Source organism: Salvelinus namaycush, chromosome 31 (genome assembly GCF_016432855.1).
Source record: "Salvelinus namaycush isolate Seneca chromosome 31, SaNama_1.0, whole genome shotgun sequence".
Lineage (NCBI taxonomy): Eukaryota > Metazoa > Chordata > Actinopteri > Salmoniformes > Salmonidae > Salvelinus > Salvelinus namaycush.
In genome coordinates this window covers 11,798,450-11,870,538 of record NC_052337.1, presented here as the reverse complement: position 1 = coordinate 11,870,538, position 72,089 = coordinate 11,798,450, and the positions used below count along the sequence as shown (strand labels likewise).

The following is a 72,089-nucleotide window of genomic DNA, read 5'->3' as shown; positions in this document are numbered from 1 at the left end:
TCATGTCCTGTTGGAGCAAGTGGAAGCATTTCATAGTTATCTCTGGGCTTTGACTCTTAGATACCGGTTTACCCAGGGTAGTGATTTGATCGTTATCTGACCACATTCTTTTAGTTACACAGAAATTATTCAAAGGCCGAAACATGTGGGAACCGTCTTGCTAAAATACCGTAAGTTCTTCACCTCAACCAATTAAATGTTAAGGTTAAGTTTACTAGGCTCACTTATCATCCAATCAAAATGTGTGGGAGTTTTCTGAACTCATTCGAATTGATGAAATCTGACAGAAATCTGTGTTGGTCAGCACAAGTGGCATTAATTCATGGACGCCAAGGGAATCCAGGCTTCCCCAAATATTTGACAAAAAAATGATAATAATAATGAAATAACTGATCTTTCTTCTCTCTGTGTTTTCATAATTTCCCGTCCATTCGCAAGTGTCTGAATCTCACCGGAGAAATCATCAGAGCGAGGGAAACAGCGCCCTTCTGTCTCAGTATGTGTAGCCCATGTATCTGATGCTGTCTAGAACAAAAGAGTATGACATGTTTCCGCCGTAGAATTTGATTGATTGATGCCAGCAAGCATTTGGTCTCCCTTGATAAAGAAATTATAAAACAATTAGTCAATTTGCATTGAGCTGAGCTGGGCCATTTTGGATTTAGCTTCCCCAATCTAATCACATCCTGAGCATATGTCATCATGGTCAGAAAAACGTGTCTGTTTCTGGTCTACTTGTGTTGATGTCCTGCAGTAGCCAGGTTGCTAAATCGGCCATTTCCTAAGCCATGGATGGAGATGGGGATTTGGACTTGTGGTTTTGACTTCATTCTCTGTACAGGCCAATGATTATGACAGTGATTCTGATCTAACCATAAATTCAAATATTCAATATGTAGTTGTTTAGTAACCTGTGGAAAACATTGACTTGCTTGACCATGCTGCAGGTCATATAACTGTTTGTTACATGCAATATTTGCTTGGTGGACTTCAGACAGATGTTGCTCTCCGGTTTTGTGATGAAACAAACATATGTGTAGTTGAATTTATTCCGCCACTGTGTGACTGTTGTCTTTTTGTTGTCACAGCCTGATTGAATATCACAGTGGCATATGAACAAATGGGTTATAGAGCAAAAAATGCAAATATCACAACATAGGTTGTAATATTACTTTTTTACTGGCTTGGCTTGGCTTCCTAGCAACGCTACTGGTCAGCCCATTGCAACCTCTGCCTATATCCCAACCTCTAATTTTATTTTATTTTTTTCATTTTTTTTTCAAATATTTTTTATTGAACACACAAAAGAATGGTGTATAGGTATAAAAGACAGGTATACAATTCTTATCTAAACATAAAAGAGCAGACAGAAACAAAAAGACCCAGAGTTCTGGGTACAAAACAAATAATACAAAACAAGACATACAGAACCAGGATAGGTAGAAAGAAAGAGGGTAGGTGTCACCCCCCACTTATTCCCCCCCTTTATCCCTCCCCCACTTCTTCCCCCCCCCCCTTATCCCTTCCCCTTATTCCCCTCCCGACTGCTCGGGTGGCGGTGCCAGCACATGCTGCCCAAAGGTAGATTAAAATATTACAATTGAGAGTGCGTTAAAAAGTACAAATTCACAGCGCCGAATGGTCCAAGTAAGAGAGGAAAGGCTGCCAGATTTGATCAAATGTTGATAATTTATTGTTCAGAATATATCTAATTCTTTCTAAGTGTACAGTGTTTGCCAATTCGCTGAGCCATAATTTGGTAGTGGGCGCTTCCCTCCTTTTCCAAAACAACAACATTTCTGGGGGGAATGGCCCTAGCCCTCACCCTCCGATCCAACAGGTCCCAGACGTGCTCAATGGGATTGAGATCCGGGCTCTTCGCTGGCCATGGCAGAACACTGACATTCCTGTCTTGCAGGAAATCATGCACAGAACGAGCAGTATGGCTGGTGGCATTGTCATGCTGGAGGGTCATGTCAGGATGAGCCTGCAGGAAGGGCACCACATGAGGGAGGAGGATGTCTTCCCTGTAACGCACAGCGTTGAGATTGCCTGCATTGGCAACAAGCTCAGTCCGATAATGCTGTGACACACCGATGCAGAGCATGACGGACCTTCCACCTCCAAATCGATCCCGCTCCAGAGTACAGGCCTCGGTGTAACGCTCATTCCTTTGACGATAAACGCGAATCCGACCATCACCCCTGGTGAAACAAAACTACGACTCGTCGGTGAAGAGTACTTTTTGCCAGTCCTGTCTGGTCCAGCGATGGTGGGTTTGTCCACATAGGTAACGTTGTTGCCGGTGATGTATGGTGAGGACCTGCCTTACAACAGGCCTACAAGCCCTCAGTCCAGCCTCTCTCAGCCTATTGCGGACAGTCTCAGCACTGATTGAGGGATTGTGCGTTCCTGGTGTAACTCGGGCATGTGTTGTTGCCATCCAGTACCTGTCCCGCTGGTATGATACATGTGGTCTGCCAATTCGAGGACGATCAGCTGTCCGTCCTGTCTCCCTGTAGCGCTGTCTTAGGCGTCTCACAGTACGGACATTGTAATTTATTGCCCTGGCCACATCTGCAGTCCTCATGCCTCCTTGCAGCATGCCTAAGGCATGTTCACGCAGATGAGCAGGGACCCTGGGCATCTTTCTTTTTTTGTGGCAAAATGGCTTAAGTACAACAAAGTCAAGGTATTGGAGTGGCCATCACAAAGCCCTGACCTCAATCCTATAGAAAATTTGTGGGAGGAACTGAAAAAGCGTGTGCAAGCAAGGAGGCCTACAAACCTGACTCAGTTACACCTGCTCTGTCAGGAGGAATGGGCCAAAATTCACCCAACTTATTGTGGGAAGCTTGTGGAAAGCTACCCGAAACGTTTGACCCATGTTAAAGGCAATGCTACCAATTTAAAGGCAATGCTACCAAATACTAATTGAGTGTATGCAAACTTCTGACTCACTGGGAATGTGATGAAAGAAATAAAAGCTGAACTAAATCATTCTCTCTACTATTATTCTGACATTTCACATTCATTAAATAAAGTGGTGATCCTAACTGACCTAAGACAGGAATTGTGAAACACTGAGTTTAACTGTATTTGGCTTAGGTGCATGTAAACTTCCGACTTCAACTGTATATACCATATGGGTTCACATGATCTATCTATATATCATATGGGTTCACATGATCTATTTATATACCATATGGGTTCACATGATCTATCTATATACCATATGGGTTCACATGATCTATCTATATACCATATGGGTTCACATGATCTATCTATATACCATATGGGTTCACATGATCTATCTATATACCATATGGGTTCACATGATCTATTTATATACCATATGGGTTCACATGATCTATTTATATACCATATGGGTTCACATGATCTATTTATATACCATATGGGTTCACATGATCTATTTATATACCATATGGGTTCACATGATCTATTTATATACCATATGGGTTCACATGATCTATTTATATACCATATGGGTTCACATGATCTATTTATATACCATATGGGTTCACATGATCTATTTATATACCATATGGGTTCACATGATCTATTTATATACCATATGGGTTCACATGTGATACAAGTGGATTAAGGACCGATCACCTGACCAGCATGAGCCAGTAGCAGCGATCAACAAAACGGTAGCTCTGTATTGCCATAGTCATGTGAAGATTAAGAACATTAACGGCCCACAAAAAAGGGAACCGCTTCTTTTGTTTTTCAGGGCTCAAGTTCCTTGTTTCCGTGGGAATGGATAACGGAACCACAGAGCACTGTGTATGACCCCCCCCCCCATTACTCATGGAGGCAGGGCTGACTCCCTGGTCTCCCCTACTGAGCACGCGGTCCAGGCGTTTACATGACACACAGTGGCAGGGATAGAGTTCCCAAGACAAATGAAGGGTATAATGCCTCTAGGAATACAATATTCTAGGAATACAAGATTCAGCTATGAAAAATGCCTGTTATTTGTTTCTTGGCTCTATGAATTTCTTTACAGTATTCCCCAGTAGCTAACAAATTCCACCGTAGCCCAAGGAAGACTTTGTTGTGCTTTGTCCCAGTGATATTGATAGGATGTGAGTGCCCCTGTATGCCCCTGTGTTTGTGTGTGTGTGCGGTGTGTGTGTTTGCGTTTGTGCGCATGTGTGCATGTGTGCATTTCTCCTTTGATCTACAGATGTCTACAGTCCTCTACAGCTGTTGGTGTCCCAGCGCCATTTGCAATGCCCCAACACTCCCTGTCACTGGACAGCTGTCTAACGTAGTTTGTAGCTGCCACTTCTCAGGCACAAGTAACCAATTATTACCACATTATACCAATTTTCTCTAATTGATTTGGCTCTCTATCAACTGTGGGCTTTCAAACCTCGCCAAAAGCAGACAGAAAATCTCCCTTCAGTACCCAAAGACCAGCATACTTGACCATTAGTGACAACCCTGTATTCAATCTGCCCATCCATCTCTGTAAACAACAGTGAAAGACGAGTGTTTGGTAATAGATGGTGAGAAACAGCTCTTTTATGAGGTATTGGCCAGCCAAACACTTTCCCTGAAATCTCCTCAGAATCAGAATCTAAGAGGCTCCGGAATACTGAAACCTGTTTGTTCCAACTTCTAACGCTGTATGCTTTTCTGTGTTGTCACTGTTCCTGCAAACATTACTTAGCACAACAGTGCCCTATGGATGCACAACAATGCCAAGATGGACATATAAACTAATACAATTTGGTGATAGGGTATTGGCACATTTGATTATAAACATACAGTACACAGACTACTAACTACATTTTTAGCCAATGTGATCATAGTTATAAGAACCATATTTGCTGTTATACACTGAGTGTACAAAACATTAGGAACACATTCCTAATATTGAAGAGTGTGTTTGTGTGTGTGTGTGTGCGTACGTGTGTTTGTGTGTGTATGTGCATGCACGCGTGTGTGTGGATTGGGGAACTAGATTAGCTGGGTCTGTCTGCGGATGAAAGCAGATAAACTTTCTATCCCTGAAAACTCCCTCAGCCATCTCTATGCTCGAGCATGACTGAGCCAGCTCCCATGCTACGATGCTGTGGTTCTTCATATTCTTCTGTCTGGTCACTTCAAAAACATTCCCATGGAGTGGTCCCATGGACTTTTAAAGCTGACCTTCTTGGCTTTCATAAGCAGACTGTGTGCTTTGAAATCAGCGACAGCATGGCATCTTTGTTGGCAGAGACGGGTAACATTGGCCAGACATGGCCACTACTAGCCCCTCAATACTGCGGAAAATGAACATACAGAAGCTCCTTGTGAAATACCATTCAGGGAAGGGCTCTGGTAGTCAAACATGCTGTTTGAGAGAGAGAGAGAGAGAGAGAGAGAGAAAGAAAGAAAGAAAGAAAGAAAGAAAGAAAGAAAGAAAGAAAGAAAGAAAGAAAGAGACCGAGAGAGAGAGAGAGAGCGAGAGAGAGAGAGAGAGAGCGAGAGAGAGAGAGAGAGAGAGAGACAGAGAGAGAGAGAGAGAGAGACAGAGAAACAGTGTTTACATGCAAACCTGAAAGGGAAATGTCTCATCAATATTGAAGACATAATATTGTGATTGACTTCTCTCAAACAATACTATACAGTGCACATATAGCATATACCTCACAAGTCATACAATGAGTTTCAACTTGCACCCAACTCTTTGTTGAATTCCATAGATTTTTCAGACTTTTTGAGTCGTGTAGTATCTCAACATAAAACATGCTCTTTTGCAAGCTACCTTTTAAGGTTAAACTATTGAAAAAAATCATTAGTCTTGTTTGTTTTGTTGGCGCCTAGGCGGGAGAGTTTCCAGGTGTTGTGTGTGTATGTGTGCATAAGTCTGAACCATGTGTAAGGAGAGAAAGTCCCCAGAAAAGGAGAAGTTAGACAGACTTCCCTTCAGTCTGCTCGCGGAGAATACTTCACGCTCCATATCACCTAGCCCTGCCATGACAGATCTGAATGAGACATAGGCACTAACCATGATATCACTACATAAACAACACTTCAAACAGCGGGATTGTTGAATTTAGATTGAACATACAGTCTGAAACCAGACTCGTTGTATACGCTGAAAGGTTGATTGGGAACAACGTATAGTGAGTGTGTGGGCTCGTGCATGGGAGGTAACACATGCGTGCGTTTGTATTCGTGCACGCACATATGTGTAGGTCTGTGTGTTAGTGTCTGTGTGTCTCAATGTGAGTGGACATGGTCCGTTGAGAAAATGCTTAGGAAGAACATCAGTCGGTCAGTCAGTAGTAGATAAGCAAGAGTTAAGAGGCAGATAAGATATGATTGAGGCCTGCATTGACATAAACTAGAACAGAGAGCTACAGTATGTACACAACCACGATGTCAAAGTTCTCTTTGTATAGAACATGACTGTACAGCACTGACTAACATGTCTTGAAATAGTAGTTTGGATTGCAAACATTTTCAAAGCACTGAACCAGACAGCAAGGTTGGGGTGGGGAGAGAGGGAGAAGGAGAGAGCGAAAGACATGATTTGATAGTGATTTGTCTTTTATGGGCAGGTCTCCATTAGTAGCAAATGGAGCATTAGTTTTTGATATATGAAATATTTGAAATACCAGAAAAATTCCAACTATGTTTTCTACTTCTTCTGGCTTTTAGCTAAATACTGTAGTTATTCCACTACATTAATAAGCCAATGAAACACTAATGGTGCCCGGCTAAAAGCATAAATCATATTACATAATCAGATGTTGTTGTTTTATCAAATGGCGGTTGGATCTTTTTTCGAGAGAGTTATGAGAAACGAAATCTCTCCTTATATGTTCTTGGGTGTCCTCCAAAGATCTGTTTAAGCTAGGGTGAGGTTTGAGAGACACTCAATCACACTGCATGAGGTCATGAGAGCCAATGTGGGGTCTTCTGCAGTAATGCACAACACAAACCACATTTCTCTAAAGGTCCTTGCAACAAGCAACGTCTGCAGATATTCTCCACCATCTATATTTTAATAAAGAGATGCTCTGCTTTTTTGACACCACACTCCAAAAAGTCCTGCAGGCTCTAGTTTTGTCTTATCTTGATTGTAGTCCGGTTGAGTGCTACAAGGACAGACCTAGTTAAGCTGCAGCTGGCCCAGAACAGAGCGGCACGTTTTGCTCTTCATTGTAATCAGAGGGCTGATATAAATACTATGCATTTCAGTCTCTCTTTTGGCTAAGTTGAGAGACTGACTGCATCACTTCTTCTTTTTATAAGAAACATTAATGTGTTGAAAATCCCAAATTGTTTGCATAGTCAACTTACACACAGCTCTGACACACACACTTACCCCAACAGAACAAATTCAAGAAAGCGTACAGTATTATATAGAGCCATTATTGCATGGAACTCCGTTCCATCTCATATTGCTCAAATGAACAGCAAACCTGGTTCCAAAAACAGATAAAGTAACACCTCAAGGCACAACACCTCTCCCCTATTTGACCTAGATAATTTGCGTGTCTGTATTGATATGAAGGCTATGTGTGCCTTTTGTAAAAATAAAAAAAGAAGTAATGTTTCATGTGGACCCCAGGACGAGTAGCTGCTGCTTTTGCAACAGCTAATGGGGATCCTAATAAAATACCAAATATATAGCTAGCCTAATGCCCAGTAGTGGCAGATAGCGGATGTTTTCTTCAGTCTGCTCTTCTCAAGGCTTCTCCTCCTGCTCTTACAACAGCCCCACAGCACCACTCTCTGGACACAGTGTGTAAATCATCTACAAACAGACTGACCAAAGCCCTGTGATACATCTGGTAATAGTGCCATACTGTTGTTTTGCTATTAACTTAATTTAAAGACTATACAAATCCCTTTGTTAAGTTGAGACAGAAACAACAATCGTCCTGCTAGCTGAGTTATCAATGCGAAGTGGTTTGAACACTCTTCTTCAATTGTATGAAAACAAAACAAGACATACTGCAAGGTTGGAACTTGCCTGATGTCTTTGGAAGGGGACAAAAAGCTATTGCTCATCGTTCCTCTATTTAAGTCTCAGGTAATGACATGTTGATGTTGTGGTTCCTGGATGGGGTAGGAAGGAGCAAGTACATCTTGTAATATACAGGATTTCTAGACTAGCTCTGTCAGAAGTCAGTGATGTCATCCTGAGTTGGAGTGCTGATAAGGAAATTGCCGGTTTGTGGCTGGCCATGTCATGTTGATCTGTGAACACGCACGCACATACACACATCAGAGAGCGTGGGTGGTGTTATGTTGCATGGGAGAGGAATGTACAGTTTATTTAACGTCCTGTCATTCAACAGGATGTTTTCAGCGGGGTCACTGTGTTCTAAAGAGATGGAACCTGTAGAAAGTGGGAAAGGTAACAATGACTAAACTTTGTTTTGCTTAGTCAATTAAATGAATAGTGACGTGTGTGTCTGTGTTTTTGAGTCTGCAGAGTATGAAGTAGATGGAGATACACTTACTTTTGAGGCTCTTTGCTCCACTTTAGAATATTAAAAAACAAATATAAGTTACAGTATTTATATGTGTATAGCTGTATGTTTGTTGTGTGAAAATATACTGTATTTACGGTGCAAAATAAATGGACCCTTGTAGAAAAGCTCCCTGGTCCTAAACTCTCTATCATTTAAAAACCAATTTTCTCATTCAGCTTATTATTAAAAGAGGACATCATTTTGCCTTTGATCGTGATTTCACAGCGTCTCTTTACCTCATTGGTCGTAATGAGAGATGCACACAAACACTGATTATTATGGGATGGAATGAAGCAGTCAGGGCTTCGTGTTCGGGGCTCAGCTCTACCTCCCTAAATCAGGTCTGACGCCTCCTGGGGTGATGCCCAAATTGCCATTACACTAAAGGCTTCTCTCTCTCTCTCTCTCTCTCTCTCTCTCTCTCTCTCTCTCTCTCTCTCTCTCTCTCTCTCTCTCTCTCTCTCTCTCTCTCTCTCTCTCTCTCTCTCTCTCTCTCTCTCTCTCTCTCTCTCTCTCTCTCTCTCTCTCTCTCTCTCTCTCTCTCTCTCTCTCTCTCTCTCTCTCTCTCTCTCTCTCTCTCTCTCTCTCTCTCTCTCTCTCTCTCTCTCTCTCTCTCTCTCATTTTTATGTGTCTGTGTCCAGTATGAAGGAAGTTAGAGGTAGTTTCTCAAGCCAATGCTAACTAGACTAGAGCAATGTGCTAGCAGATACACATAGACTTCCTGTCATCTGACTATGAGGAAGTAGATAAAGGGCATCATTGCCAAAATCCCTTTAAGCAGCATAAGAGCTCCAGTGCTGTGTCTATAGAGGCTATTGACTTTTCAGGGAAAGAGAGAGAGACCGCCATGCCACCCTGAGCCTGCCAAGTTTCCTTTCCTCAGCATCACTGTTATGACCTGTACTGTCCTCTAAACAATTAACTAATGACATCTCCATCCTGATCTGTAATGGAAACGGGGAATTTTTTTAAAACTGAAAACAGTGGCTGTTACTGGTCGCCATAGTTGGTGGAAAGATGCTATAAGCTACCTCACCTGTCAAAATATACAAAGTTCAATGAAGGTAATCATTGACGGGAAAGGAAATGGTTGTGTTTTGAGACATTCAAATGACATGGCTTACATAAGTAGAGAACATGAAAGAGTCATAGATATCGTAGCTCTGAGGGTATAGCTGTGCTCTGTCTTTTCCCAGAGTCAGTGTCAGCTGAGGTTAGAGAACTAGAACAACCTCCCAGCCAGTCAGCCCATCTCTGCCCATACCCCTGCCAGCCCAGTCAGTCCATCTCTGCCCATACCCCCGCCAGCCCAGTCAGTCCATCTCTGCCCATAACCCCGCCAGCCCAGTCAGTCCACCCTAACATAGCTTTGCCTAATGGAAACATGTCTCCAGCACAGAGCTGCAGACACAACACTGAGTTCAGCAGGAGGGAAGACAGTCAACGAGGGGATGCCTTCAACACACACGTGCATCCCACACACACACACTGAAGGGCATGCATAGCGTGGTGCCTGTGACTAATGCCCTGATAAAATAGGTCTGACAGTGTTTGTCTGCCTGTACACTCTTAAAAATAAAGCTTAAAGTTGGAACCAAATAAGGTTCTTCAGAGTGAGGCCATAGGGGAACCATTTAAGGTTCTCTGAAGAACCTTAAATGGGATGGTTCTTTCTTCTTTGAAGAACCACACACACTCAACATATTATTTGCATATTTCCCAGGGTGCCTTTCGAGTGGATTTTAGAGTTACCAGTACCACCCATGACTGTGTTTGCTAGTGACAGAGACATTGTCGTTCCATTCATATGTTTTCAGTCGTGTGGCCTTTATCAAGTGAGATCCTAAGTGAATGTGTTATCATTTAACACAAATCAATACATATTTCATAAGGCCTTATTTGGAGGGCCTAGTTTTACCCTAATACAGTGGCCTGAAACTCATGGTTTACAGGCCACATCAGGCCGGAAAGCCACATTACGCTGCCTTGCAAAGTCCTGTGTAATTCCTATTGGAATCCAGCCAGAGCGGGGATATTCAATATTCACCTGGCAGACCATCAGAATGACTGTCATGGTAGGGAAGACTAAGATATGAGACTTCCTAAAGCATCTCAACTGGAACAACCATTTCAGTAACGGGTAAATTAAGTCCAAGTAACAGATTGGTTTAGTTTAAAAATCTGTATTTCATTTGAGTAGCATAACATCAATTTATCAATCAATGAAAAATAAATTGATATTGAAACAAACATTCAAAAAAATCTACATGGAATAGAGCATGCTGGGAAATATGATATTGATGTGTGTAGTTTTTGTTCAACCCCGGTTTATATACACCAAACTAAGGGTTATTTTATACCACTGAGTGTTAATTTAACTATTTGCAGTGTTTTAAATGCCCAGTGCAATCAAAAAAATGATTTTCCTTTGTTTTATATATATTTCCACACTATGAGGCACTTTCAGTGTAAGAGCTGTTTGAAAAGACCTGCCTGAAATTTCAGCCTGTTTTGATGGGATGGAGTTTTGGCCTGCTTGGTGACATTAGGTTTGGAACTCTTTCTTATTGGTCTATTAATTAATTTACCCCACCTGGTGATGCAAAAGTTCTCCAAGGAACCTTAAGAGCTGAGGAAGAACCATTTAAGAACGTTCCTTTTTTTGTGTAGGTCACAGTCTGCATAGCTTACCGTATATTATGAGGTAGGTTGGCACAAACCAGTGGTGTAAAGTACCTATGTAAAAATACTTTAAAGTACTACTTAAGTCGTTTTTGGGAAACATTTTACATTTATGTTTTTGACAACTTTTCCAATTCACGCACTTATCAAGAGAACATTCCTGGTCATCCCTACAGCCTCTGATCTGGCGGACTCACTAAACACAAATGCTTCCTTTGTAAATTATGTCTGAGTGTTGGAGTGAGCTTGTTACGCTCGTTAAAATGAGTGGACCAAGATGCAGCGTGGTATGGTTCCATCGTCTTTATTTGGAAGTGAAACTCACAGAAAACAATAAAGCGCGAAAACGTGAAGCTAATGTAGTGCTAGCAGGCAACTATACATAGACAAGATCCCACAAAGCACAATGGGGAAATGGCTGCCTAAATATGATCCCCAATCAGAGACAACGATAAACAGCTGCCTCTGATTGGGAACCATACCAGGCCAACATAGATATATAATCACCTAGATAACCCACCCTAGTCACACCCCGACCTAACCAACATAGAGAATAAAAGGCTCTCTATGGTCAGGGCGTGACAGTACCCCCCCCCCCCCCCAAAGGTGCGGACTCCGACCGCAAAACCTGATTCAATAGGGGAGGGTCCAGGTGGGCATCTACCGTCGGGGGCGGCTCCGGGGCGAAGTACCCACTCCACTCGCGGATACGTCATCTTCAATGGCGTGACAGAGCCCCTGGCTATCCGTAAAATAATAAAACAAGAAAATTATGCTGTCTGGTTTGCGAAATATAAGGAATGTGAAATTATTTATACTTTTACTTTTGATACTTAAGTATATTTTAGCAATTACATTTACTTTTGATACTTAAGTATATTTAACTCAAGTAGAATTTTACTGGGTGACTTTTACTTCAGTCATTTTCTATTAAGGTATCTTTACTTTAACTCAAGTATGACAATTCTGTACTTTTTCCACAACTGGCATAAACTAATGTACTGTATAATTCTTTGGCCCTGTAAAAAGGATGACCACTAACTACAACTTTCTTTGATCATTTGTTTTTGTCTTTAGAAACCTTGGGGTGACAAGCCATGTTTTCCTTCTAACTACATGCACTCAGTCTCTATCCTCATATGAACTATACAGAAATAGAGACAAGTAGCTAGCCTCCCCATCCCTAACCCTCCGCTCCATCGCTTGGGAGACACATCAGTTTTGTCAGCTCCATGGGGGCGCAGGCGGGCACTCTTTGCTGTGCTGCTGTGACCCACATCGTGACCAGGGAGATGCCAGTATCAGGAAGATGGGCGTCCCACGTACCATCCATGCCCAGTCCCTCACCCCGCCCTGCCTGCTTTAGTACTTCCATCTCAGAGCTAGTGCTCTCCTACAGTGCTGCAGTGCTTTAAGTACAGTGGCAAGAAAAGTATGTGAACCATTTGGAAATACCTGGATATCTGCATAAATTGGTCATAAAATTTGGTCTGATCTTCATCTAGGTCACAACAATAGACAAACAGAGCCTGCTTAAACTAATAACACACAAACAATTATACGTTTTCATGTCTTTATTGAACACACTGTGTAAACATTCACATAAACATGGATTTAATAACTGGTTGACCCTACTTTGGCAGCAATAACCTCAACCAAACGTTTTCTGTAGTTGCGGATCAGACCTGCACAACAGTCAGGAGGAATTTTGGACCATTCCTCTTTACAAAACGGTTTCAGTTCAGCAATATTCTTGGGATGTCTGGTGTGAACCGCTCTCTTGAGGTCATGCCACAGCATCTCAATCAGGTTGATGTCAGGACTCTGACTGGGCCACTTCAGAAGGCGTATTTTCTTCTGTTGAAGCCATTCTGTTGTTGATTTACTTCTGTGTTTTGGGTCGTTGTCCTGTTGCATCCCCCAACTTCTGTTGAGCTTCAATTAGCGGACAGATAGCCTAACATTCTCCTGCAAAATGTCTTGATAAACTTGGGAATTCATTTTTCCGTCAGTGATAGCAAACTGTCCAGGCCGTGAGGCAGCAAAGCAGCCCCAAACCATGATTCTCCCTCCACCATACTTTACATTTGGGATGAGGTTTATGATGTTGGTGTGCTGTGCCTTTTTTTCTCCACACATAGTGTTGTGTGTTCCTTCCAAACAACTCAACTGTAGTTTCATCTGTCCACAGAATATTTTGCCAGTAGCGCTGTTGTCACGCCCTGACCTTAGAGATCCTTTTTATGTCTCTATTTTGGTTTGGTCAGGGCGTGAGTTGGGGTGGGCATTCTATGTTTTGTGTTTCTATGATTTTCTATTTCTATGTTTTGGCCGGGTATGGTTCTCAATCAGGGACAGCTGTCTATCGTTGTCTCTGATTGAGAACCATACTTAGGTAGCTCTTTTTTCCACCTGTGTTTGTGGGAAGTTGACTTTGTTTAGGGCACATAGCCTTTGAGTTTCACGGTTTGTGTTGTATTGTTTATTGTTTTGTCGGCGTCATTTCTAAAAGAAAAAAAGAAAAGAAAATTCACGCTCACCACGCTGCACCTTGGTTCTCATCTTTCAACACCCGTGACAGCTGTGGAACATCCAGGTGCACTTTTGCAAAATTCAGACGTGCAGCAAGGTTTTTCTTCTTCCGTGGTGTCCTCCCATGAACACTATTCTTGTTTAGTGTTTTACGTATCGTAGAATCGTCAACAGAGACGTTTGCATGTTCCAGAGATTTCTGTAAGTATTTATCTGACACTCTAGGATTCTTCTTAACCTCATTGACCATTTTGCGCTGTGATCTTGCAGTCATCTTTGCAGGACGGCCACTTCTAGGGAAAGTAGCAATAGTGCTGAACTTTCTCCATTTATAGACAATTTGTAGAGATACTTTGTAACCCCTTCCAAGCGTAAGACCCCTCCCAATGTGTTCTCCAATCTCATAAAACATTAAGAGAAAAAGGCTCAGTGCTGTTATCCTTGCAAGGTGATATATTGAGAACAGGGGTGTCAATAACTTTGACCTCTACCTTTTTGAGAATTTGTCTTAACTTGATTAACAAAATCTCTTTCTCTAAGCAATTGTATTAACAATTGTAACTCTGTGTTGTATGTGTCAAACTGCTTTGCTTTATTCTTGGCCAGGTCGCAGTTGTAAACGAGAATTTGTTCTCAACTAGCCTACATGGTTAAATAAAGGTGAAAAAAAAAATATATAGTATAAAATTATATAATTTTTCAATTTTTTGGAGCTTACAATATAATGATTTATTTTATACAGTATTTTTTGCTCATCTATATCAAGGGTGTGAATCATTTCAGACCCCACTGTATATCTACTCCTCTACACTGCACAGTCCTTGTGCTATGTGAGCTACAGTGGCAAGAAAAAGTATGTGAACCCTGGAATTACCTGGATTTCTGCATAAATTGGTCATCAAATTTGATCTGATCTTCATGTAAGTCACAACAATAGACAAACATAGTATACTTAAACTAATAACACACAAATTATTGTATTTTTCTTGTCTATATTGAATACATCGTTTAAACAGTCACAGTGTAGGTTGGAAAAAGTATGTGAACCCCTAGGCTAATGACTTCTCCAAAAGCTAACTGGAGTCAGGGGTCAGCTAACCTGGAGTCCAATCAATGAGACGAGATTAAAGATGTTGGTTAGAGCTGTCTTGCTCTATAAAAACACTCACAAAATGTGAGTTTGCTATTCACAAGAAGCATTGCCTGATGTGAACCATGCCTCGAACAAAAGAGATCTCAGAAGACCAAAGATTAAGAATTGTTGACTTGCATAAACGCTTCGAACACACCGACAGCGTATTTGCATCACTGCTGCATAACATTTTGCGCATCTAGGCAACTATACTGATGCAGGTATCTTTTGCAGATGGTCGCATGCGGTTGGACACATGGAGGAGAGAATAATTTCGCAGTATTCTCAAAACCGTGTCTTTTTGACAACTGCTGACAGCTACTGGGACATAAACACAAAAAATGCTGCTTGGAGACAAGTGTCCATGATAGTAGGATTGGCAGGTCAGTTTAGTAGTGAGCTTGTGCTAGATGTGGCTAGTTAGCTAGCTAGCTAACCTAGCAAATGAGGTGTGTGTGTGTGTGTGCTTGCGTGTAAAAGAAATGGTCATATAAATTATGTTAGTTACTACCCCTGATAACTTTCCCAAATAATCATGTTTGAAAGAGTGTGAGTGTGTATGTCAGGTAAATAGTAATAGAAATGGTATATATTACTGTACCCCTGATCATTTGGTCAGATAAGCGTGTGTGTCTGTGTGTACAGTAGGTGACATAACTATAGTTATGCTAGATAATGGTTTGGCTTATCATGTTCATGTCTATGTAGAAAAAGACTGTAGGAGGAAGTGAAGAGGACTCAGGGACAGGTATCAGAGAGAAGGGCAGAGAAAGAGAAGAAGAGGTCTGGGTCAGCCGCTTCAGGCCAGCAGCCTTGGTGCTTCTGCCACATTCTTCCTTTTCTGGATCCATTTATTGTGCCTAGGACAACGAGTGGCAATTTTACAGCCAGACCCTCTACTACGTCATCCACAAGTGTTGTCGCCACTGGTGCATCAAGACCCTTAACTTCATCTACAAGTGTGACCATCGCCTCCACCGGTGCAGCGAGACCCTCTACAACATCTACATCATCCACAAGTATGACCACCACCGGTGCAGACATGGAAGATGATGAAATGGAGGAAGCACCTCTGGATCTAGGACCACCTGAGATAATTATCAACCTCACGGAAGTGACCACTGAGGACTTCGTTGAACAGGATGTGGCCGTGGAGACAAACGAGGAGAGAAACAGAGAGAAACGAAGAGGAACAACATCACACCAGGCGTCATCGGAGGCACCAGCCCCCAGATCCACTCAACTCATTTCAGCAGAGGCTCCTCCAAGCCGTCGAGAGGGATGCAGCCCAACCTGATGCTCACAGGAAGGAGGATGAAGAGACCCTCTTTGCCATGAAGAGCCGGTACGTTTTTTTTCTTCTCCGTATCACAGGTAGTGTCATAAGTTTTGCGACAGTGCGTGGGTCATTTTTACAGTATACTCATGTAGGTTAATTGGTATTTCAGATCAAAGTATTAATATGAGGCAAATGTATAGCTGTTTTTTCTGGGTTAGAAAATATCCTAAAACAACAATTTGCTGTCTAAATATTTGCCTGTCATATTCATCTTTTGATCTGAAATACAAATTCCATGAGTAAACAGCAAGTATTACCAAACTTTACCACACTGTTCCAATATTTATGCCTCTAACTACACTATACAAGCAGTATTTAGTTAACATAAATCTCACCTTTTATGGTGTTATATTATGTAATGCTTGTATGTGTTTTTCTCTTCCCTTCCAGAGATGGAGTCAATTTAGCCGACCAGCTCACAGGAAGGACATGAAGAGGAGAGGAAGGCCAGGAAGGACAGGAAGAGGAGAGGAAGGACAGGAAGGACAGGAAGAGGAGAGGAAGGACAGGAAGGACAGGAAGAGGAGAGGAAGGACAGGAATGACATGAAGAGGAGAGGAAGGACAGGAAGGACATGAAGAGGAGAGGAAGGACAGGAAGGACAGGAAGAGGAGAGGAAGGACAGGAAGGACAGGAAGATGAGAGGAAGGACAGGAAGGACAGGAAGAGGAGAGGAAGGACAGGAAGGACAGGAAGAGGAGAGGAAGGACAGGAAGGACAGGAAGAGGAGAGGAAGGACAGGAAGGACATGAAGAGGAGAGGAAGGACAGGAAGGACAGGAAGAGGAGAGGAAGGACAGGAAGGACAGGAAGAGGAGAGGAAGGACAGGAAGAGGAGAGGAAGGACAGGAAGAGGAGAGGAAGGACAGGAAGGACATGAAGAGGAGAGGAAGGACAGGAAGGACATGAAGAGGAGAGGAAGGACAGGAAGGACAGGAAGAGGAGAGGAAGGACAGGAAGAGGAGAGGAAGGACAGGAAGAGGAGAGGAAGGACAGGAAGAGGAGAGGAAGGACAGGAAGGACATGAAGAGGAGAGGAAGGACAGGAAGGACAGGAAGAGGAGAGGAAGAACAGGAAGAGGAGAGGAAGGACAGGAAGAGGAGAGGAAGGACAGGAAGAGGAGAGGAAGGACAGGAAGAGGAGAGGAAGGACGGGAAGAGGAGAGGAAGGACAGGAAGAGGAGAGGAAGAACATGAAGAGGAGAGGAAGGACAGGAAGAGGAGAGGAAGGACAGGAAGAGGAGAGGAAGGACAGGAAGAGGAGAGGAAGGACAGGAAGAGGAGAGGAAGGACAGGAAGAGGAGAGGAAGGACAGGAAGAGGAGAGGAAGGACAGGAAGAGGAGAGGAAGGACAGGAAGAGGAGTTGTCTGGTTGCTGTTTTGACCTCCCTCATTGTACCTTTCCTTTCACACACATCAGTTCCCTTTAAATTCAGTCAATTCATAAAGTCATTTGTTTATAAAGTCTTAGGATAGCATTCATTATTAGTGTTACATAGATTTCTGAATTGACATAATTGAAACTCACACACCGGAGAATTCACAGATGCTCTTGTTGGTCTCTTACGAGACTAAAGGTGAATATATTTATTTAATTTAAAACCACTTGAAAACCAGGGTGTTGAAACTTTTTGTGAAGTTATGTTCCATCGACTGGTCCATGACGTCCAGGGGCCATTTGTTTGTTTAGCTGTGTTATGTCTACATTTTTTTTTTTTGAGACAGAGACACACACACACCTCTACTCCACTCCTCTCTGTGCCTCAGATCTCCAGTGCCCTGCCCTCTCTCTGTTTATGTCCATGTCTGAAGTTCCCCTACTACGTCTAGGCTTTATGAGTAGTCTCTGTATCGGTCTGCAGTTGTGCCAAAAATACATGCTCTTGTTGTTCTCTTACAGATTACAGGCTACACATTCATTTATTTTATTTTTTGCACGCACACACACACACACACACCTCTTTCAATAGTTTAAATGTTTTAACATTTTTACAACACACATACCTGTCATGTTCTTTCCTGTACTTGAATACTTATTAAATTATGTTTTCATAGTCAGTAGTTTCATTTGTTTATTATCTCATTTAGACTTAATCTGCTTATTTTCTCCCTACACCTTTGCAAACACATTCTCTTCCTAATTCGTTTTTTTTCCACCTGTATTTTGTCAGGTGAGTGAACATGGTGGTAAACTGTACTATTTGTATGGACCCTAGGTTAACCTTTCCCTTTGTTATCAGACTAATTGTATGTCGTATAACCTTAATTAGTGCTCCCGCTCACCTGATGTACCATGCCAGGTGTGTATAATACTAACGTTAATGGGAGAGGGAAGGGGTTTTAAGGTGTGGTCTTTACTTCCAAATATCACTTAAATATAACTTCCAAATGAAGAGAGACAATGATACAAAGTAAGCTGGGGGAAAAATGCAATTTTATTGACAACAGTGGATGGTTCTTAAAATAACCTTTGTGTCAGGGGGCTCTTAAAAGAGCTGTTTCACTCCACGGCATACTGCCATGGGACTTCACCTGCTGGCGATGAGAAGTAGGTGGTCAGCTTCTCCCTCACGTGGAGTGCCTGTCAGGGCGTTGTTGGCACCTGCCCTGGTGACATCAGGTAGGTGACCATTTGGCGTGCCCATCTCCATCCGGAGTGGCTCCTGGAATGACCTCCGCAGGTAGTTGTGGAGAACACATGTGGCCTTCACGCAGGCATCGACATTTGAGGGGCTGAGACCAAGCACTCTCCGATACATTCTCCACCGGCTGCCAGAATCCCAAAGGCGCATTCAACTACTAACTTTTTCCTGGACAGTCGTTTGTTAAAGATCCTTACAGGCTTTGGCAATGGCAGCTGGCGTCCAGCGTAGAGCCTCATTAGGTTGGGTCTCAAAGCGAAGGCCTCGTCACCGACGAAGACGTGGGGAACTGTCACGCCCTGACCTTAGAGAGCCTTTTTATTCTCTATTTTGGTTACGTCAGGGTGTGACTAGGGTGGGGACTCTAGTTTTTGTATTTCTAGGTTGGCCTGGTATGGTTCCCAATCAGAGGCAGCTGTCTATCGTTGTCTCTGATTGGGGATCATATTTAGGCAGCCTTTTTTCCACCTGTTGTGTGTGGGATCTTGTTTGTGTATTGTTGTTTGTGAGCACTGCATAGCTTCACGTTTGTTCTGTTCTGTATTGTTTTGGTGAGTTTCATTTATTAAACATGTGGAACTCTACGCACGCTGCGCCTTGGTCCATTTATTCTACAGACGATCTTGACAGAAGATCCCACCACCCCAGGACCAAGCAGCGTGCCCAGGAGGAGCAGACATCCTGGACGTGGGAGGATATATTGGACGGGAAAGGATCCTGGACGTGGGAGGAAATCCTGGCCGGAAAGGATTGCCTTCCATGGGAGCAGACGGAAGCAGCGAGGGAGGGACAGCGACGACACCGGGGTTCGCGGCCACGACGTAGGCCCAAGAAGCAGCCTCAAAAAAAATTTGGGGGGGGAGGCACACGGGGTGGTCGGCGGAGCCGAGAGGTGAACCAGACCCAGTCCACACGGGGTGGTCGGCGGAGCCGAGGGGTGAACCAGAGCCAGTCCACACGGGGTGGTCGGCGGAGCCGAGGGGTGAACCAGAGCCAGTCTGGGAGAGGAAGGTGAACTTGGAGGGGAGTGAAGGGAGTGAATCAGAGACAGTCAGTGAGTTGATGGGGAAATTGGAGGAGAGAGTTATGAGAGAGCTGTTGTGTTGGTGCATGAGGCACGACATTCGCCCTAAGGAGCGTGTCCTCAGTTTAATGCCACCTGAGTCAGCTCTCCGTACTCGTCATGAGGAGCGTGCTATCCGTCTGGTGAAGACTACCGGTTCCATGCACCAGGTCTCCAGTACGCCTTCCCAGACCTGCACGTCCTGTGCCAGCTCTCTGCACTCACTTTGAGGAGCGTGCTATCGTTCCGGTACAATGTGTGCCGGTTCTACGCACCGTGTCTCCAGTGCGCCTCCACAGCCAGGTACGTCCTGTGCCATCTGTCCAGGACACGTTGTGCCAGCTCTACGCTCCAGACCTCCTGTGCGTCTCCCCAGCCCGGTACGTCCTGTGCCGGCTCCACGCTCCAGGCCTCCTGTGCGTCTCCCTAGCCCGGTACGTCCTGTGCCAGCTCCACGCTCCAGGCCTCCTGTGCGTCTCCCCAACCCAGTACGTCCTGTGCCGGCTCCACGCACCCGGCCTCCAGTGCGTCTCCCCAGCCCGGTACGCCCTGTGCCAGCTCCACGCACCAGGCCTCCTGTGGGTCTCCCCAGCCCGGTAAGTCCTGTGCCGGCTCCACGCTCCAGGCCTCCTGTGCGTCTCCCCAGCCAGGCATGTATTTACCAACCAGACAGTCCCAAATGGCTTGTTCCACAGAGGGGACAATGCCTGCCACCGTAGACCATCCAACTCGGAAGCTGAATCCGATGGTCCTGTAGGGGTCCCCTGTCCCCAAGAATCTGAAATATAAATCAAAATAATTATCAATATTGTGTGTAACTTGAATTCCACCCACATAGTCTATCTACTCATATAGCTACCTCATTACTGTTTATTATGCTCTACTAATTATATTGTAATACTCATCAACCATCATTAACAATGCCTTGAAACAGTACAATTCAGTCTATGACTATATCAATAAACTGTAGCCCAGGCCAACTCTACTCTTAGAAATAATGGTACTATCTACTTAAAAGGGTTCTCCGGCTGTCCCCATAGGAGAACCCTTTGGAGAACCATTTTTGGTTCCAGGTCGTACTGTTTTTGGTTCCAGGTAGAACCCTTTTGGTTCCAAGTAGAACACTATTGGGTTCCATGTATAACCTTTTCCACAAAGGGTTATACCTGGAACCAAAAAGGGTTATCCTATGGGGAAAGCAGAAGGACACTTTTGGAACCTTTTTCACTAAGAGTGTATGTATGTGAGTCCAATAAGAATGTAATTAATGACTGTAACTATCTTGAACAACAATGGGTCCTGGAGAAGACTAGCCTACCTTCATCAGTACAGAATGCACCTCAACTTTCTTTTCATTTGGTAACATTGCATAATTAAAAAAGGATTATAAACCAACTTTTACATTCTGTAAAAGTACATCTGATATCAAGTAGGGACTATTAAGTAGAGAGCCCTTTAGCTAGCTAGGTTGCACATAAAAACAATGTATCAAATATCAATCAATTATGGTATCAAAGGCTTTAAAAATGTACTAGAATGTAGCTTACCGGAGACAGATCGCCAGGCGTTCTACTGGGCTGATGGACTCCCGGTAGTTAGTATTCATCCGGGCAATCCTTGCTCCAACCATCTGTTGCAGGTGATCGAACTGGCTTCGGTCCAGACGAAAGTAACTTCGGAATTCCTCTTCAAACAGTCAAAGCTCTTGAATGAGACAGTGGACCTCCCCTGCCTGCTTTCGGGACTTTAACCATATCTGGCCCCACACAGACCTGCACTTTCAGCGGGGCTGGTCCCGGCCCAACAGCGCGATCAAGACCACCTTCCTCAACGTTGGTCTCATTGTTGAAAGAGCCTACTCTGCTATCTTGACTATTTATTGTTGCATTTCGCTCTGCATTTTTGAGGGAAATTATATTATTGGCTCTCACAATTAATCTGTGGATGTCATCGAATGAATAATATACTTGGCAAATAAATGAATAAAAATATAAAGAAATTCTACAGTCAAACTGTTTTTATTATGTTGTCCCACATTTATTTTACTGGATATGTGTGCAGCAAAAATTCAACATTCACATGTTGCTACTTTCTGTCAAGTCTACGCATACAATTTGATGCATACATTAGATAAATCCAACATATGCACCACACAGAACACACTGCAACTGCCTCTGCAACGCAATGCTGCAAGGCAAATGCAGCATTCCATTGGAAATGAATGTACTTCTGGTGTATCAAAATGCAATGACGGAGTCGGTGTGATCAAAGCGTTAAGACCATTCCTCCATACAGAATCCTTCCAGATCCTTGATATCCTTTTCTGCGCTTATGGACTGCCCTCTTCAATTCAAACCACAGGCTTTCAATGGGGTTCAAGTCCGGACACTAAGATGGCCATTGCATAATGTTGATTTTGCTGCCAATTAACCAAATGATTTGTGGATTTTGATGTGTGCTTGAGGTTATTGTCTTTCTAAGATGCACTTGCGGATCTTAGTATAAAATAATTTCATTTCCCAATTTTTTGGAGCATACAATACAGCTCAAACAAGTACACAAATAATAATAAAAAATCTAGAAATGTCAGAAGCAATCCAATTAACAACTCAAATAACACTGTATCAGTAATCCAAATGCAATATATGTGAATATTGAATATACGGTATAGTAGACTATCTTACATGAGTATACTTACTGGCCTACTGTGTCTTGCCTGAACCTTATGTAACAGACTCATATCCTACTCAACATTAATCACAGCGGGATACTGTTCAGTTCTTCTCTCTTTTCCATCACTGAACACCAGCACTTTAGAGATAGCTCCGAGAGCACTACTACCCACAAGCTCTCCTCTCTCTCTAATGGCCCTGCAGTGCGTGGTGCCATGGAGATGAAGTCTTAATCTCTGACCCCATGCTGACGCAGGGCAGATGGCCGCCATCCCGCCAACAAACCATGGAAACGACCACTCTAATGTCAGATATGTCATTCAAAGTACAGTAGACACTGGTGAAATTTACAGCACACACCATAAAGAAGGTAAGGTACTGGAAGATACATGCATGGTACCTGCTGCTCTGCATAGATCCTACTTCTGTAGTGCACAGCACTCTCCCTGTGTAACTGAGGCAATAAGGTGGTGCAGCGAGACAAGGAATTCCCCAAAGATCTGCCCTTTGATTCGCTGATAAAGGAAATGCACTGTGTGTATTGTGTATGCTTACCTACAGTATATGATGGACACTTCCCAACTCACCATGTGATTTTTTTCCCATGGACTGCCAACTATCTTTCTGAATTACAGCAGAACAATTGACTTGCTCCCTCCCAGGCCCTTACCGTTTACTTATTAAAGTCCTGGCCTGCCACCCACCCACCTCCCATCTCAACACATCAACACTCTCTCTCTCTCTCTCTCTCTCTCTCTCTCTCTCTCTCTCTCTCTCTCTCTCTCTCTCTCTCTCTCTCTCTCTCTCTCTCTCTCTCTCTCTCTCTCTCTCTCTCTCTCTCTCTCTCTCTCTCTCACACACACACACACACACACACACACACACACACACACACACACACACACACACACACACACACACACACACACACACACACACACCGCCAATCTCCATCCCTTCTCCTCCTGTCTGTCTCTGGGAGACCAGGAGACTATGGGGGAAGGAGACTGACAGTGACAGCCTACTGCATATTTAATGTGTTCCTACTTTCCCAGCTGTAGGTGATGAATGTTTGATGTGCTCTATCATCCCAGTGGCCTTAAGGCAACGTTTCCCAAACTCAGTCCTTGGGACCCCAAGGGGTGCACGTTTTGTTTTTTGCCCTAGCACTACACAGCTGATTCAAATAATCAACTAATCACCAAGCTTTGATCATTTGAATAAGCTGTGTAGTGTTCGGGCGAAAACCCTAACTCGGTTCCGAGGACCGAGTTAGGGAAATGTTGTCTTAAGACAACATGACCATGCCCAGCCCCTTCCAACCCATACCTGGGCCCGTATTTACAAGTATCAGAGTGCGTGTTAGAAATGAATGAAATAGCGTTACTAGCACACGTAACCGTCCTCCCTCAAGTGTCTTAGACAATCGCCTCACCTCAAAAGCTAGCTAATGAAGCGACGCAACAGGATACTTAAAGCTGAGGATTACATTTCATACATCTCCATGTGCTACATTCACCCCTCAAATTTACTCAATAGCGACCCCAGCGCAACTGTAGATCCGGGTAACGGCAACCGCTGTAAAGAACATCACGCTGCTTGCTTAGTGAGTACCACTTCCTCCTGATTCGGCTCACACTGAGGCTCAAACTCAGAACCTCTGCTTTGCTAGCACATGTGACCACCCTCCTGAAGCGTCTTAACAGCCGGCGCCTTGCAAAAAGCTAGCTAGTCGCTGGCGCAAGTGGGGACACTTCAGGCTGAGGAGTAAGTTTTACACATCCCCATGTGCTACACATGCATTAGCCGAACATCAATGGTTTGATATTTGAGAGTCATTATTTCTAATATGAATAGAGCCTACACTTTCTAGCGCTGTTTTGAGCTTCTAACATGGTAGGGATAACAAAGAAGGGAGTGGTTTGTGACTCACAGGAGCAGCAGCTCACGATATGTCAATTCATACACCCCCAACACCGCCAAAACACAACCAACGCTGGTTAAATCTCAGTCTGATTGAATCTAGGCCCTAGTCTCTTTTCATTCCCAAAAGCTGTCTGGCTTTCATGTCCTTGCCGTTTCAATATTATTTTCATGTCAAAAGCTTTTTGTTTTCCGTGACAAAATCAACAAACTGTCAAAGACAGTTTCTGTCCTAATAAAGAAGAACAGATCTGTTTATCGTGATGTATGAGGGAAGCTGGATAATTAAATTAAGGGAACACTAGTGTAGCCATGTTATTATCTGTGTATATATATATACAGTACCAGTCAAAAGTTTGGACACACCTACTGTACTCATTCAAGGGTTTTTCTTTATTTGTACTATTTTCTACATTGTAGAATAATAGTGAAGACATCAAAGCGATGAAATAACACATGTAGTAAGCAAAGTGTTAAACAAATCAAAATATATTTTATATTTGAGACTCTTCAAAGTAGCCACCCTTTGCCTTGATGACAGCTTTGTACACTATTGGCATTCTCTCAACCAGCTTCATGATGTAGTCACCTGGAATGCATTTCAATTAACACTGTGCCTTGTTAAAAGTTCATTTGTAGAAAGTCTTTCCTTCTTAATGCGTTTAAGACAATCATTTGTGTTGTGATAAGGTAGAGGTGGTATACAGAAGACAGCCCTATTTGGTAAAAGTCCATATTATGGCAAGAACAGCTCAAATAAGCAAAGACAAACGACAGTCCATTATTACTTTAAAACATGAAAGTCAGTCATGGAAAATGTCAAGAACTTTGAAAGTTTCTTCAAGTACAGCCGCAAAAACCATCAAGCACTATGATGAACATATGTTATGTACACGCTGCTATTTCCCTGTTTTGCCTTCTTGCCAGGTCGCCCTCGCAAATAAGGTTTTTAACCTCAATGGGTATTACCTGATTAAATAAAGGTTAAATTAATGAAAATGAAACTGGCTCTCATGAGGACCACCACAGGAAAGGAAGACCCAGAGTTACCTCTGCTGCAGAGGATAAGTTCATTAGAGTTAACTGCACCTCAGATTGCAGCCCAAATAGCTGCTTCACAGAGTTCAAGTAACAGACACATCTCAACATCAACTGTTCAGAGGAGACTGCGTGAATCAGGCCTTCATGGTCGAATTGCTGCAAAGAAACCACTACTAAAGGACACAAATAATAAGAAGAGACTTGCTTGGGCCAAGATACACAAGCAATGGACATTAGACCAGTGGAACTCTGTCTTTTGGTCTAATGAGTCCAAATTTGAGATTTTTGGTTCCAACCGCCGTGTCTTTGTGAGACGCAGAGTAGGTGAACGGATGATCTCCGCATGTGTGGTTCCCACCGTGAAGCACGGAGGTGGAGGTGTGATGGTGTGGGGGTGCTTTGCTGGTGACACTGTCAGTGATTTATTTAGAATTCAAGGCACACTTAACCAGCATGGCTACCACAGCATTCTGCAGCAATACGCCATCCCATCTGGTTTGGGCTTAGTAGGACTATCATTTGTTTTTCAACAGGACAATGACCCATAACACACCTCCAGGCTGTGTAAGGGCTATTTGACCAAGAAGGAGAGTGATGGTGCTGCATCAGATGACCTGGCCTCCACAATCACCGAACCTCAACCCAATTAAGATGGTTTGGGACGAGTTGGTGCACAGAGTGATGGAAAAGCAGACAACAAGTGTTCAGCATATGTGGGAACTCCTTCAAAACTGTTGGAAAAGCATTTCTCATGAAGCTGGTTGAGAGAATGCCAGGTGTGAAAAGCTGTCATCAAGGCAAAGGGTGGCTACTTTGAAGAATGTCAAATATAAAATAGATGTTGATTTGTTTAACACTTTTTTGGTCCTACATGATTCCATATGTGTTATTTCATAGTTTTGATGTCTTCACTATTATTCTACAACGTAGAGAATATTAAAAATAAAGAAACCCCTTGAATGAGTAGGTGTCTCCAAACTTTTGACTGGTACTGTATGTGACATATCACTTATCAATTCAGTAGTAAACTTGCACATAAATGAAAGTAAAGGGCAGAAGGTGCTGATAGAGGAGAGCTTAGCTTACCTACTCATCATCCTGGTATTTGTGGGAATGACAGGTTCTGTGACAGCAGCCAGTATAGGGCAGTGACAGCGCAGACAGAGACAAGCACAGTACCTAAGGCAGAACCAATGGATCATAACTGAGATGATAAGATATTCTACATAAAACTGCCATGACACACACACACACACACACACACACACACACACACACACACACACACACACACACACACACACACACACACACACACACACACACATACACACACACACACACACACACACACACACTTTCATACACACAGAGAGAAAGAGAGGGAGACGGAGAGAGAAAAAGAAAGAGAGAAAATAGTACAATTAAGATATTACACTTATATCCTTTCTAAAACATTTGTTGGCCAATATCAATAGGCCTACACCTGCATTAACAGATCTTCAAACATATAAAATAGTCATGGCACTTACCAAAATGAGAGGGGGCACGAAATTTGATTATAGAAAATTAGGCCTACACCAAAACATTTTGGGGATTCATCAATCTCCCGCTAATCAGCTTCCGGGGAGTTTGATTCGCTGCGGATGACGTCAGCTGTGAGCCCTCTCCTCCCCTGGTTACTGATCATGACACAATGTCTAGGGGTATAAAACGCAGGACCACTCCTTTCACGGCGTCTGGTGACTTCCTCTCATTTCCGTAGCTAGACAGGGGTGTGTGTTGTCCCGTGTAAGCGAGGATGGCGACGCTTGTGGAATCTGCAGACATTGAGACTTTAAGCAGCTCGAGCAACGTTATGGCATCCCCAATGTCCACGAGTCTCTCGCACCGTTTTGACGACAACAAATTTTACCTGCTTGTGGTTATTGGAGAAATTGTCACGGAGGATCACTTGAAGTGTGCCATTGCGGATATAGAAAAAGGTAAGAAGACAGAGGGATGCTCCAGCCTTGCCCGGTGTTGAGGAGGTGCTGTAAGCTATCCACAGCCTAGGTGGTAGCAGCACAATCATCACTTTATGTGTTGAATGCTTTGTCATACAACTATAGCCGACCTTCTATTCTTATTTGGAATATTGTGAAAATAACCACATCGTGCGCCAAGTCTGGATGTGATGTTTTGTAACCTTGAACTTAGGCTGCCTACTTTATGTATAATACAATCTCATTTTGGATACATCGACCTCCATAGGCATTAGGCTATAAAGCAATAGCCCACCTGAATGGAAAACGTAATGATTTTGTTGTTGTTGAAGTGATGTGATATTGCTGGCTGCGCGCACAGCCCCTCCCAGGGGGGTATCTGCAAATCTGTGGGAAGCGCAAATCAAACAGATGGCATCCGTCGACACCCCAACAACCTTCCCCCGCACCTTTTCTCCCTGTCTCCATACACATTCTATATAAGGACTGCAGGCTACACCTTTCCATAACACAATCTATTCTGCAGTGTTGCTTTAAATCAGCCACCCGTGGTAAAGATGCCGAGAATGATTCAGCATTCTTATTGTGCGTCAATAAGACATTATTTTTATTGAGATGTGATGCGCACCAGTGAGAGGGTATCGACCACCCCTGAGAAACACCTAGCGTCTGCTTGTTTTGGTGTGGTGCATCCGTTGTTTCGTTGTCAGAAATGTATACATAGGCCTATTGTTATAAAGGGGTCCAAGCCTATTGTCCCTTCTACCCATGCGTAAATCATAAAAAAAATATATACATATTTTTCGGTGTTAAATAGCCTCGTCTACACTGTGCATTCTCAATTACTGAGACAGCTTTTCTTTCACTGTGTCCATTTACAGAACAACAAAGGATGGTGTAGGCTACTTATTGGCAGGTGTGGGCACTCCAATAGTACTGTATTTTGAACACGATGTTGCTTTGTCTACGTGCGTGATAACCCTCCTCTTGCTGCTGCATCTTAAATCACCCACCGTGCCCGCCCCAGCGGGACCCATCCCATCCCCATCCCTACTTTCTTGTTTCCGCATCCAGCTCTCTCTCATCCGACACCGGCATGTAGGCGTGGCCCACTCCGCACTGCGGTCCCTACGGAAAGTCGTAGGGAGCGCTATTCAAACACAAAGGGCGTTTCTGATTGACAGGCTTCTGGGGACACAGGTTGGTATGACAAGAAGAAACTATGGCGGAAGAACAAAATGTGTGGGCGGAAGAACAAAATATGTGGGCGGATTACGGCACCATGTTTCATAAAATGTTGGAACAAAGGATGAAAAACCTGCTGAGGCCTAATTCAAAGGAATGATGTCTTTGAAAATTCATGCTATGATTTTCCTACTGTCCTTTTTGTTTACAGTATAAACACACTATTAATAAAGCTTTCATAATTTAGTCCATGTGAAACATTCAATTACCGGTTATGTTTATTAGATAGGGCAAAGTAGGTTTTCAGGCATATAGGCTAATTGTTATTATAGCAAATATGATCATATACCTACTACGCCATGAATGAATGCTTTTTTAAAGGAAAAACGACACTTTTGTTTTGAAACATTATTATTGTTATAATAATTATTGTGTTAGGTAGCTTATTATGTGAGAACTATTAAATATCTGTGATTTGAATGGGTTGATAGTGCCATGACCTCATGTCAAGTCAAATATCAATCAGAGGAATTGTACACAACAGCAACAGTTCCAGTAATCCTTCGTTATCTTCTAGGAAGGCATTGTTTCTCCTGTTGAATCATGTTCCACATTATTATTCTCCTAAAAACAATTTTTTAACTGCACTGTTCTAAATGTCTTGTATTACATTGATTCTTTTTTATATATAGCCACTTCAGAAACTATGTTTTATCACCCATCTACACACAATACCCCATTATGACAAAGTGAAAACATGTTTTAGAAATGTTAACATTGATTGAAAATGAAATATAACAATATCTAATTTACATAAGTATTCTTAATCATACAAGCATATCATAACATAATGCAGCCATCACTATGCTTGAAAATATGGATAGTGGTACTCAGTAATGTGGTGTATTGGATTTTCCCCAAACATAACACTCTGTATTGAGGACAAAAAGTTAATTGCTTTGCCATTTTTTTCCCAGTATTACTTTAGTGCCTTGTTGCAAACAGGGTGCATGTTTTGGAATCTTTTTATTCTGTTCACGCTTCCTTCTTTTCACTCTGTCATTTAGGTTAGTATTGTGGAGTAACTACAATGGTCCTGTTCCATGCTCAGTTTTCTCCTATCACAGCCATTAACCTCTAACTGTTTTAAAGTCACCATTGGCCTCATGGTGAAATCCCTGAGCGGTTTCCTTCCTCTCTGGCAACTGAGTTAGGAACGACACATGTATCTTTGTCGTGACTGGGTGTATTGATACACCATCCTAAGTGTAATTAGTAACTTCACCATGCTCAAATGGATATTCAATGTTTGTTGTTTTTCCCCCCGCACGATTTAGATTTTTTTTTAAACATAATTCCACTTTAATTCAGGCTGTAACACATGTGAATACTTTCTAAAGGCACTGTATATATGATATATTGATTTTATCTGTAATATTTTATGAATTGAATTGGGTCAAGTTAGTAGCCTTGCATTGGTGTTGCTTTGCAATTGTATTTTAGCAACACAGGAAATGTTCCTATTTTCCAATAAAGTTCATCAGAGTTTAAACACACCCAGTTTCATTACAGTAAGTAACAGTGTCATGGAGAGAGGATAGATGACAACAGAACCCAGGTTATGACTCAGCCTTGGCTAGCAGCACCACCCGCAGCCCCTGGCAAACTAAAGCTAAAGCACTTTATAGATATTTCCTATTATAGATTTCCTCTCTCATGCCAAATGGTACATGTTCATTACAGGACAGACCCAATGAAATGGAAGAGTGAGACCAACTTTGAATAGATGCTGGTGACATTGAGACTCATGAATTGAAAAAATCTGGACCTTTTGCCTGCTACAAGCCAAAGCCAAGGCCCTTGATGCAAAATCTATGGGGAATATCGATTGTGTGCCAGCCTCTGCCAGGCTAGTCTAGTGATGGATGAAGTGGGTTCTGCACTCATGTCATTCTTTCCATTGATTGTTTTGTTTTCTGTGCAGGGATTCGCTCATGGGACACCAACCTCATCGACTGTAACCTGGATCAGGAACTAAAGCTCTTTGTCTCCAGACATTCAGCCCGTTTCTCTGCAGATGTACGAGGTAAGGTCAAGCACAAAAATGTGAAGAAGTGACAATGCAATCTTGCATGTTTACCAAAGGATATTCACCTGTACATCACTTCTTTACAATTTCAGAGAACATCTCTCTCTCTCTCTCTCCTCCCTCTCTCTCTCTCACACTCCCTCTCTCTTTCACTCCCTCTCTCTCTCTCTCTCTCTCTCTCTCTCGCTCTCGCTCTCTCTCTCTGTCTCTCAATTCAATTCAAGGGGCTTTATTGGCATGGGAAACATATGTTAACATTGCCAAAGCAAGTGAGGTAGATAATATACAAAAGTGAAATAAACAATAAAAATTAACCGTAAACATTACACTCACAGAAGTTTCAAAATAATAAAGACATTACAAATGTCATATTATGTGTATATATACAGTGTTGTAATGATGTACAAATGGTCAAAGTACAAAAGGGAAAATAAATAAGCATAAATATGGGTTGTATTTACAATGGTGTTTGTTCTTCACTGGTTGACCTTTTCTTGTGGCAACAGGTCACAAATCTTGCTGCAGTGATGGCACACTGTGGTATTTCACCCAGTAGATATGGGAGTTTATCAAAATCGGGTTTGTTTTCGAATTCTTTGTGGATCTGTGTAATCTGAGGGAAATATGTGTCTCTAATATGGTCATACATTGGGCAGGAGTTTAGGAAGTGCAGCTCAGTTTCCACCTCATTTTGTGGGCAGTGTGCACATAGCCTGTCTTTACTTGAGAGCCAGATCTGCCTACGGCGGCCTTTCTCAATAGCAAGGCTATGCTCACTGAGTCTGTACATAGTCTGAGCTTTCCTTAAGTTTGGGTCAGTCACAGTGGTCAGGTATTCTGCCACTGTGTACTCTCTGTTTAGGGCCAAATAGCATTCTAGTTTGCTCTGTTTTTTTGTTAATTCTTTCCAATGTGTCAAGTAATTATCTTTTTATTTTCTCATGATTTGGTTGGGTCGAATTGTGTTGCTGTCCTGGGGCTCTGTGGGGTGTGTTTGTGTTTGTGAACATAGGACCAGCTTGCTTAGGTGACTCTTCTCCATGTTCATCTCTCTGTAGGTGATGGCTTTGTTATGGAAGGTTTGGGAATCGCTTCCTTTTAGGTGGTTGTAGAATTTAACGGCTCTTTTCTGGATTTTGATAATTAGCGGGTATCGGCCTAAATCTGCTCTGCATGCATTATTTGGTGTTCTATGTTGTACATGGAGGATATTTTTGCAGAATTCTGCATGCAGTCTCAATTTGGTGTTTGTCCCATTTTCTCTCTCACTCCTCTCTGTCTCGCTCTCACTCCCTCTGTCTCGCTCTCTTTCTCACACCCTCTAACTCTCTCTCTCTCTCTGTACTGTGGTTAGTTACTAGGTTCAGTAACCCCCAGCAGTGTACAGTGTGTGATCTCTGAGCTGTCTGAGATTGTATTATGTATCCCTGGATCTGCAGTGTCAGTGGTGAGCTTTGCCGTGTCCCTATAGTGTGGGCAGTGAAGGAGTAGTCCTAATGGACTAATGAGTCTATAGCTAGCAGGACATCTGGTGGGCAGGGTGCCCTTGACTGGGAACAGACAAGAGGTCCCATTTTTTTGACCTTATGTCATACTAATAACCTACATGTTATTTCATTGTAATTACACTGTGAACATTGCTTTTATTAGTAAGGAATATTGTCTCTATTGCACAGTACGACCCACAGTACGCCTCTCTCCTAAGAGAGATCTCACTGTAGGAGAGAGGTGTTGATCTCACTGTAGGAGAGAGGTGTTGATCTCACTGTAGGAGAGAGGTGTTGATCTCACTGTAGGAGAGAGATGTTGATCTCACTGTAGGAGAGAGGTGTTGATCTCACTGTAGGAGAGAGGTGTTGATCTCACTGTAGGAGAGGGGTGTTGATCTCACTGTAGGAGAGAGGTGTTGATCTCAGTGTAGGAGAGAGGTGTTGATCTCAGTGTAGGAGAGAGGTGTTGATCTCAGTGTAGGAGAGAGGTGTTGATCTCACTGTAGGAGAGAGGTGTTGATCTCACTGTAGGAGAGAGGTGTTGATCTCACTGTAGGAGAGAGGTGTTGATCTCACTGTAGGAGAGGGGTGTTGATCTCACTGTAGTAGAGAGGTGTTGATCTCACTGTAGGAGAGAGGTGTTGATCTCAGTGTAGGAGAGAGGTGTTGATCTCAGTGTAGGAGAGAGGTGTTGATCTCACTGTAGGAGAGAGGTGTTGATCTCACTGTAGGAGAGGGGTGTTGATCTCACTGTAGGAGAGAGGTGTTGATCTCAGTGTAGGAGAGAGGTGTTGATCTCAGTGTAGGAGAGAGGTGTTGATCTCAGTGTAGGAGAGAGGTGTTGATCTCACTGTAGGAGAGAGGTGTTGATCTCACTGTAGGAGAGAGGTGTTGATCTCACTGTAGGAGAGAGGTGTTGATCTCACTGTAGGAGAGGGGTGTTGATCTCACTGTAGTAGAGAGGTGTTGATCTCACTGTAGGAGAGAGGTGTTGATCTCAGTGTAGGAGAGAGGTGTTGATCTCAGTGTAGGAGAGAGGTGTTGATCTCAGTGTAGGAGAGAGGTGTTGATCTCACTGTAGGAGAGAGGTGTTGATCTCACTGTAGGAGAGAGGTGTTGGTCTCAGTGTAGGAGAGAGGTGTTGATCTCAGTGTAGGAGAGAGGTGTTGATCTCAGTGTAGGAGAGAGGTGTTGATCTCAGTGTAGGAGAGAGGTGTTGATCTCACTGTAGGAGAGAGGTGTTGATCTCACTGTAGGAGAGGGGTGTTGATCTCACTGTAGGAGAGAGGTGTTGATCTCAGTGTAGGAGAGAGGTGTTGATCTCAGTGTAGGAGAGAGGTGTTGATCTCAGTGTAGGAGAGAGGTGTTGATCTCACTGTAGGAGAGAGGTGTTGATCTCACTGTAGGAGAGAGGTGTTGATCTCACTGTAGGAGAGAGGTGTTGATCTCACTGTAGGAGAGGGGTGTTGATCTCACTGTAGTAGAGAGGTGTTGATCTCACTGTAGGAGAGAGGTGTTGATCTCAGTGTAGGAGAGAGGTGTTGATCTCAGTGTAGGAGAGAGGTGTTGATCTCAGTGTAGGAGAGAGGTGTTGATCTCACTGTAGGAGAGAGGTGTTGATCTCACTGTAGGAGAGAGGTGTTGGTCTCAGTGTAGGAGAGAGGTGTTGATCTCAGTGTAGGAGAGAGGTGTTGATCTCAGTGTAGGAGAGAGGTGTTGATCTCAGTGTAGGAGAGAGGTGTTGATCTCACTGTAGGAGAGAGGTGTTGGTCTCAGTGTAGGAGAGAGGTGTTGATCTCAGTGTAGGAGAGGGGTGTTGATCTCACTGTAGGAGAGAGGTGTTGATCTCACTGTAGGAGAGAGGTGTTGATCTCACTGTAGGAGAGAGGTGTTGATCTCACTGTAGGAGAGAGGTGTTGATCTCACTGTAGGAGAGAGGTGTTGATCTCAGTGTAGGAGAGGGGTGTTGATCTCACTGTAGTAGAGAGGTGTTGATCTCACTGTAGGAGAGAGGTGTTGATCTCAGTGTAGGAGAGAGGTGTTGATCTCAGTGTAGGAGAGAGGTGTTGATCTCACTGTAGGAGAGAGGTGTTGATCTCAGTGTAGGAGAGAGGTGTTGATCTCAGTGTAGGAGAGGGGTGTTGATCTCACTGTAGGAGAGAGGTGTTGATCTCACTGTAGGAGAGAGGTGTTGATCTCAGTGTAGGAGAGAGGTGTTGATCTCACTGTAGGAGAGAGGTGTTGATCTCAGTGTAGGAGAGAGGTGTTGATCTCAGTGTAGGAGAGAGGTGTTGATCTCAGTGTAGGAGAGAGGTGTTGATCTCAGTGTAGGAGAGAGGTGTTGATCTCAGTGTAGGAGAGAGGTGTTGATCTCAGTGTAGGAGAGAGGTGTTGGTCTCAGTGTAGGAGAGAGGTGTTGGTCTCAGTGTAGGAGAGAGGTGTTGATCTCAGTGTAGGAGAGGGGTGTTGATCTCACTGTAGGAGAGAGGTGTTGATCTCACTGTAGGAGAGAGGTGTTGATCTCACTGTAGGAGAGAGGTGTTGATCTCAGTGTAGGAGAGAGGTGTTGATCTCACTGTAGGAGAGAGGTGTTGATCTCACTGTAGGAGAGAGGTGTTGATCTCTGTGTAGGAGAGAGGTGTTGATCTCTGTGTAGGTGAGAGGTAGGAGAGGGGTGTTGATCTCAGTGTAGGTGAGAGGTAGGAGAGGGGTGTTGATCTCAGTGTAGGAGAGAGGTAGGAGAGGGGTGTTGATCTCAGTGTAGGAGAGGGGTGTTGATCTCACTGTAGGAGAGATGTGTTGATCTCAGTGTAGGAGAGAGGTGTTGATCTCTGTGTAGGAGAGAGGTAGGAGAGAGATGTTGATCTCAGTGTAGGAGAGAGGTAGGAGAGGGGTGTTGATCTCACTGTAGGAGAGGGGTGTTGATCTCAGTGTAGGAGAGAGGTAGGAGAGGGGTGTTGATCTCAGTGTAGGAGAGAGGTGTTGATCTCAGTGTAGGAGAGGGGTGTTGATCTCAGTGTAGGAGAGAGGTAGGAGAGAGGTGTTGATCTCAGTGTAGGAGAGAGGTAGGAGAGGGGTGTTGATCTCAGTGTAGGAGAGAGGTGTTGATCTCAGTGTAGGAGAGAGGTGTTGATCTCAGTGTACTAGAGAGGTGTTGATCTCAGTGTAGGAGAGGGGTGTTGATCTCAGTGTAGGAGAGAGGTAGGAGAGAGGTGTTGATCTCAGTGTAGGAGAGAGGTGTTGATCTCAGTGTAGGAGAGGGGTGTTGATCTCAGTGTAGGAGAGAGGTAGGAGAGGGGTGTTGATCTCAGTGTAGGAGAGAGGTGTTGATCTCAGTGTAGGAGAGAGGTAGGAGAGGGGTGTTGATCTCAGTGTAGGAGAGAGGTAGGAGAGAGGTGTTGATCTCAGTGTAGGTGAGAGGTAGGAGAGAGGTGTTGATCTCAGTGTAGGAGAGGGGTGTTGATCTCAGTGTAGGAGAGAGGTAGGAGAGGGGTGTTGATCTCAGTGTAGGTGAGAGGTAGGAGAGAGGTGTTGATCTCAGTGTAGGTGAGAGGTAGGAGAGAGGTGTTGATCTCAGTGTAGGAGAGAGGTAGGAGAGAGGTGTTGATCTCAGTGTAGGAGAGAGGTAGGAGACGGGTGTTGATCTCAGTGTAGGAGAGAGTTGTTGATTTGAAGATATTAGTGCCAATGGGCTGTGTGTGTGTGCGCCTGTACGAGCTCACCTCTCTGACCATGGGCTGTGTCATTGTCAACCGACAGCTGGTGAATCAGCAGTTTGTATATTTACATACCTAGAGGTTTGCATATTTAATTTGATTTGATCACCCATGTCAAGCAAATGGTGTTGTGATGTCAGTGACGTGGGAGTGTCCTAAGTAGATGAATATTCTCCACATCAATGGAATATTTTTCATTTCATAATAAGAAACTGTAGATTACAAATAAACCTCACATATGATACATACAGATGTAAACCCTAAACCAGTGGGCTGTCTTTTTACAGTGCTGCTAAGCAGTCGATAAGCAGGGGTCTATAACCATTTTACTTTCACTTCACTGAGCATGAAAAGCTTTTGGCTTTCTGTCACGTTCCTGACCTGTTTTCTGTTAGTTTTTGTATGTGTTAGTTGGTCAGGACGTGAGTTTGGGTGGGCAGTCTATGTTTTGTGTTTCTATGTTGGTTTAATGGGTACCTGATATGGTTCTCAATTAGAGGCAGGTGGTTTTCATCTCCTCTGATTGAGAATCATATTAAGGTAGGTGGTGTCACATTGTTTGTTTGTGGGTGGTTGTCTCCTGTGTCAGTTCTGTGTATGTTACGCCACACGGGACTGTTTCGGTTTGTTTGTTACGTTAGAGGTTGTTGTTGTTTCTTATGATGTTTTGTAATTATTCCCTTTGTGGAATTTTGCTGTGATTTTTGAGTAAACGTTTTGTGTTTCGCTCAACACCTGTGTCCTGCATTTGACTCTGCTACTTCGCCGCACACAACCCTGACAGAATCACGGACCAAATCAGAACCAAGCAGCGTATGTTCGAGCAGTGGAATACACAGGACTACTGGACTTGGGAGGACGAGCTGGATGGAAAAGGACCTTGGGCTCAACCAGGAGAATATCGCCGCCCCAAAGCTGAGCTGGAGGCAGCGAAAGCAGAGAGGCGGCGATATGAGGAGGCAGCAAGGAAGCAAGGCTGGAAGCCGGAGAATCAAGCCCAAAACCGCAGATATGAAGGTACGCGGCTAGCAAGGAAGCCCGAGAAGAAACCCCAAAAATTTCTTGGGGGGTGGCTAAGAGGTAGTGGGCCAAGGGCAGGTAGGAGACCTGCGCCCACTTCCCAGGCTAACCGTGGAGAGCGGGAGTACGGGCAGACACCGTGTTACGCAGTAGAGCGCACGGTGTCTCCTGTACGTGTGCATAGCCCGGTGCGGGTTATTCCACCTCCCCGCACTGGTAGGGCTAGATTGAGCATTGAGCCAAGTGCCATGAAGCCGGCTCTACATATCTGGCCACCAGTACGTCTCCTTGGGCCGGCTTACATGGCACCAGCCTTACGCATGGTGTCCCCGGTTCGCCTACATAGCCCGGTGCGGGTTATTCCACCTCCCCGCACTGGTCGGGCGACGGGGAGCATTCAACCAGGTAAGGTTGGGCAGGCTCAATGCTCAAGGGAGCCAGTACGCCTGCACGGTCCGGTATTTCCGGCGCCACCTTCCCGCCCCAGCCCAGTACCACCAGTGCTTACACCACGCACCAGGCTTCCAGTGCGTTTCCAGAGCCCTGTTCCTCCTCCACGCACTCTTCCTATGGTGCGTGTCTCCAGCTCAGTGCCTCCAGTTCCGGCACCACGCACTAAGCCTCTTGTGCGTCTCCAGAGCCCTGTACGCACTGTTCCTTCTCCCCGTACTCGTCCTGATGTGCGTGCACTCAGCCCGGTGCCACCAGTGCCGGTACCACGCACCAGGCCTATAGTGCGCTTTGAGAGGTCAGTGTGCCCTGTCCCTGCTCCCCGCACTAGCCTTGAAGTGCGTGTCTCCAGTCCGGTGCCTCCAGTTCCGGCACCACGCACCAGGCCTACAGTGCGCCTCAGTCGGCTAGAGTCTGTAGTCTGCCCAACGCCGTCTGAGCCATCCGTCTCCCCAGCGCCATCTGAGCCATCCGTCTCCCCAGCGCCATCTGAGCCATCCGTCTCCCCAGCGCCATCTGAGCCATCCGTCTCCCCAGCGCCATCTGAGCCATCCGTCTGCCCAGTGCCGTCTGAGCCATCCGTCTGCCCAGTGCCGTCTGAGCCATCCGTCTGTCCCGAGCCATTAGAGCCGCCCGTCTGTCCCGAGCCGTCAGAGCCGTTCGTCAGTCAGGAGCCGCTAGAGCCATTCGTCAGTCAGGATCTGCCAGAGCCGCCAACCAGACAGGATCTGCCAGAGCCGCCAACCAGACAGGATCTGCCAGAGCCGCCAACCAGACAGGATCTGCCAGAGCCGCCAACCAGACAGGATCTGCCAGAGCCGCCAGCGAGCCATGAGCAGCCAGAGCCGTCAGCGAGCCAGGATCTGCCAGAGCCGTCAGCGAGCCATGAGCAGCCAGAGCCGTCAGCGAGCCATGAGCAGCCAGAGCCGTCAGCGAGCCATGAGCGTCTAGAGCCGTCAGCCAGCCATGAGCGTCCAGAGCCGTCAGCCAGCCATGAGCGTCCAGAGCCGTCAGCCAGCCATGAGCGTCCAGAGCCGTCAGCCAGCCATGAGCGTACAGAGCCGTCAGCCAGCCATGAGCTGCCCCTTAGCTTAGAGCTGCCATTTATCCAGAACTGCCCCTCAGTCCAGAGCTGTCTCTCTGTCCGGAGCTGCCCTTCAGTCCGGAGTTGCCCCTCTATCCTGAGCTACCTCTCTATCCTGAGCTACCTCTCTATCCTGAGCTATCCCTCTGTCCTGAGCTATCCCTCTGTCCTGAGCTACCTCTCTGTCCTGAGCTACCTTGTACCGGAGCTGTCCTTTATCTTGGTGTTGCCCCTTAAATTAGGTGGGTGGAGTAAGAGGGTGGTCATTCTGAGGGGGAGACGTAAGCTGGGATTGACTATGGTGGGGTGGGGACCTCGCCCAGAGCCTGAGCCACCACCGTGGTCAGATGCCCACCCAGACCCTCCCCTAGACTTTGTGCTGGTGCGCCCGGAGTTCGCACCTTGAGGGGGGGGTTATGTCACGTTCCTGACCTGTTTTCTGTTAGTTTTTGTATGTGTTAGTTGGTCAGGACGTGAGTTTGGGTGGGCAGTCTATGTTTTGTGTTTCTATGTTGGTTTAATGGGTACCTGATATGGTTCTCAATTAGAGGCAGGTGGTTTTCATCTCCTCTGATTGAGAATCATATTAAGGTAGGTGGTGTCACATTGTTTGTTTGTGGGTGGTTGTCTCCTGTGTCAGTTCTGTGTATGTTACGCCACACGGGACTGTTTCGGTTTGTTTGTTACGTTAGAGGTTGTTGTTGTTTCTTATGATGTTTTGTAATTATTCCCTTTGTGGAATTTTGCTGTGATTTTTGAGTAAACGTTTTGTGTTTCGCTCAACACCTGTGTCCTGCATTTGACTCTGCTACTTCGCCGCACACAACCCTGACACTTTCATTGTTCTTCTGAGGTACACTCTGCCCTCCTCCTTGTCCCCCGTTTTTGTTTTCTCTCCTCCATCCTTCCCGGTTCTCTCTTTCCTCCAAACAGCCTCTCCCTCTCTCCCTCTCCCTCTCCCTCTCTCCCTCTCCCTCTCTGTGTGTGTTGTTGCCATGCAACGCGGCTCAGATGCAGATGCAGAGGAGACTCCTGGGTAATTAGCTGGATGAACCCCCCAGTGGCCTGGGTCTGGGCTTCAGAATAAAGGAGAGAGGGAGAGAGGGATATATAGGAGGGATGAACGGATGGAGGTAGGAAGGTAAGGATAGAGAGATTAACTCCCCAGTGGCCTGGGTCTCACAATAAAAGAAGGAGGGAAGATAGAGGGAATGAGGGAGGGATGGAGTGGTGGAGAGAGGGAGGGAGGAAAGAGAGGGATGGATGGATGAAGTGTAGAAGAGAGGGATGAATTCAGTGGAATATGGTGAAAACAGAGACTTAAAGAGTCAGCGATACATAAGCAGCAATACTGGCTATGTCTGTCAGGGAGGGATGGTTTCCTCTTTCACTTTCGATGCATAAGCATCTCTCTCTCTCTCTGTCTGTCTGCCTGAGGAGATGCTCAGTCAGTCAGCCAGTGTAATCTAATCTGCTCTTTAATATCGACTGAATTTAATGCTTATCAAAGGACTTAAAAAATGAGCTCATATGGGTTCATTTTATTTTGTCCCATTTCATTATTTTTTTGTTGAAATTCCTCAAATAAACTCAGCAAAAAAAGAAACGTCCCTTTTTGAGGACCCTGTCTTTCAAAGATAATACGTAAAAATCCAAATAACTTTAACTTTAGGGTTTAAACACTGTTTCCCATGCTTGTTCAATGAACCTTAAACAATGAATGAACATGCACCTGTGGAACGGTCGTTAAGACACTAAGACACTACTGTGATTATTATTATTCGACCCTGCTGGTCATCTATGAACATTTGATGATCTTGGCCATGTTCTGTTATAATCTCCACCTGGCACAGCCAGAAGAGGACTGGCCACCCCTCACAGCCTGGTTCCTCTCTAGGTTTCTTCCTAGGTTCTGGCCTTTCTAGGGAGTTTTTCCTAGCCATCGTGCTTCTACACCTGCATTGCTTGCTGTGTGGGCTTTTAGGCTGGGTTTCTGTACAACACTTTGAGATATCAGCTGATGTAAGAAGGGCTTTAAAAAATAGGTTTGATTTGATTTAACAGCTTACAGACGGTAGGCAATTAAGGTCACAGTTATGAAAACTTAGAACACTAAAGAGGCCTTTCTACTGACTCTGAAAAACCCCAAAAGAAAGATGCCCAGGGTCCCTGCTCATCTGTGTGAACGTGCCTTAGGCATGCTGCAAGGAGGCATGAGGACTGCAGATGTGGCCAGGGCAATAAATTACAATGTCCGTACTGTGAGACGCCTAAGACAGCAATACAGGGAGACAGGGTGGACAGCTGATCGTCCTTGCATTGGCAGACCACGTGTAACAACACCTGCACAGGATCGGTACATCCGAACATCATACCTGCGGGACAGGTACAGGATGGCAACAACAACTGCCCGAGTTACACCAGGAACGCACAATCCCTCCATCAGTGCTCAGACTGTCCGCAATAGGCTGAGAGAGGCTGCACTGAGGGCTTGTACGCCTGTTGTAAGGCAGGTCCTCACCAGACACCACCGGCAACAACATCGCCTATGGGCACAAACCCACCATCGCTGGACCGAACAGGACTTGCAAAAAGTGCATTTCGCTGACGAGTCGTGGATTTGTATAACCAGGGGTGATGGTCGGATTAACGTTTATTGTCGAAGGAATGAGCGTTACACCGAGGCCTGTACTCTGGAGCTGGATCGATTTGGAGGTGGAAGGTCCGTCATAGTCTTGGGCGGTGTGTCACAGCATCATCGGACTTAGCTTGTTGTCATTGCAGGCAATCTCAACGCTGTGCGTTAAAGTGAAGACATCCTCCTCCCTCATGTGGTACCCTTCCTGCAGGCTCATCCTGACATGATCCTCCAGCATGACAATGCCACCAGCCATACTGCTCGTTCTGTGCGAGATTTCCTGCAAGACAGGAATCTCAGTATTCTGCCATGGCCAGCGAAGAGCCCAGATCTCAATCCCATTGAGCACGTCTGGGACCTGTTGGATCGGAGGGTGAGGGCTAGGGCCATTCCCCCTAGAAATGTCCGGGAACTTGCAGGTGGCTTTGAGGAAGAGTGGGGTAACATCTCACAGCAAGAACTGGCAAATCTGGTGCAGTCCATGAGGAGGAGATGCACTGCAGTACTTAATGCAGCTGGTGGTCACACCAGATACTGACTGTTACTTTTGATTTTGACCCCCCCTTTGTTCAGGGACACATTATTCAATTTCTGTTAGTCACATGTCTGTGGAACTTGTTCAGTTTATGTCTCAGTTGTTGAATCATGTTATGTTCATACAAATATTTACACATGTTAAGTTTGCTGAAAAGAAACGCAGTTGAATGTGAGAGGACATTATTTGGAGCCACTTAGTTTTTTTGTTTATAGCTTTTAGTCAAATTAGGCCTTTTATCATTAGATGAATAACACTCATCTTTAGGCTAATCTGCATGTCATTATGTCCTTGATAGAGAATATGAGCTGCAGGCAACAACTCAATTAAGTCTTAATCACTCCATTGTCTGTGATTGTCTGTCATTTGGTTCAGTGGCAGGGTGGGTAGAGGTCAGTGGAGGCCTCTCGGAGGCGGAAGGGGAGGACCATCCTACTCAGTGAATTTCTGAAATAAAAAAGTGAAACATTTAAAAAATATATTATTTTTTACATAAAACTACACTAAATATATTCACGTCACCAAATAACTGATTAAAACACAATGTTTTGCAATGAGGTTCTACAGTAGCCTCAACAGCACTCTGTGGGGTAGCACCATGATGTAGCTGGAGGACAGCTATTTTCTGTCCTCCTCTGGGTACATTGACTTCAATACAAAACCTAGGAGGCTCAAGGTTCTTAGCCCCTTCAGTAAACTTATGACAACTTCTGGAGGACGTCCTCTAACCTATCAGAGCTCTTGCAGCATGAACTGACATGTTGTCCACCCAATAAAAGGATCAGAGAATGAATCTAGTACTGAAAGCATAGGCTACAGCTAGCTAGCACTGCAGTACATAAAATGTGGTGAGTAGTTGACAGAGAGAAACACAATAGTTGAACAGTTTTGAATAAATTAATTTCTTCAAAAATTAAGGGGAAACAGCAGAGAGAGAGAGAAAGCTATATTTCATTCTATTCTTTTCACTTTCACTTACTTAGCTAGCTAATTTAGCCTACTCAAACACCAGGCTCAAACAGAGCAGGCTGGCTATCCAACACTGGAACTCTTCCAAGTCAAGGTAAGCTTTAGTTTTTATTTATTTATTGCCACCGGCCCTGTCGGTGTAACTGCTAAACTGCTTGCTGTACACTGTACTTCGTGATAACACATTAGTTCTAGTAGCTATGTTGACGATGACGTTGGCTAATATGGTGGCATTGACAACGATGTACAGTCGTGGCCAAAAGTTTTGTGAATAACACAAATATTAATTTCCACAAAGTTTGCTGCTTCAGTGTCTTTAGATATTTTTGTCAGATGTTACTATAGAATACTGAAGTATAATTACAAGCATTTCAGAAGTGTCAAAGGCTTTTATTGACAATTACATGAAGTTGATGCAAAGAGTCAATATTTGCAGTGTTGACCCTTCTTTTTCAAAACCTCTGCAATCCGCCCTGACATGCTGTCAATTAACTTCTGGGACACATCCTGACTGATGGCAGCCCATTCTTGCATAATCAATGCTTGGAGTTTGTCAGAATTTGTGGGTTTTTGTTTGTCCACCCGCCTCTTGAGGATTGACCACAAGTTCTCAATGGGATTAGGGTCTGGGGAGTTTCCTGGCCATGGATCCAAAATATTGATGTTTTGTTCCCCGAACCACTTTTGCCTTACGGCAAGGTGCTCCATCATGCTGGGAAAGGCATTGTTCGTCACCAAACTGTTCCTGGATGGTTGGGAGAAGTTGCTCTCGGAGGATGTGTTGATACCATTCTTTATTCATGGCTGTGTTCTTAGGCAAAATTGTGAGTGAGCCCACTCCCTTGGCTGAGAAGCAACCCCACACATGAATGGTCTCAGGATGCTTTACTGTTGGCATGACACAGGACTGATGGTAGCGCTCACCTTGTCTTCTCCGGACAAGCTTTTTTCCGGATGCCCCAAACAATCGGAAAGGGGATTCATCAGAGAAAATGATGTTACCCCAGTCCTCAGCAGTCCAATCCCTGTACCTTTTGCAGAATATCAGTCTGTCCCTGATGTTTTTCCTGGAGAGAAGTGCCTTCTTTGCTGCCCTTCTTGACACCAGGCCATCCTCCAAAAGTCTTCGCCTCAATGTGCGTGCAGATGCACTCACACCTGCCTGCTGCCATTCCTGAGCAAGCTTTGTACTGGTGGTGCCCCGATCCCGCAGCTGAATCAACTTTAGGAGACGGTCCTGGCGCTTGTTGGACTTTCTTGGGCGCCCTGAAGCCTTCTTCACAACAATTGAACCGCTCTCCATGAAGTTCTTGATGATCCGATAAATTGTTGATTTAGGTGCAATCTTACTGGCAGCAATAGCCTTGCCCTTGAAGCCCTTTTTGTGCAAAGCAATGATGACTGCACGTGTTTCCTTGCAGGTAACCATGGATGACAGAGGAAGAACAATGATTCCAAGCACCACCCTCCTTTTGAAGCTTCCAGTCTGTTATTCGAACTCAATCAGCATGACAGAGTGATCTCCAGCCTTGTCCTTGTCAACACTCACACCTGTGTTAATGAGAGAATCACTGACATGATGTCAGCTGGTCCTTTTTTGGCAGGGCTGAAATGCAGTGGAAATGTTTTCATTTGGATAGCAAAGTGAAACTTTGCAATTAATTGCAATTCATCTGATCACTCTTCATAACATTCTAGAGTATATGCAAATTGCCATCATACAAACTGAGGCAGCAGACTTTGTGAAAATGTATATTTGTGTCATTCTTAAAATTTTTGTGCAGCGGTTAGCGGTTATGGTATGAAAGTCACAGACAGCTGATGTGTTGTGCACTGAAGTCCACAAGCAAATGGAAAAGGTTAGAGGAGAGCGCGTAGATCTGAGAAGTAATTATACAACGTGCAAACTGATGACGCTGTTTGTATGTGGTTGCTATGAAAGTGAACTGTGTGTGCGGGTATCAGGGGTGTATTCATTTGGCCAATTCTGTTGAGAAACGTTTCCTAAACGGAATCAAACGGAATGAAACAGGGATAAACCTACCTGAATTTGTCCAATATAAATGCTTGTTTGCAACTGTTTGGACTAATGCTTACACCCTAAATCAGCTAGATGCACGCAAGAGTGTGCAAGGAGGTAGGGCTGACACCATTTAGTCGACTGAGATTTCTTTACTTGAGCAGTATAAAATAAATGATGGTGTACAAGACACCTGTCTGATTGGCGCCTGTCTGAGTGGACTAATACATTGTGGAAGCTGTGGGGATGGCACAGTCCATCACTCTATGACGTGCTACTGAAATTGTAATTGGTTATATGTTGTAAGAACAATGGTGCAAAACAAATAAATATTATTTGATAACAAATGCACTTTCTCCTGCGTTGGATCGCGGTCTACGTCTGTGCGTCTGAAACACATCAGAGCGCTGTTGAATTGGAGCCTTTTGTTAGACCATTTGCTATGTGCATAATAGCAAAGATAACCAGCATATTGGTGTCGAGAACAATGCGGTGGAGGCAGCAGCGAAGTTAGGAGACGAGAAAACGGCCCTTGCCTTAATTGTCTAAAAAATGTGAGGAGAGAGGAAACCCCAACTTAATTGCGTCTATAATCAATAGCCTAATGTTAAATGTGCCTGGCTTTAGAAATCATCCATATATAACTACAGAAATAACACATCCTGCTTCTGTTGCCTGTTTGAGTGTTTGTTTAATAACCTACTGATTCCGTGAGCGGATAAACAATTTCACAAATTCAACTGTTTTTAACCTTTGCTATGCTGTAATAAAGGCTTTACACATCGATTTAGTGTTGTTTACACTGTTCCAAATTGTCAGAAATGTTTTATTTATAATAATAACAACCCTCCTTTTCCTTGATATCCTTATTGTTATTATTGCTATTATTATTATGATCATCATTATAATAATAAGTAATGCCATTGTCATTAGTAGGTTTAGTATAGCAGACTTGTATAACCACCATTGAGCTGTAGGCCTAAGAGCGCATGCTGTTTAGTGTTAATACCGTAACTTACTTAGGTCTACATTTCAATACTTATTATATAGGCTACAGTACTCTATGAATCAATCATTCATTTGTTTATGTCATCACACAGCATATGAGTCATTCATGATTTGAAATGCAATCAAGAATTTTTGTTTTAAAATAAAATAACAAATTGACACTTAAATAATTAGCGTAAACAATAAATAAACCGTTCCATTCATGAAATTGTATTCACGATTGAATATGACTTCTTTTAGTCTTTACTGTAATAAAGGCTTTACAATAAATCAATAAAAAACATTACAACAGACTCTCTGGTGCGCTTATTTAGTGTTATTTACATTGTTCTAAACGGTTAGAAAAATGATATTGTAATCTAACAGCACCTGTTAAACACACATAATATGTATGCAGTGCTTGCTTCTTACCTTCTTTTTCTTGATCTCCAGTATTTTCCACAACTAGTCACATTTATTCCATACATCAGAGTTCCCCTTTACCTCCTGAGCAACCAGTAAACATTCGCCCATTTCGAGTTATTTTGTCACGTCCTCTGCATCCATTTTGCTGTCACATGTGTTACGGTTTTCGGAGTTTGTTATAACCAAATTATTGATGTGATTAAAATATGCTATAGGTAAGGCCCTATTGGTCACGTGCATGTGATGCATACATGTGCCACGTAAAGAGAACAAGGGTTGAGGGAGTAGGTTTGAGGGATTTTGGTAACAGAACTTTTCAGTCAGAAATGGCTGGTATTATGTTGCAGCTTCAGCGTGATAAACACTGTTGATGTTCTGTGGTGGTCGCTGCAGCAGGGAGGAGAGCGAGACAACGGGTGCTAGTCACACAGTCACTCACTGTCATTTTTTTACACAGCGCAAGTCTGAGCTCGGTCCAGCACAATCAAATCAATTGCGGCCCGACTCTTTCTAGTCATTTGTGTGTCTTAATTATTTCATCAAACAGTGTGTTTAAATCATCAGACAAGCTCTGTGCATATCGTTGATTTTATTAAAACACATAGGTTGTGTCTATATATGGAAAAACACACGTTTTAAAATTTTGACCAATCGATTGGTCGAAAGAACAGACGACTCTCGGTCAACCAAGATTTTTTTTGTCGGACAGCCCTACAAGGCGGTAATGAATGTGTCGCTGTCTGTCACCTTGATTACTCCAATTTGTCTCTCGACCTATGTTATAAACTTTCATTCGTAGTCTAGGTCGTAGCAACCTCATGATGAGTATAGGGAAAAATGTTGTATCATGTAGTAGTCTTTACCTATCGATGTTACACAAAGCTGGGTGAATGGAATATGAATTACAGTCATCCAATATGTAGTAATAGAAATAAGGCCATGTTCATAAAAAAATAAAAATCCTCCTCCCTAATCTTAAACGGCACCGACTGCCACTGGTAGAGATAATTCTGTCTGTCTGATGCCTGCAAGGCTGTCAATCCTAGACAGAGGATGGGTGCATTCTCTCTCTCTATGATTCTCCTTCTCTACTTCCTCTCCTTCCGTTCTTGTATATTCCCGTCTCTGTCTGTCTCTCCCTGCCATCGCCTTTTTACATGTTTGTGTCTCCCTCATTCATCTGCTCTTCTCCTATGTCTGACTTGGCACCCTCTAACCTTCTCCACCACTGTCTTTCTCTCTCACTGGAGTAGACAGTAAAATATTTTCACCGTGTTTCAGTATAAGTTTGGTAGTCTAATAATATAGTGATAAGGATTTATGATACGTGTATGCTATACTCACCTGGCATTCCCCATAACCTGAAGTGTAATTAAAGATAATCGAGATAATAAGCTCCCAACAGAAAAATGATGAGGAATGTCTATTAGCATTTTGCATACTGTATAAATGATAGTGTTTTTCATGTATAAAATGTGGTATGCTGGTATGCTTTTAAACTGCCTTCGTTGGTCTGGTTTTAACCCTGCTTCCCCAATAGATCAAATTAACACACAATTTAAGCAAATGCACCTGTGCTAATGTTGAGCTTTAAAAGCATAAAACGCCTATATACTACTGGTGCTATTACACACAGTTAATGAAAACAATTTCATCATTGCATAAACAGACATCTGGAGAACATGAATGTCACTCGTTGTTTTTCTCGCATGAAGCATGATCGGTCCTCAACAGAGGAGGGAGAGAGGGAGAATGCAATTACCAGTCTGCTTGATAGATGATCTGCTGTCCATCAAATTGCATCAGCTAGCACAGACCCGTTAGAGGAAGGAGGGCCAGGGAATTAGAGAAAGGAGGATGGAGAGAAAGGAAAAGGATGGAGGGAGGGAAAGCAGAGGGATGGAGGGAGGAGAGCCCCACTGCCACACAGGGAGTTAGCTATGCAAACAGCAGATGGCTATATGATACTGTAAGTATCCATTCCTGTACTCGGTCTTTGCTGCAGACAGCAGAGCTGACTAAAGAACAACTGGAGAATTAAGAAGTCATCTCTCGCTCAACACCCAATCTATCAACCCTCCTTCCCTTCTGGGATGTGATAGAGAAAGACAACATGGCAGATTCCAATCAATATCAATGAAAAAGTCAGATCAGTTTGTCATGCTTTAATTGCCTTCAGATCAGATTGTCATGGATGTACTGTACTGTATATGAGAACATGAGGCCCATTTGTGGAGAACTTTAAAGATGATCTATATATCTAGATAATGCAATAATCAACATTATTTGTTTTATTACTAATTTATTTATCACACTTCAAGTCGCTTGACATGTAGCTTTATAACTAATGAGGTGTGGTGGTCTTACTGGCGCTTTTACACTCGCCGAAGCATCACCCAGGTGGGAGCTTCATTTCAGTTGTTGACGATCCAACCTATCTACGGAGGAGGAGCTGTAACTATAGAAGACCATGAGGTGCCGGATGAAGAGCTCTGTGGCCTGTCTGTCAGATGTCTCTACCTCTCTGTCTGTCAGATGTCTCTACCTCCCTGTCTGTCAGATGTCTCTACCTCTCTGTCTGTCAGATGTCTCTACCTCGCTGTCTGTCAGATGTCTCTACCTCTCTGTCTGTCAGATGTCTCTACCTCCCTGTCTGTCAGATGTCTCTACCTCTCTGTCTGTCAGATGTCTCTACCTCGCTGTCTGTCAGATGTCTCTACCTCTCTGTCTGTCAGATGTCTCTACCTCTCTGTCTGTCAGATGTCTCTACCTCTCTGTCTGTCAGATGTCTCTACCTCTCTGTCTGTCAGATGTCTCTACCTCTCGGTCTGTCAGATGTCTCTACCTCTCGGTCTGTCAGATGTCTCTACCTCTCTGTCTGTCAGATGTCTCTACCTCTCTGTCTGTCAGATGTCTCTACCTCTCTGTCTGTCAGATGTCTCTACCTCTCTGTCTGTCAGATGTCTCTACCTCTCGGTCTGTCAGATGTCTCTACCTCTCGGTCTGTCAGATGTCTCTACCTCTCTGTCTGTCAGATGTCTCTACCTCTCTGTCTGTCAGATGTCTCTACCTCTCTGTCTGTCAGATGTCTCTACCTCTCTGTCTGTCAGATGTCTCTACCTCCCTGTCTGTCAGATGTCTCTACCTCCCTGTCTGTCAGATGTCTCTACCTCCCTGTCTGTCAGATGTCTCTACCTCCCTGTCTGTCAGATGTCTCTACCTGCCTGTCTGTCAGATGTCTCTACCTCCCTGTCTGTCAGATGTCTCTACCTCCCTGTCTGTCAGATGTTTCTACCTCCCTGTCTGTCAGATGTCTCCACCTCTCTGTCTGTCAGATGTCTCTACTTCCCTGTCTGTCAGATGTCTCTACCTCCCTGTCTGTCAGATGTCTCTACCTCCCTGTCTGTCAGATGTCTCTACCTCCCTGTCTGTCAGATGTCTCTACCTCTCTGTCTGTCAGATGTCTCTACCTCCCTGTCTGTCAGATGTCTCTACCTCCCTGTCTGTCAGATGTCTCTATCTCCCTGTCTGTCAGATGTCTCTACCTCTCTGTCTGTCAGATGTCTCTACCTCCCTGTCTGTCAGATGTCTCTACCTCCCTGTCTGTCAGATGTCTCTACCTCTCTGTCTGTCAGATGTCTCTACCTCTCTGTCTGTCAGATGTCTCTACCTCCCTGTCTGTCAGATGTCTCTACCTCCCTGTCTGTCAGATGTCTCTACCTCTCTGTCTGTCAGATGTCTCTACCTCTCTGTCTGTCAGATGTCTCTACCTCCCTGTCTGTCAGATGTCTCTACCTCTCTGTCTGTCAGATGTCTCTACCTCTCTGTCTGTCAGATGTCTCTACCTCTCTGTCTGTCAGATGTCTCTACCTCCCTGTCTGTCAGATGTCTCTACCTCCCTGTCTGTCAGATGTCTCTACCTCTCTGTCTGTCAGATGTCTCTACCTCCCTGTCTGTCAGATGTCTCTACCTCCCTGTCTGTCAGATGTCTCTACCTCTCTGTCTGTCAGATGTCTCTACCTCCCTGTCTGTCAGATGTCTCTACCTCTCTGTCTGTCAGATGTCTCTACCTCCCTGTCTGTCAGATGTCTCTACCTCCCTGTCTGTCAGATGTCTCTACCTCCCTGTCTGTCAGATGTCTCTACCTCTCTGTCTGTCAGATGTCTCTACCTCCCTGTCTGTCAGATGTCTCTACCTCCCTGTCTGTCAGATGTCTCTACCTCCCTGTCTGTCAGATGTCTCTACCTCTCTGTCTGTCAGATGTCTCTACCTCTCTGTCTGTCAGATGTCTCTACCTCTCTGTCTGTCAGATGTCTCTACCTCTCTGTCTGTCAGATGTGTCTACCTCCCTGTCTGTCAGATGTCTCTACCTCCCTGTCTGTCAGATGTCTCTACCTCCCTGTCTGTCAGATGTCTCTACCTCCCTGTCTGGCTGTACCATCTGTGCTCCCTCCTCTCAAGATACTATATCTCTGAACTGTCTATCATCTACATCTGTGGAAGACCATCACCCAAGAATGGCCAGATCCCTACATTTGTTTTGTTGAATAGATTTTTGATTATTTTGTTTTTAAAGTGACTTTGAGATTCTACTTGTAATGAGAAGCGCTATATAAAAGACATCTATTGTTATTATTAATGCATGCAATAGATTAGATCACCAACTATCTTCAGCCATCCTAGCTGTAAACTGAGTTGTTGCAGTTGCCATCGCTATTAATAATCTGCAATTGTGTCCTCCTCTCAAATATGAGAAGAGATTGAATAGACTGGTTGTTTTGTGGCATCACTTTGCACTCCTATTTTGAGTTCAGTACAAGTTGGACAGTGTCGTTATTGTGGACCAACAGCCGTACCAGGCACTGTTACATTTGCTAAATCAGTCTACTGTAGTCATTTTTTCTTCTGTGTGCCTTTTCAGTAAAATAGCCTAAACAGTGTCTGGTTTAGAGAGGAGAGAGTGGGATGAGGTCGAGAGACATTGGAAATTGTGCCTAGGGTCTGTGAAATGTCAAGGGACCTCTGGATTCAGTTGAAAGAAAGATGAGGTGACAGATCGACAGGGGATGGATGGATACGAAGACAGACAGTAAAGATCTAAAGAGAAATAGGACCCCAGCTGAAGTGCAGATTGATCGTACTTGCGTTCCAAGATTGTTCTTACACAATGGAGAATATTTTCTCTCATTTCATCTGTTATTTTAAAGGAACTCCCTTGCCTAGTGGCTTAGTGATTGGACAACTAGCTAGGTACGTAGCTAGCTGGACAATTTTTCTGCTCAGTCATATGGATAATGTGCAGTGATGCGTGTTACATTACCTCCCCTCCCACTGAGAGGGCAGTGGAGGGTTTGGAGGGATGGAGGGGGTGGAGGAGGGGAGCAGAGAGAGGCCTTTTATTGACAGAGCCACTGTAAAGGTTAGGGGTCAAACTAGCTTCAGTGGCCCTTCCTTTTTCGTTTTCTCTTTCTTTTGACATTATTTTCCAAGAGGGAAATGGCCATGTTAGTTGTGTTTGTAGAAAAATACTTGCTAGGACTGTGGCCTAATACTCCTTGTAGCTTAGTTTAAGGATTTTGTTTTGGGGTCCTTCCCCATGTTCTCTGTAGAAAAGTAAAGTAGGGCAATAACCAAAACACTTGATCTACATAGAGAACCAGAAAAAGGGGACAAAACACCTACTTTTCCATTCCATTAGCTTCAGCCTGCTAATACAACAGGGTATGTTTGTGTATGGAGATAATTACAGACAAGCTAAAGGTTGTTTCCCTCAGTCACTTAGTATTCTCATACAGAAATCCTGAGGCTCTAGTTATAGGGTGCCGGTTCTGCTGGGTTTGAAACATTCTCCCTGGGGGTTTAAAGTAATATATCTGATGCTGTTACGCCAGCCTTAGAAAACAAATGAATACACAGCAAGTGAATACAGTATTAGCTCCAGCTTTGAACTGCACTAAGAGGTACAGTGCAGCGTTAAAGACACACCAGTTATTTTGAACTTGAACTGAACTTGTTCCACAATATTAAAATCACAAATCTCTCCCTGCAATAATAATGATAAGCACTGTGGATTTACATCAGCAGTCTGAGTGTCAGTATCTAAAGCTGTAGACCCTACAGGGAGCTATCCAATACAAGAACCACCCATACATGACATAACATTTCCACCATAAATTAAACTGAAAGTATTAGACTACGGGCTCTATTCAGTCCGCATCGCCGAAGTTCAGCTTTACAGCGCGCTTTAAATTTAAAGGCAATGTTACCGCTTTAGCGGAGACTGCATTCGCGGTAAACGCGGCATGGAAATAGAAATGATCTTTCTATTGGGAAATCTGTAACGCCTCAGCGATCCAGATTGAATAGAGCCCTAGGAGATGCGTCTGCGCAACATATTCCTCCTTTCTAAATTATAGTGCCTAATCCTTGGCAGTTGAAGGTTTGTTAAACAAAAAAGAAATGATAAATGACAGGATATCCAACTAAAAAGAGAAACATTACCATCTAGCTGAATCTATTCCTCTGATATGTTAGGCCAATCATGATGTTGGAGCCAGTCTAGCGTTAGCGGCAGTGAATAGAGCACCTCCTCCACAGTGGGGGACACTCCTCAGGGAGAAGCAATAGCAGGAGGGTTAATGGGTACAGCTCTGTGATGAGGAGGAGGATCTACATAGAATATGAAATATGTACGGATGAATCGGCCCTGCAGCCAGAACTTACTGCAGCCAGAACCTACTGCAGTACGGAACCCCTAGAGACCAGACACTCTCTCTCTGAGATAATCAGATGACTCTTGTATTCTTTCAATATACCAACAGAGCAGCAGATTCCCCGACCCAGAACTCAACCTCCAACTGAGCAAGCACTGTATTTCTATGAATTCTGTTCTGTTGGAATGCGGTTGTTAGCGTTACAAACCATGGGCTGGTTTTGCCATAGCGATAGAACTTAAGCTTTTACGAGTGTTATCATGTTACGATATGTGATAGAATCAAGCACAGTTTTTGTAAATTATGAGGAACAAAGACCAGGCTCTTCAGTTAACTCATGTAGCAGTATTGCCACAATGAGTGAAAGGAGAGAGGATAAGGAAACCGAGAGAAAGATGGATTGGGATGCCACTCAGGTGATTAAAGGAAGGAATCTCAACTACTGTAGGTGAATGATGAGTCTGTGGTTGCACTCTCAGTGTGTTGGTGCCACCTGGACCAGAGGAGCACAGACAAAGGGCAGAAACATACAATCAAATGAAATATAGACAACGTGACAGTTTTGTATTGATGTTATATTCCCATGCTGCTCTTGATATTCACTTCTTGATTGGGTAGTTATCAGGAAGTACAGGTCCTGTTTTATCACGAAATTGTGGACTATTATCAGATCTGGCTTAAGAACACTGAATTACTGCATTTACATGTTGAAGGGTTACCCAGTTGGTTCTTAAGATATAATACTGGTGAAGGAAAGGATTAAGATAAAGCAAGCTGCTGAAAGATTCCCACTGGGCACATACGCCAGTTCAACGTCTATTCAATGTACACTGAACAAAAATATAACCGCAACATGTAAAGTGTTGGTCCCATGTTTCATGAGCTGAAATAAAAGATCCCAGAAATTGTCCATACGCACAAAAAGCTTACTTCGCTTACATTTTGTGCACACATTTGTTTACATCCCTGTTAGTGAGCAACAGCATGATCATTAAACAGATGCACCTTGTGCTGGGGACAATAAAAGGCCACTTTAAAATGTGCAGTTTTGTCACACAACAAAATGCCACAGATGTCTCAAGTTTTGAGGGAGCGTGTCCACCAGAGCTGTTGCCAGGGATCTGTACACAATTCCTGGAAGCTGAAAATGTCCCAGTTCTTCCATGGCCTGCATGTTTGGGAGAGCGAGAGAGACTGGAGTTGTTAGATAAAACTAAGAGATAAAACTAAGAGAGTACAAAGAGACGGTTCTTTCTCACTGATTCCCTGGTTGACTTGGGAGTGGCTGGGGTGGGTGGTTGGTGACAGGGTAAGAGGGTAATTGTCTGTGTGCATCCTTGGCAAGTGAGTAATACTTATCTGCTGCAACTGTAGCCTCTGCTTAATAGGGCCATATAAAGTTTGGGATTTTGGTAGTGAGGCCCTTTATCTACTTCCCCAGAGTCAGATAAACTTGTGGATACCATTTTGATCAAATAAAATGTATTTATATAGCCCTTCTTACATCAGCTGATATCTCAAAGTGCTGTACAGAAACCCAGCCTAAAACCCCAAACAGCAAGCAATGCAGGTGTAGAAGCACGGTGGCTAGGAAAAACTCCCTAGAAAGGCCAAAACCTAGGAAGAAACCTAGAGAGGAACCAGGCTATGAGGGGTGGCCAGTCCTCTTCTGGCTGTGCCGGGTGGAGATTATAACAGAACATGGCCAAGATGTTCAAATGTTTATAAATGACCAGCATGGTCAAATAATAATAATCACAGTAGTTGTCGAGGGTGCAGCAAGTCAGCACCTCAGGAGTAAATGTCAGTTGGCTTTTCATAGCCGATCATTAAGAGTATCTCTACCGCTCCTGCTGTCTCTAGAGAGTTGAAAACAGCAGGTCTGGGACAGGTAGCACGTCCGGTGAACAGGTCAGGGTTCCATAGCCGCAGGCAGAACAGTTGAAACTGGAGCAGCAGCATGGCCAGGTGGACTGGGGACAGCAAGGAGTCATCATGCCAGGTAGTCCTGAGGCATGGTCCTAGGGCTCAGGTCCTCCGAGAGAGAGAAAGAAAGAGAGAAAGAGAGAATTAGAGAGAGCATACATAAATTCACACAGGACACCGGATAAGACAGGAGAAGTACTCCAGATATAACAAACTGACCCTAGCCCCCCGAGACATAAACTACTGCAGCATAAATACTGGAGGCTGAGACAGGAGGGGTCAGGAGACACTGTGGCCCCATCCGATGATACCCCCGGACAGGGCCAAACAGGAAGGATATAACCCCACCCACTTTTCCAAAGCACAGCCCCCACACCACTAGAGGGATATCTTCAACCACCAACTTACCATCCTGAGACAAGGCCGAGTATAGCCCACAAAGATCTCCGCCACGGCACAACCCAAGGGGGGACGCCAACCCAGACAGAAAGATCACGTCAGTGACTCAACCCAATCAAGTGACGCACCCCTCCTAGGGACGGCATGAAAGAGCACCAGTAAGCCAGTGACTCAGCCCCTGTAATAGGGTTAGAGGCAGAGAATCTCAGTGGAGAGAGGGGAACCGGCCAGGCAGAGACAGCTAGGGCGGTTCGTTGCTCCAGAGCCTTTCCGTTCACCTTCACACTCCTGGGCCAGACTACACTCAATCATATGACCCACTGAAGAGATGAGTCTTCAGTAAAGACTTAAAGGTTGAGACCGAGTCTGCGTCTCTCACATGGGTAGGCAGACCATTCCATAAAAATGGAGCTCTATAGGAGAAAGCCCTGCCTCCAGCTGTTTGCTTAGAAATTCTAGGGACAATTAGGAGGCCTGCATCTTGTGACCGTAGCGTGCTTGTAGGTATGTACGGCAGGACCAAATCGGAAAGATAGGTAGGAGCAAGCCCATGTAATGCTTTGTAGGTTAGCAGTAAAACCTTGAAATCAGCCCTTGCCTTAACAGGAAGCCAGTGTAGGGAGGCTAGCACTGGAGTAATATGATCAACTTTTTTGGTTCTCGTCAGGATTCTAGCAGCCGTATTTAGCACTAACTGAAGTTTATTTAGTGCTTTATTCGGGTAGCCGGAAAGTAGAGCATTGCAGTAGTCTAACCTAGAAGTAACAAAAACATGGATACATTTTTCTGCATAATTTTTGTACAGAAAGTTTCTGATTTTTGCAATGTTACGTAGATGGAAAAAAGCTGTCCTTGAAACAGTCTTAATATGTTCGTAAAAAGAGAGATCAGGGTCCAGAGTAACGCCGAGGTCCTTCACAGTTTTATTTGAGATGAATTTACAACCATCAAGATTAATTGTCAGATTCAACAGAAGATCTCTTTGTTTCTTGGGACCTAGAACAAGCATCTCTGTTTTGTCCGAGTTTAAAAGTAGAAAGTTTGCAGCCATCCACTTCCTTATGTCTGAAACACAGGCTTCTAGCGAGGGCAATTTTGGGGCTTCACCATGTTTCATTGAAATGTACAGCTATGTGTCATCCGCATAGCAGTGAAAGGTTAACATTATGTTTTCAAATGACATCCCCAAGAGGTAAAATATATAGTGAAAACAATAGTGGTCCTAAAACGGAACCTTGAGGAACACCGAAATTTACAGTTGATTTGTCAGAGGACAAACCATTCACAGAGACAAACTGATATCTTTCCGACAAATAAGATCTAAACCAGGCCAGAACTTGTCCGTGTAGACCAATTTGGGCTTCCAATCTCTCCAAAAGAATGTGGTGATCGATGGTATCAAAGGCAGCACTAAGGTCTAGTAGCACGAGGACAGATGCAGAGCCTCGGTCTGACGCCATTAAAAGGTCATTTACCACCTTCACAAGTGCAGATACAGTGCTATGATGGGGTCTAAAACCAGACTGAAGCATTTCGTATACATTGTTTGTCTTCAGGAAGGCAGTGAGTTGCTGCGCACCAGCTTTTTCTAAAATGTTTGAGAGGAATGGAAGATTCGATATAGGCCGATAGTTTTTTATATTTTCTGGGTCAAGGTTTGGCTTTTTCAAGAGAGGCTTTATTACTGCCACTTTTAGTGAGTTTGGTACACATCCAGGGGATAGAGAGCCATTTATTATGTTCAACATAGGAGGGCCAAGCACAGGAAGCAGCTCTTTCAGTAGTTTAGTTGGAATAGGGTCCAGTATGCAGCTTGAAGGTTTAGAGGCCATGATTATTTTCATCATTGTGTCAAGAGATATAGTACTGAAACACTTGAGTGTCTCTCTTGATACTAGGTCCTGGCAGAGTTGTGCAGACTCAGGACAACGGAGCTTTGGAGGAATACGCAGATTTAAAGAGGAGTCCGTAATTCGCTTTCTAATGATCATGATCTTTTCCTCAAAGAAGTTCATGAATTTCTTACTGCTGAAGTGAAAGCCATCCTCACTTGGGGAATGCTGTTTTTTAGTTAGCTTTGCGACAGTATCAAAAATAAATTTCGGATTGTTCTTATTTTCCTGAATTAAGTTGGAAAAATAGGATGATCGAGCAGCAGTGAGGGCTCTTCGATACTGTACGGTACTGTCTTTCCAAGCTAGTCCGAAGACTTCCAGTTTGGTGTGGCGCAGTTTCCGTTCCAATTTTCTGGAAGCTTGCTTCAGAGCTCGGGTATTTTCTGTATACCGTGGAGCTAGTTTCTTATGATAAATGTCTTTAGTTTTTAGGGGTGCAACTGCATCTAGGGTATTGCACAAGGTTAAATTGAGTTCCTCAGTTAGGTGGTTAACTGATTTTTGTCCTCTGACGTCCTTGGGTTGGCAGAGGGAGTCTGGAAGGGCATCAAGGAATCTTTGTGTTGTCTGAGAATTTATAGCACGACTTTTGATGCTCCTTGGTTGGGGTCTGAGCAGATTATTTGTTGCGATTGCAAACGTAATAAAATGGTGGTCCGATAGTCCAGGATTATGAGAAAAAACATTAAGATCCACAACATTTATTCCATGGGACAAAACCAGGTACAGAGTATGACTGTGACAGTGAGTAGGTCCAGAGACATGTTGGACAAAACCCACTGAGTCGATGATGGCTCCGAAAGCCTTTTGGAGTGGGTCTGTGGACTTTTCCATGTGAATATTAAAATCACCAAAAATTTGAATATTATCTGCTACAAGGTCCGATAGGAATTCAGGGAACTCAGTGAGGAACGCTGTATATGGCCCAGGAGGACTGTAAACAGTAGCTATAAAAAGTGATTAGGTAGGCTGCATAGATTTCATGACTAGAATCTCAAAAGACGAAAACGTCATATTTTCTTTTGTAAATTGAAATTTGCTATCGTAAATGTTAGCAACACCTCCGCCTTTGCGGGATGCACGGAGGATATGGTCACGAGTGTAACCAGGAGGTGAGGCCTCATTTAACACAGTAAATTCATCAGGCTTAAGCCATGTTTCAGTCAGGCCAATCACATCAAGATTATGATCAGTGATTAGTTCATTGACTATAACTGCCTTTGAAGTGAGGGATCTAACATTAAGTAGCCCTATTTAGAGATGTGAGGTATCACGATCTCTTTCAATAATGGCAGGAATGGAGGAGGTCTTTATCCTAGTGAGATTGCTAAGGCGAACACCGCCATGTTTAGTTTTGCCCAACTACTACCCTGATGTATCTGCATCCAGTATGAAGTAAGTTAGAGGTAGTTTTGCGAACCAATAGCTTAGTGCAATGACTGGAAGTCTACAGGAACAGCATGCTAGCTGTTTCCATAGACTTCCAGTTGTGGCACTAACACCAGTTAGCAATTTCGCTAACACTAATTAGCAACTTCCTTCAAAATGCACATACAAACCGGAGCTGACAAGTTGAAAAATCTGTCAATGTGCCCTTGAGCAAGGCACTTAACCCTAATTTGCTCCATGGGCACCGTACTACTATGGCTGCACTACTACCCTAAAATTTCACTGCACCAATACAGTGAATGTGACAATACAACTTTAAAAAAATATACACTACCGGTCAAAAGTTTTAGAACACCTACTCATTCAAGGGTTTTTCTTTATTTTACTATTTTCTACTTTGTGGAATAATAGTGAAGACATCAAAACTATGAAATAACACACATGGAATCATGTAGTAACCAATAAAGTGTTAAACAAATCGAAATATGTTTTATATTTGAGATTCTTCAAATAGCCACCCTTTGCCTTGATGTCAGCTTTGCACACTCTTGGCATTCTCTCAACCAGCTTCACCTGGAATGTTTTTCCAACAGTCTTGAAGGAATTCCCACATATGCTGAGCACAAGGCAAAAGGTGGCTACTTTGAAGAATCTCTAGTATTGGTTACTACATGATTCCATATGTGTTATTTCATAGGTTTGATGTCTTCACTATTATTCTACAATGTAGAAAATAGTAAAAATAAAGAAACTCTTGAATGAGTAGGTGTCCTAAAACCTTTGACATGTAGTGTATATATGTTGGTATCCACTACTTCATCTGACTCTGGGGAAGTAGATAAAGGGCCTCAGCCAAAATCCTGAACTATCCCTTTAAAACATGCTTTTACAAGCACCCACTATCAGAAAAATCAGAAATAATTAAAGCATATAATTTTAGATTGATCTAGACATTGTGTTGATAGTTTTTTCCCCACAACACACATTGATTTAGTTGTTCCGTATCCCTGTGTTGTTTTCAGGGCAGAGAATTCTTCACCACAAAAGCAGCGTTCTCGAGACAGTAGTGCTTATCAACCCCTCAGATGAAGCTGTCAGCACTGAGGTAAGTACATTCCATTCAAACACACCTGGGTTACATTCAGTAGGGCACATTGTAGCAAAAGGCTTTGCAAAAGAACCAAATAAAATATGTTCTTATTGAACGAGCTCAGGTTAGCACCTCACTGTTTCAAAACATTTCAAAGCTCTTCAAAACATTTTCCCTTTACTGAACACAACCCTGGATAGATGGAATGGTACTGTATGGTCTCATTGATATTTTCTATACTCCTTTATGGAGACATTTCTACTCCTGATCTGTTTGTTCCTCTCAACTTACCTCCTTCTCTCACACCGCAAGAATGCGTGCACAAACATACTCTTGACTCCCATACATAGAAGACATCTTCATAGACATAAACACATTTCAAAGCAACTGCAACTTGAAATGGATGACTGCTTGGCACGCTTAATTGGCCAATTATCCTCCCCAGTCCTTTGTTTTCTGCTACTCTGCTATGTGGACTAGAATAGAACCATCACAATAAGAAGCTCTGGGGACGAAGAATACTGCCTTGGTTTACTCAACCAACAGATAGGTTCCAGATTCTGGCCTGGAATCTAATCTAAATACTGACCGAATAGTGAAACATGAGCGAAACATAATTCTATTCTATTTGGATTCTAGGTTACTGTTTTGTCCCTATATATATTTACTTTGCAGTGCAGCATTTTACTAAGTGAATTCACCAAAATTACTAGAAGGTTGAAAATTGAAAAGAGAAACGGAAGGCTGTTACACAAGGTTAGATCTGTCAATCCTTTCTTTCACTCTTCCAGCTTCCCTTCCTGCCTGGCGGTGTCTGCAATCTGTGCATTAATAATATCTCACAGTACTGCAGGTTTGACCCTGTCTAGCATTCCGGAACAGTCCATGCCTGTGAAGAGGATAAAAGGCTGGGCACTAGAGAGAGAGAGCGAAAGAGAGCGAGCGAGAGTGACTACACTAATTATCTAATGGATTTGATTGAAGTGAAATGGGTGATGTTTCTAATCAAGATTGTTGGCAGTAAAAGGCTAAGTGGACATTGACATGACAAATTCACTTTGAAATGGACTACAAGGATTACAGACATAAAGTACAACATTTACCGTTGCATCAGACTTTCCTATTTTTACAGCTAACAGCATTTTCCAAGCTCACTAAAGATTGTCTCTGAGCATAAACTTTTAATTAAATGTTTTATATTAGTTATAATTTTTTGTCATTTAGCAGACACTCTTATCCAGAGTGACTTACAGTAGAGTGCATACATTTTTCATACTGGTACCCTGTGGGAATCGAACCGACAACCCTGGCGTTGATAGCACCATGCTCTACCAACTGAGCAATACGGACTGTGATTCCAAAGTAAATTCATGCCACAATTGCACTGAAACTCCAATGATACAGATGTGGCTTTCATTCTGACATGTTTGCCCTTTTTTCTGCATAGGTTTGTCAGATGATCTCAGACACAGCCAGAAACAAGCTGCTGGTGCTTTCAGGACAAAGCTTTGAAAACACAGGAGCACTGATTTTGCAGTCTGGCTCCTTCTCTTTCTTCAACTTCATAGATATATTCACAGACCAAGAGGTGAGTAAAATTGAGCAAATAGTTCACTAAGCAATTACTGTTTCATTATAATGTTACAGTTTGCAGTACTGTTCATGATCTGCTGAAGTTTACTGACCTCTCAATGAGCAAACCTCATGATTACATCTGATGGAATACAATTCCTCTGATATCTGTCATAATTGTGAATATGTTCTGTTTGATCATAGTCTCATGATTTTAATCCCATGTCTCCAAATCTCTCTCTCTTATCCCCAGATTGGTGAATTACTTAGCACTATTCGCCCAGCAAACAAGGCAAGCCTAACCCTCTATTGCCCTGAGCAAGGTGACTGGAAAAACTCAAACTTGGACAAACACAACCTACAAGACTTCATCAACATGAAGCTCAACTCACCACTGATACTCCCAGAGATGGAAGGTCTCTCAGAGTTCACAGAATACCTGTCGGAGTCAGTAGAAATCCCATCGCCATTTGACATGCTGGAGCCTCCGACCTCTGGCGGTTTCCTGAAGCTCTCAAAACCATGCTGCTACATTTTCCCTGGCGGCCACGGCGACTCTGCCCTCTTTGCGGTGAATGGGTTCAACATGCTCATCAACGGGGGCTCCGACCGCAAGTCCTGTTTCTGGAAGCTGGTGAGACACCTAGACCGGGTAGACTCCATCCTCCTGACCCACATCGGGGACGACAACCTGCCAGGCATCAACAGTATGCTCCAGAGGAAGATGGCTGAGCTGGAGGAAGAGCAGTCACAGGGTTCCCAAGCTACTGGCGACTGGTTGAAGAACCTCATATCCCCAGACATTGGGGTTGTGTTCTTGAACACCCCTGATAATCTGGGGAACCCTGCTGAACCCAACTTCAGGGTGAGGAGGAACATTGAAGAGGCAGCACACACACTCCATTACCTGAGCAAGTTGAATCTGAGGCCCGAGCCTTTGCAGAGGCCGGTCGGTAACACTATCGAACCCATCATTCTGTTCCAGAAAATGGGCGTGGGGAAGCTTGAGATGTATGTGCTGAACCCGTCGAAGAACAGCAAGGAGCTGCAACATTTTATGAAGCAGTGGACAGGCAGCGAGAAAGACAACTCCACTGTTATTCTGCCCAATGGAAAAGAATCGGAGCTCCCAATTTCTTATATGACCTCAATCTCTTCCTTGATTGTGTGGCACCCATCAAACCCTTCAGAGAAGATAGTACGTGTCCTGTTTCCAGGCAATGCCTCTCAGTATCACATCCTTGAAGGTTTGGAAAAACTAAAACACTTGGACTTCTTGAAGCAGCCAGTTGTCACCCAGAAGGAGCTATCTTCTAACTTGGCACCAGCTCTAAAGCAAGCAAAGCTGAAACATAAATCTGACAGCAAGGAGAGTCTGAAGTCAGTCTCTAGGCCATCACCAAGCAAAAGTTTCAAAAAGGAGTCAAAGGAGGAGGCTCCAGAGAAGGCAAAGACAGATGCAGAATCGGCTCAAGAAAAGACTAACAAATTTGAGAAAAAAGACAAACCTTTGGTGAAAAAGGAAAAAGCGAAGGCACCGGAAAAAGAAGTGAAGGTGAAAGCAGAGCCAACTACCGAAACTCCAGAAAAGAAGAAGGCTGAAATGAAACCAAAAGCTCTTAAGGAGAAGATTATCAAAAAAGAATCCAGGAAGTCTGTAGAAAAGAAAAATGATGAAAAGGAGGTAAAGAAAGAAGTAGCAAAGAAAGATGATAAGCTAACATCTAAAAAGGAAGAAACACCCAAAACTGAACAGAAGCAAGAAACACCCAAAAAAGAACAGAAGGTAAAGAAAGACATTTTAAAGAAAGATAGAGATTTCAGGAGGGATTCCCCCATGAAGGTGAGGAAGGAAGAGAATAAGGAGCAAAAGAAAGACGATCTAAAGAAAGACATGAAGAAGCCATCCAAGGATTTAAAAAATACTCCATCTGCTTTAGGCGAAGGGAAAAAACTTGCAGCAAAACCAAAATCTCTGAAAAAAGATGACACTACAAAGAAAGACTTTGGAAGCCCTTTCAAGTCCAAGGCAAAACCAAAAGTCACCAAGAAGGACCTCAAGGCCACAGATGCTAAATCTGCTGTTGCAGGAGCTGCAGCTGTCACAGCAGGAGTGGTAGCCACCGCCACTTGTGCTGCGGAGGTCCTTGAGACAGAAAGAGCCATGATGTCTTCTCCAGAGGACCTCACTAAGGACTTTGAAGAGCTCAAAGAAGAGGAGATCTTTCACGAAGAAGAGCCGGTGGTGATCCACAGAGAGGACCTCATGCACTCTAAGGAGTCCCCTGAAGCAGCAGAGTCTCTGGATGAGGGGATCCCAACCACTGAGCATGAAGGAGAAAGCGGGGAGACTCCAGAGGAACAAGAGCATAAAGGGAAGTTGAGCGGCAGCGGCAGTGAGAAGTTTGAAGATGAGGGAACTGGGCTAGATTATGAAGAGAAGGGAGAGACAGAAGAGGTCCATGAGCCAATGAGAAGGGAAATGGACAACCATAAACATGCTGATGACAGTGAAGATGAGGACTCTGAGGACGAGGATGCAGAGCCAGACCAATGTGGAAAAGATCATAATAGAAATGAAAGAGAAGTACAGAAGTGGGGCCTGTCGGTGACACCGCCTCCCAAAACGTCTGAGCCTCTCTCTCCGTCTGCATCTATTCATGATGAGACCCTTCCAGCTGGCTCTGATGATGAAGCAGCCTCAGATGATGAGAACCGTGACGAGGCATACACTGCTACATCTGGCCACACCCAGTCAACTATTGAGATCTCCAGTGTGCCAACTCCAATGGACGAAATGTCCACTCCAAGGGACATTATGAGTGACGAAACTACTAACGATGAGACAGAGGATTCTCCCTCTCAGGACTTTGCCAGGTTTGGAGGAACAATGTTAGGAGACCTTGAGAGGAAGAGGCTGTCTCCACTACACGACGGCCCAGAGTCAGACCATTCAAAGAGCGATGCCACCGAAGGCAGGGACTACAACGCTTCTGCATCCACAATATCTCCACCATCTTCACTGGAAGAGGACAAAGAGGAAGGGTTCAAGTCCGACAAATTTGGTCTTGATTCAGCAAGCTCTGTTCTCACCACTACTTCACCTCTCATCCGCTCCCCTTCAGCTCCCAAAGGAACCTTTGACTCATACTCATCTGGATTCGCGGCACCAATTGAACTGTGCACAACACTTTCAGGATCATCAAAGGCAGCAGCTGGGTCTTCTACTAGCCCAGATGACAAGACATTGGAAGGTACCACCTCACCTCATTCCTCTGGTCACACCCCTTACTTTCAGTCTCCCGTGGATGAGAAGGCTGGCTCTATAGCACCTGCAAATGGCCATGGTCCTGTAATTGTAGAGGTTACAAGTGATAAAGAAGATTCCAACAGGGTCAGCCCCATGGACGACCCAATTCCTGACCACACCTCGACTGTAGAGAAGGTGCTGTCCCCAATCAAGAGCCCGCCTCCTGTAGTAGAAGGAAAGTTACACTTTGATTTAGATCATATGTCAACAATGCACTCGAGTCAAGATGATAAGAAAAATGGGGCTAGCGACAGTACCTCAATCTCATCCACAAACCCATTCGCAGGTTTCAAAGAGGAGAGTAAAATGTCGATCTCGGAGGCAACCACGTCTGATAAATCGGGTAGCCCTGTAGATGAGGCTGTAGCAGAGGACACTTTTTCACACATCGCCTCGGCTTCCACCGCCTCACTGGCCACCAGCTCATTCCCAGAGCCTACGACAGATGACATTTCCCCTGCTCTCCACGGTGAAGCCGGCTCCCCGGAATCAACAGAGGTGGAGGACTCCCTATCTGTCTCTGTGGTTCAGACTCCAACCCCTTTTCAGGAGGCAGAGGTCTCTCCTAAGGGGGAGAGCCCCAGGCCCATGTCAATCTCTCCAGACATCTCACCAAAGACAGCCAAATTAAGGACACCAGTGCAGGAGCCTAAATCCCCAGAGCATTCCACCATGTCATTTGGCCAGGAGTCCCCTGATCACTCATTAGCCCTAGATTTCAGCAAACAGTCTCCAGAGCACCCTTCTGCAGGCAGCCTGCGCGCCACGGAGAACGGGCCAACAGAGGTGGACTACAGCCCCTCAGAGGGGAATGATCTGAGATCCTCCGAACAGTACAGACCCACTGTAGACAAGCCTATGCTTTTCAAAGACAATGACTCAGGTCGCGCCACTTCTGCGTCCCCATCAGACGCATCTCAGTCCACCCCCTCGACAACTACGCCTTGTCAGATGAGGGAAATGTCACCGGGCTTAGCCCAGCAGATGGACAAATCCCCTGCCACCCCGAAAGGGTCTTCCCCCTCTTCCCCCTCCTATTCTTGCTTCACTCAGAAAACAGATATGCCCTTAGCAGCAGAGACTAATCCCTTCAAATGTGGTGGAGATTCCAAATCCCCTGTCAGCCCCAAGGTTCCCTCCCCATCCTACCTACCACTCTCTTTCAACCTCTCCGACTATCAGAAGTGTGCAGGTGGTTCCAAGGACCCAGACTCCTCCCAGAAGAGCCCCTCTCCTGGGTCTAGGACAGATGTTGACCTTTGCCTTGTGACCTCTTGTGAGTACCGCCACCATAAGACAGAGCTGTCCCCATCCTTCATCAACCCCAGTCCTTTGGAGTACTTCATGAATGAGGAGAAGCCTCTGGAGGAAGAAAAGCCTCTAGCTAAGTCAGGTGGAGGACCTCCACCCCCTGGTAGTAAACTCCACGCTAAGCAATGTGAAGAGACCCCACCAACCTCCATCAGTGAATCCGCCCCATCCCAGACGGATTCGGATGTTCCCCCTGGGACAGAGGAGTGTCCCTCTATTACTGCGGACGCAAACATAGACTCTGAGGATGATTCTGAGACATTACCAACAGACAGGACCCTGACTTACAGACATGCTGATCCTCCTCCCGTGGCTCCCAGGGACTCTGCTCCGTCTCCAGCCCACCCAGACGTCACCATGGTGGATCCGGAGGCCGACAAGCCGCCCGCTGACGACAACAACCAGACTAAGGACAAGGACTCAAAGGCAGAGGGAGCTGAGAAAGCTAAGAAGAAGAAGCTTACCAAGACCAAGTCCTCCTCACCAGTCAGAAAGACTGGCCTTTCAAAAGTAAAGGATTCAAAAGTAATGGCCTCTCCTAAGAAAAGTGTAGGAGAAGGGAAAGATGCCAAAAATGCAACCAATAGCTCTGCATCCAGGGGTGTGAAAAGTGCCACATCAGGTAAGACTCATATATTTTCTTACTTGGTCATGAGTCTAGAAGCGTTGGTTAGTTTCTGATTAAATAAGTTTAAAGTTCAAGCTCAGTTTGCCTCAGTATAGAATCACATGTTTTTCATCCATTATGTACATAGATTTTCTAACAAAGCTGCATCTCTGTCTCAGGTTCAGGTGGTGGAAAGGCAGCAACTGCAATACCCATACCCAACTGCCCTCCCATGTACATGGATTTGGTTTACATCCCAAACCACTGCAGCGCCAAGAATGTGGATGCAGAGTTCTTCAAACGGGTCAGGTCATCCTACTATGTAGCAAGTGGCAATGACCAGACGGCCCAGGAGCCCAGCAAAGCTGTCCTGGACTCACTGCTGGAGGGCAAAGCCACGTGGGGAAACAACATGCAGGTACAGTGAGACAGTCAATTTAACAGAATAACCGTGTTATAATCCCATAGTATCAGAAAGAGAGGTGCCATAGAGAAGATAGACAAGACTTAAATAGTATACATTGAGAAAATACTGTCAGAACCTTTTTTAGCTTCTTAATGCTGAACAAAATGAAGCTAATATGCTCAGAGTTTTGTGAAAAAAATAGTATGCAAACCCTAACCCTTCTTTGTTGGCAGGTGACCCTGATCCCGACTCATGACTCAGAGGTGATGAGGGAGTGGTACCAGGAGACCCATGAGAAGCAGCAGGACCTGAACATCATGGTGCTGGCCTCCAGCTCCACCGTGGTCATGCAGGACGAGTCCTTCCCCGCCTGCAAGATAGAGCTGTGAACCTGATCCTGGGCCTCGTTCCATTCCAAATTATGCTTCTCTTCTTCCCTTAACTTCTCCCTTCACTGGAGTGTGCACTCTATTGACGTTCCAAGACGTTTCTGCAAGGGAGCGCCTTCTAATGAAGGGAAGGGGTCGTAGTAATTTGGATTGGAACAACCCTCTGGACTCTCCTGATCAAATGATCTAGTAACCGAGAGATCTAGTGATCAAATGGATCATGTTGTTAGTGGTATCTTTGAGTTGGGGTGAGGGATGACGTAGACATAGAGTAAATGTAAACGCATGTAATTTAAACAAAGGCTGTGTGCCAACATTAATGAAATACAGTGATCCCTCGCCACTTCGCGGTTCACTTATCGCGGATTCGCTATTTCGCGGATTTTCATAATGCATTTTTTTTTTTTTTTTGGTGCATTGTGCTCTGCATTCTGATTCGCTAAAAACTCACTCCCGCTTCTTGTATCAAAACATGCTACGAATTGTGCTATCATTTTGTCGTCTCGTGCAGTTATGTGTACGTACATAAAAGACGCACAGCCGCTGACCGATGCAGAGCTGGCAGAAATGACAAAGCCACAAAGCGACGATGAAAGAGAAGAGGGAGAAGAGGACACGAGAGATGAGGAGGAAGGACTAACGCTTGGTCGCTTAGCAACCATGGTGCGAATGGCCACTGAATTTAAGCGAGTAGCTGAGGAATGGGACCCTTTGATGAGCCGTTCATTACAGTTCTCCAACGTAATCGATGGTGGCATGTCGGTGTACAAGGATCTTTTTGCAAAGAAGAAAAAAGAGCGACAACAGCTGCCTATCACTATGTTCTTCTCCCGAACAAACACACCTGCACCGCGGGCTTCAGAAGAAGAGAACACTGCAGAGCGCAGTCAGGATGCAGCGGCCCAGTCTGAAGAGCAGTGAAACGGCCTACACGTGAGTCACTGTATTTGTATACATGTAATAGTTGCTAATTGTAAAAAAAAAAAAAAGTTTTCTATTTCGCGGATTTCACTTATCGCGGGTCATTTTCGGAACGTAACCCCCGCGATAAACGAGGGATTACTGTATACATAGCCTACATTAAAATGATGTTCTGGTTTGAAAAAACAATGGCAAACATAATTGTTTTAATGAAATCCACAATACCCAAAAGAAGTATCTGACACAAGTATCAGCTTTGTGGAGCACTTTGAGTAAGGAAATGTCATAGCAATATCCTGTACGGAATGAAAAATTTGATCTGACCACTATAGAGAACATAAAATGAGAACATAGAATGCTCCAACTGTATAAATTGGTGCTCTTGACGTAGATTGATTTCTTCAGAAAACCAAATTTCCCATGAGCACCAATTATCAAGTCAAATCAATATAGAAAAATTCATGAGAATATACTTGTTCATACTGGGGACAAAAAAAGGTATGACAATAATACAAAATTATTGAGATATTATGATGAAATCTATTTGTCTTCAAGGTTGGGACTACACGTCAAAATATGTACGATTCTGGTACATGCCGTTACTTTCTTAATGTAATCCATTACAATTACTAGTTACCTGTCCAAAATTGTAATCAGTAACATACATTTTGGATTACCCAAACTCAGTAACGTAATCTGATTACTTTTAGATGACTTTCCCCTTTAGACACATTAGAAGAAGACACAAAGGATCCATCAAAACGCATTTGGTGTGTCATCATAGTGATCTCTGACTTGTGGCCTAGTGTGGCCTAGATCTAGTGTGGCCTTGTGGCCTAGATCTCTGACTTCTCTGACACTCACTCTGGTGGAACAACCTTAAACTTGCGCCTTTGTTCAATGCTGAATCGAATGTCATTGAGAGAACAGAAAGGTGTCAATGTATTTTTCGCAAACATCCTTTCTGAATTTAAAAAGTAATCCAACTAGTAGTCATCTAGTTTTTCAAAAGTATCTGTAATCTGATTACAATACAACTGATTACAGTCACAGTTTCCCCCCCCCATGTAATCAGTTACTCCCCTGGGTGTGATAGTAGGTCATCAAACAATGCCTCAAGCCACTGATTATATCTCTGTCTAAATAACTAATCTATCAAATTGATTTAACCCAGCTGCATACACCAAAGGATCGAGGGAAAACACGTGTAAGTTATTGCCTTAGGAAGTGAATTGAATGTAAAAGATTGATGCACTGAGGACAAATAGCCTATGTAAGAATGATTAGAAAACGTAAAACACAATTTAACAAGAGTCTGTCCCCAACTGTCAGATAATCTCTGTATAGAGTTAGTTTAGTTTGATACTGATGGAGTAAATAGATAGAGCAAGATGAAGGTTCAACTGCACTGAGGGGCCTATGAAACATAACACATGTTTGTCTTAATTCATTGTAATTATTTAGAGAACAAGACAATTCTAGTCAAGATTTGCCCATGACTCTGACACTATCTTGATTTAGAATTACACTGCACGCTTTGTGATCCTGTTAGTGCAAACGATTGTTGATTTGTCTTCGTTAACATCAGTTAATGCGAACCTTTTCTTTGGGGGCCATGATTTTTGTTATTTCATCTCAGTGTTTTAAGAGTTGTTATTTATTTAATTTATTATTGGCTAACTTTTAAAATGTAATCTAGTCTCTTAAAGATATACAATATGAAAGGTATGTGTATAATCGGCCAAACTTAATTTAAAAAGTGCGTTGTTTTAAAATAATGTCTTATGTTCAGATTTGATCTTTATAGCTTATTGGTTTCTATTGATTTAAATAGAACTCTATGTAGTGCACTGTAAACTTCTGCTCAGTCCATCCTCCCTAGCCAAGTAAAACTCAACTCCACGATGTACTTCACACAATGGAGTTGAGCGGAGATGAGAGTGGACGGACTGGAGCGCCGACGTCACATAAAGGTTTTTAACAAAAACGACGGATTTCAGCACCCAAAACATAGCCCGGGGAGGGGTCTGTGGATCTGTCTCAGTCCGTTCATTCATAAGTTAGTCACGTTATATCTCAGACAGCTGCATCATTCGTGGGGGCTACATGTTTACTGTTGCCTTGTTTTATGTGATTTTGGAGCTCCAGTTCGCCCACACTAGTCGCTGCTGAACTCTGTTGATGTGAGGTACATAGGGGAGTTGAGTTTTACTTAGCTAGTCCTCCCCAGCATTTTGTGTAGAACCACAAATGGAGCCCTAGCGACTGCTTGAATGTGCTACAGTATCTTCAGGCTTGTGAAGTGAGACACTTTCCTAACCTTACATTTTTTTCTGTTTTTAAAACACTGTACTATAATTATAAAAAGCTTTGTAGCAGGGTGAATGGTCGGAAGAAATGTGCATGAGTAATAAGCTTTTTTTCTCTTTTTAAGAATTGGGGAAATCTGTTCTTATCTGCCAAAACAACAACTCAAGGCTGTGCTAATATAAATGAAGACATACAGTAAGAGTTGGTTGTTCCTTGAGGTGTTGCCAGCTACGCCATAATGGCATGGAGTGAAAAGTTAAACTAAAGGCCCTATCTTCTGACTGTGTTGGCAATTTTAAGATCTTTAAATCTGCTTCCTCATAGTCCATGGCCCTAGCTACTCAAGGAGGATATGTAGTACCTCGGCCTACCACAGGTCTATATAAAGCAGTGGTCAGTATGCCTTTTGTGGTTGCAAGATGGCAGCACCTCTGCCAAATCCCTACGAGTCAGGTAAAGCTCTGTATAGATACGCCTTGAGAAGAGTAAAACACGGGGGAGAGTGACTGTTTTGGGTATGAGTTGGGGTGTGAAAGACAAAAAAACGAGACACTTTTAAAGCCAGGACAAATGATGATAATTGTAACGCGAAGCCATGAACAGAACAATAGAAAACAGATGTTCAAACACCAACCGTCTACATCAACCAAACTATTTAATGACCACGCTTATAGGGAGGCCACCAACATACTACAACCATCCACCACTCAGAACAAACGGTCACTGGTTAAGTAAAAACTCACATAGGCAAAATATTACAGTCAACCAACCAGGGCCAGGGACTTAGTTACTGCCTCCACGACAGGTCTCCATGGCAACACATTTATCCAGTTGTCCTGTACAGCTCTGCAACCGGATACTTTAATCATAAGCATGACCATCCTGCTGTTCAACCACAAACTATAGTGACCGACCGACCACACACCACTCTTTCTTGATCTTTCCTCACTCAACTACTGTACTGTATTCCTTGTTCTATCTTTCTCTATTTTGGGTGATTGTTAATACTGTCTGTCTGCAACTGTGTGGTATAAAATTGTCTTGTGATCTCTGCATCCTCTCCTGTTCCAAACTCATATCTAATGTAGCGGTTAGTTTCAAGTGAAAGTATTATTTACTGCTTTTCTGATATTTGTGTGCAATGTCTCCTCTCCCTCCTATGGGACATTTGATGTAAAGGGACCTACTATTAAAACCTAAAAAAAAAGAGCCACAAATCATGAATCTGTCTCTTTTTTTCTTGAATGAAGGTATATTCGGAAGTAATGGCTTCATGATGATGATGATAATGATGATTACGGTGATGACATCAACCAGAAGAATGGACTCACTATACAAGCTTACCATATGTTGGTGACCTAAGACTCATAAAACAAAACAGGGCTAAATGGCTCAACTCCTGACCCAATGAAAAGCTGTGCTTTTCTCTAAAATACATGACAGAGAGACATGAGAGCAATCCTTAATTGTGTGCGTGCTTCACCCTAATGGAGAGGCATTAGCTCTTTACCAACAGGTAGGGAGGGGTCAGACTCAAAATCAATACATCACATCAAACAGCAGTAACACAAACCCCCTACCCCATAGGAGCGAGGAAGACCATTGGAGCAAAGCAAACCCCCCCTACCGACCAACCAACCGTGGACAGAAACAAAAGGTTGTTGTAGCTATAATAACTGCTCTCGTGGACTGTAGATTCAGAGACACACAGTTTCCTGGCTGTAT

At 44.0% G+C, this 72,089-nt stretch overlaps 1 protein-coding gene across 1 annotated transcript; it reads left to right on the top strand.

Moving 5' to 3' along the window:
• The first annotated feature begins 27,333 nt into the window (after window positions 1-27,333).
• LOC120026204 (microtubule-associated protein 1B-like) lies at window positions 27,334-67,133 on the top strand. The gene is made up of 7 exons (XM_038971027.1): window positions 27,334-27,517; window positions 30,687-30,788; window positions 59,471-59,553; window positions 60,986-61,126; window positions 61,364-66,353; window positions 66,518-66,756; window positions 66,978-67,133. Exons 1-7 carry the CDS (start codon window positions 27,334-27,336, stop codon window positions 67,131-67,133), a joined length of 5,895 nt encoding a protein of 1,964 aa, XP_038826955.1.
• Window positions 67,134-72,089: the final 4,956 nt, after the last annotated feature.

Bases quoted from the DNA above. Each gene is read 5' to 3' on its own strand.
- LOC120026204 (XM_038971027.1), top strand. From the start codon at position 27,334: ATGGCGACGCTTGTGGAATCTGCAGACATTGAGACTTTAAGCAGCTCG. The intron at 59,554-60,985 runs GTAAGTACATTC...TTTTCTGCATAG, and splicing joins ATGAAGCTGTCAGCACTGAG to GTTTGTCAGATGATCTCAGA. The intron at 61,127-61,363 runs GTGAGTAAAATT...TCTTATCCCCAG, and splicing joins ATATATTCACAGACCAAGAG to ATTGGTGAATTACTTAGCAC.